Source organism: Lissotriton helveticus, chromosome 5_1 (genome assembly GCF_964261635.1).
Source record: "Lissotriton helveticus chromosome 5_1, aLisHel1.1, whole genome shotgun sequence".
NCBI classification, from domain to species: Eukaryota; Metazoa; Chordata; class Amphibia; order Caudata; family Salamandridae; genus Lissotriton; species Lissotriton helveticus.
In genome coordinates, this window is record NC_136065.1 from 889,750,806 (window position 1) to 889,822,894 (window position 72,089).

The following is a 72,089-nucleotide window of genomic DNA, read 5'->3' on the forward strand; positions in this document are numbered from 1 at the left end:
TTGTTCAATCCACTTCAGTAATCCAATCTGAGGAAACGTCACTCCTGGTGTTAATGGTTGCTCACAGATGAAAAATTAAAATCAAAAACAGCCGATGCGTTTCGTCCTTCTAGGACATCATCAGGGCTGTAAAAAATAATTAAACACAAAATTACAATCAATACATGTAATTAATAACACATTTAGTCAAAAAATAGATGACTTGGGCAGTGACACATTAGAGGTGATTAATCTTTCTGATAGAGTTTTGAACAACAATGAATTGATTGACTGAAGGAGAGGGACTGGAAGTGGATGATGTTGCTACTTTATTGAAGATCCCCACTTATTATAGCTGCTCGAGTGGATTCAAGCCAAAATCCAAGTTTGTACCGCAGGGCGCCCAGTTTGCTGCTATTGATTTGTATGTCACAAAAACCTTAGAAGAATTTCATAGCTTAGAAGACCAGGGACGCAAAAGGTGGGACATTTGAAATGATAATTTGACACAGGAAGAACGAGTGGCATTAAGAGACTTAAGGTCTGATAATAGTATAGTAATCCAAGAAGCCGACAAAGGCGGTAATATTGTCATTATGAATAGGAAAGATTATTGCAGGGAGATTACCAGGCAGCTACAGGATACCACATGTTATGTTAAGATTGCGGGTAATCCTATAAAGGATGCTTCTAAATTGATCACTGAGAAATTGTTTGTCTTGAAGGAGGAGGGCTTACCTGATGAAGCAGAATACAAATACCTAAATGCAACTAATCCAACCTATCCCTTTATCTACATTTTACCTAAAGTCCATAAATCCAGAACCAATCCACCTGGACACTGTAAATATTGTCCTTTAAAAATATATGCTGACAGAATGTGCAAGAAAAAGTTCCTAATTCAAATATATATATGTTTCCTCTTGGCCAAATAGTATTCTTGAAATCCTTTATATTGAAATTGTCCAATAGTAATCGTAATAATACACATTTATTAATTCCTCAGATGCCGAATTATGTTCGTAAAACTTTGGCTTTAAAAATATTAGGTAGGAATTTGGTAATTCATTAGGCAAACATTGTTTAAAAACCAATTGAGCATTATTGCAATATGTCCATCCTTTATCACATTTTAAATAGGCTGTGTAATGTCCAGATGTTGTAGAAGGACCATCAAGGAAAATAATTGCTACTGCTACAAAAGTGCTTCCTGATATTGATACTTGACTTGCTACAAAATGTTTAATTAAAGTTTCCAATTTTCTTCCATCAGCTGTACAAGGTTGCATCATTAAAATGATATATTGTCCATATCTTTCTATAAATATTGTTGATAACATTTCAGATTTGCATTGGCTACACTCCATGTTTTGATTTGCTGCTTTAACTAGTTTGTTGAAAGACACTGATTTACTGTCTGGTAATGTCAAATCTATACATTTTTCAGTGTCTATGTTAGTGCTACATGTAAACATAGAATTTTCACATTGATGTTCCCATTTATAACAAAGGCCAAAAAGATTTTTAATTTCTATGCCTTCATTTTCCAATACGGTAAGCATATACATTAGAAATTCCTGAGCATCTTGTTGGATATTCTGTGTAAATTGTGTACAACCAGAACATATATCCAGAAGATTACAAATTTCAGAAACGCTTTGCATTTTACTTTTATCAGTTCTCAATTTTTCATAAACCGAATGCAACAAAGAACAAAATCTTTTTTCCCGATTTTCCATAATTTGCTGCTGCAAACTTTCAAGAAAAAAACAACATTGACCCCATCATTAGCATAGCAGTTGATGCCTGAACTATTTTCAAAAAGATAACCAACAATCTCTTCAACAGTGTCTTTTTTCTTTTTCCTTGCAATCACATTATCTTGTTTTTTTCCTTCTCTATACCTTCACTACATATATTCTCATATCTTCTTTTTCGACCTACCACACGCTTTTCAAATACAGGATATTGACCTAAATTGGGAGCATATGCTCTTCTTAACCTATTATACTCTTTTACACAGTTTGCATCTGCAGTAACCAAAAACAAACCAGATAAAGTTCTGACTCGGGGCAAAGCAACATATGCCTTACCCTCTTTAAACACGGTACATCCAATGTTCACCAAAGCACTGTCTACACTTAAACCTAGACATTTATGAATAGTCACTGCATATGCCAGAGAAAGTGGAAACTGTTTTCTACGGACATATACATCTATAACAAGCACAAAACAAACTGAACATCGACCAATTTGTTTAACTTCTTCAAACTGATCAAATTTAATTTTTAAAAATTCAATTCAATCTTTATTCTGATAATTAACAAAATCCACAACTTTACCCATTGCTCCATTAACTAAACCTTTTTCTACATCCAAATTGTGCCTTAAAATTACCCAACAGTTTATACATGCATGTAGATTCTTTTCTAAACCAGCAGTTTTAGATATCAATTTTTCTAAAGAATCCAATTTTGTTCTATTTTATCAATGGTTTCCATTTTTATTATTTCTTCATTTTCCAGCTTCAAAAGTTGTTCGTTGAATATAGAACATTCATGCAGTGTTGACATTAGGCACATTATAAATGTATTTTCTGTAATTTTCATATATATTTTCTCAGGAACTATATTTTCATTTGGAAACAAATTGGAAAGTAATCGACTCTGCAAAGCTTGTTATTTTCTGTCAGTACTCCAATTCTTATATCTTGAAGAATAGTTCCATAATCAACATCATTTGCCTGTCGCATATTTGTAATGAGTTCTTTGTATTCAAAATATGACCAAATATTAACATTTCCAACACTACCCAAAGACTTTCTGATGTCTACATGCACAAGTGTTTTAAAAACTTTTTGTCCTTTTACGGGAGTAAGTTGCAGTAGATCTCCAAAAACTATGACATGTTTTTCTCCAAATAAGATATCTTACTCTGTTTTAAGAACTTGCTGCATTCTTAAATGCACAAAAGCAAGCATTAGGTTTGAGACCAAGCTTACCTCATCAATAATCAGAAGTTTCATTTTCTTTGGCACTCTTGAAACTTCACAAGCTTCTCCAGATAGTGTGTGATATTACAAATTGTTTTTATGCCCTCCTGGTAGCATTAGCAAACAATGCAATGTAATTCCTTTAATGTTGTGTGCTGCCAACCCAGTTCGAGCAGTTACAACACAAGACAAATGTGACTCAGTTGTTTTCTGTAGATAACTGGTTATTACTTTAATTAAGAAACTGTTTCCTGTTCCAGCTTGCCCACTCACATACATTCTGATAGGTTGAAATAATGTGCATGTGCATTCTTTCTTTTCATGAATAAATCCATGGTCAATCTGTTGTTTCACTTGCTGATATATTTCTTTCTGTTCAACATTTAGTTGTTCTTCCAAGTTAGCTAAGTCCATAATATCTTCTTGAGCTTGATGCATTGCTGTTTCCTCCTCATTCATGGCGATTGCGGCTTCATTTTCTACAACTGGTTGTCCTAGCGGATCTTGACTTAGTGGAGCAGAACTTTGATTGTCTTGCGAAATGTCTCTAGCAATCTCAGCTGCAATAGTATCTTCTTGATCAATTTCATCGTTCAACATTTTCACATAATTTGCAAAAACAGTACATTCTATGGTATATTTACAAGCATTGAAGGAATCTTCATAGCTCTGAAAATCTTCAAGTACTTCCAATTCTGAACGCCACGGTTTGAACAGTTGCAAAAGTGCTAAATAGTAAAATTCCCTTTTATCAGCAGTGTCGCAACTCAGTTGCCTGTGATTAATTACATTTCCTTTCCTTTGTTTCACCAAACATCCTTCGGAACCAATTACTGCATATTTTCCATCATTGATGTTTTCTGTAGTATTCTGTTTAAAAGTGTAATTTTGCAGCACTTCATAGAGACATATGTTCTCAAGATGATGACTTCTATTTCGATAATATGTGTCCAACATATTTGTTTTCAAAATATCTGTACTTTCCGGATCCTTTTCTGCTTAATATTTGATTTCTTGTACAGATTTAAGTACTCGATTTCGCGTTGCAGCAAGACCTAGACTCACCCAAATGATTCTTCTAGATTTGGAGTATAGACTTGCAGATGAAAACAGATCTGAGCATTCTTAAGCTCCAATTTCTCAAAGGGATAACATCTTCAAACTGAAACTGTATAATTTCTTACTTAGACTCTTCTCGTGAGAAATCTCTTCCTACATTTATTTCAATTCCGTCTTTTCTAATTTTGTTATGTAGGACGTTACATATCGAGCAACAGCAATGGAATTGTCCGCAATCTACGGAATATCCATGTTAGCATTCCACATTGACAGAATTACTGGATTGTTATCATATATGTATTTTGATTCTTCACTTCTTCTCAAATTGTAGGTATGTTTTGGAGACTTTCTTGTGATGGTATGTCGCATACCTGACATAAAACTGTATACTCTTCCTTTGGTTATTACAGGACTTGGAAATCCAAAACAACATTTGGTATAAAACCTTTCCTTAGACTTGTACTTTCATCGACAGTATTTTCCACATCGATGGCTTTGGTATCGTAAGACTTGTTGTCTTAAGTTGTTTTCTTCTGTGCTTTTGGGTGTAGCACATGTGGCATATTCTTCAATAAAAGACAAAACAGTATTATCCAAATCTGTTCCAAATTTGGGGGCATCTTTGATCCATAGCAGCATATGTATATGAGGAGCACCTCTTGCTTGATACTCCTTTCTCAAAAAAAATCCACAACTTCTCCAAAAGGAGGATTCTTTTTATTGCAATTAAAAGACATTATAGCTTCAGACTTATGATTGAAATACCAGTATACATTAACAGGATCCAAAGAGCACAATTCTCCAGGTGTCTTGTATTCAATATTTTTTATATACAAATTTGCCTCTCGATGAAATTCAAGTAAATCATCCCAAGCGTATTCAGCACAGCTTAGGGTAAGGAACCATGTAGGAGTTCCTAAGTCCCTTAGCATACATTTAAGTTCTGCATGACGACGGTACCAATACTCATAGTGCCAGGCTGACATGCCATCAGATGAATCAGCTGAGATTCTAAATGATCCTCTCTCTGGTGTATTTTATCTATAAATTCCATAGCAGAAACATTTTGCAGGTGTACTCCTGTTTTCAATATGTGATTGACTGCATATGAAAGTCCAGACAAGTCACTCTCAAACAAAAAATAAAATATATATGAGATACATTGTCGAATTCTTGGATCTTCTGCATACAATCTTGTTGTCTGATATTCAGATGCAGGAATCTGGACAGGTCGTTCATCATATCGTCCTCCTTTTCCTGTTGGGGACAACTGAGGAAAACAACGATCTTCCAAGATTTCTTCCTATACACTCATGGGACTCCTCTTTGCCTTTTTCATTTGGAATAACTCAATAGTATTCCCCATCACATCTTTTGAAGGAAGTGGATGTACACTGTAATGTTCATAGATTTCTTCAGTTCTGGACATGTCCACTTTTTCAATTTGTCTAATTGATGTTTCAGTTTCATCTCCTAAAAGTATTTCTTCTTCTCCCATATACACATTTTTATAGTACTCATTGGTTTTTATCAGATGCAATGTTGCCTTTTCTACTATCCTAACATCCACTAATTCTTGCCAGATTTTCTTACTCTTAGTAGGAACGCCATTATCTAAAATTACTAGTGGTTTATTTTCTATATTCCCCACACCAATAGTTTCAATATTTTTCTGAAATCTGGAGGTAAATATACAACTCTTCTTTTTAATCCTCTCTGAAAATCTGAAGGAAGTAACTGACCTGTTTTAGGCTCCATACGAACAATTTGGGTGCACACATTGGATGAGAATAGACTCATAGTTATTTAAATCTATCAGTTCTGGAGGAACAGTTACCAACTCTAGATTATTATGGATAGCTCTAGTGGGCATTTTATTCTCGTCTAATTTGTTATAACAATATTTACAAATACGCTGGTCAGAACCCAAATCAAAACAATTCTCTACCAACAAATAAGTTGCAAATTCCTTCCACGTATCATTATTTTGTCTTTTATTTTTTAAATACAAATCGATAGTCCTAGTCTGATTTTTATAGTGAGTTCTCCGACAACAAATACAAGATTAATTTTGCCTTTCACCTGAAATCACCTTAAACTTTGTAATTTGTTCTACAACATTTTTGTACTACTATGTTCCACATTCTCTTCAATATTTTCTTCTACTAATGTGTCAGTTTCTGGACTCTCTTGTTCAGGAACAAAGTAACAAAACTCAATTTCATCACAAACCTTCTTCACATCTGATACTGATCCAAGTAAAAGAGCTCTATTTAACTCATTTAACATTAGTGCTGGACTTTTTGCATAATACAATCTTCTGACTAATTTCCGCATTTGAGAATGAGGCACCGCTAACCTCCTGAAATGGTGAAAAACACTTTGACATACTTTTCTAGAAAGACAAGCCAGAGAATGACCTTGCGAACCAGTATTTTTCTCACTCTGCTAGGATCTAGTCCTTGCAATACCTTAATCTTTTGTTTAACACTTTTTTACTATATGCTCGTAAGAAATTGCGTAACATCCCAAGTGTACACTGGGGCTTTAGGACGTCTTCCTAGAACTTCATCAGCTAACACCTCTTCTGCATTTCTGGGAACCATCTTCTCTTTCTCAATTGGACAACCATTTCTTGGTCTGAAAATAACTCTTTTCATTAAAGAAAGGCTCTGAACTTGAACTGTGTTTCCATTCACCCAAAAGAACATCACAAAAATTAGTTCTGTTAATTACTCTTTTCTCTTACTTTTGGCCTGTATTAAATGGATTGGTTCATTTAGTGATCGAATTCTGTTTAAAACTAAAATGAAAAGTTTACTTTTGACTTCAAAAGCCTTTTGAACAATGGATTCAATATGCTTCTTCTTTTTATAAAATAGTACTCTTTTTCTATATTTTTTCACATCTTTAAGCAAGTTAAGAACCATTCTATTATAAAAAAAATTGTTACGCATTTCATTATACTGATGTTTCCTTCTTTTACCATACATTGAATCTCTTGATTGTACATTTTCTTTTTTTCCTTTCCTGTCATTCGTATGTTTTTTTTCTGTTTGAACCATTCTCAGTAGTTTGCACATTCTGCACACTTTTTCTAGGCTTTGAAAGTTTTTTTTATGAAATCCTTTGTTGTCTTACCAGAAGACTTCTTCTTTTTACCCACATGATGTTGGTCATCCAATACTGGTTGTTGAATTTTCTTCAGATAATTGTCCTTTAGCTGTCCTTTTCTCTTTCTTGATTTTTCAGGCAGGATCACTTTATTTTAGTGATAATATATAATATCTGTAAAAAATAAACATAAATAAATGTATTTTAATACATTTATAAATTATACTTTACTTTTACTATACAAACACATTCTATATAAAAACAATTTAACCACTTTCTTTTCTCTTCACTAATTGAAATTGTAATTCAAGGTGTATACATAACTGTATAGGAATGCAAGCGGAGTTACAGGGTGTTTGCAGCAGTGTATGGATACTGACTGTGGAATTGTAGCCTGAAACACAAGTGTGTAGGTGGTTAGAGGACTACATGCATAGTGCATAGGAGTTTGTAGCAGTCCATGTGCTAAGGCCCTGAATCACTGCATGAGTACTTGGATACTGACTGAATGCTTCTGTCACAATGGTTCCCAAATGCACACAGATGGACAGTGTGATTCTAGACAAGCAACACTATCCTTTGGACTTTACCAAAACACATTTACTAGTCTGGAAGAAGTAAGGTGACTGCAAACATTTCAGATATTTTAGTATTGCTCTTTAGTGTGGAAGCCTGACTCATTTTGCAAATACATAAGCAATGACAGGTTTCTAATTCTACCAAAACGTGAGAACAGGAGAGGTTGTGAAGCAGTTATGTGTCTGCAAACACATGAAGAACCCAAATGTTTCTGTTCCAATGGTTCCCAAATGCGCACAGACTCAAAGTGTGATTCTAAACAAGCAACACTATCCCTTGGACTTTACCAAAACACATTTAGTAGTCTGGAAGAGGTAAGGTGATTGCACACATTTCACATATTTTAATACTGCACTTTAGTGTGGAAGCCTGACTCATTTTGAACATACATAAGCAACGACTGGTTCCTAATTCTACCAAAACTTGAGAACAGGATACGTTTTAAAGCAGTTATGTGTCTGCAAAGATATGAAGTAACTAAATGATTCTGTCACAATGGTTCCTAAATGCACACAGACTCCTAGTGTGATTCTAGACAAGCAAGACTATCCCTTTACTCTTATTGAAAACAAAAGCACCACATAGAACCCCTCACAAATTAATAATTAACCTTTCAAATTGATTTGTAGATTAAGAAGTATGTCAGTCACACACCAGATTTTCTTATACAGAATGTCTGTACTGAACTGCTCTTAGCAAAACCAAAAAATGGCAAACGTTCCCTCTCATTCTGCAAACATATACATGTAAATATCAAATCACATTGGTTTCCACAATAATTCAAAAGCTAACACACATTTCTATTGGTTACACATTTCAACCCTTTCCAATTGACATAAGTTTGAACCCTACCCCCAATCTGCTTACTGCCAGTTACCATAGTAACAGTTCATGGAACACTCAACTGAGCACACAGGTCAAAAGTTCAGCACACAATCGCGAGGTGCACGCACCCTCGAGGCAGAAGAGAGTCAAAAACAAAAGTGGAGAACGTGAAAAGGGGGCAGGGTAGAGACTCCCTGACCCCCTAGGCCTTCTCAGGGGGTCCCTGAAGGACCCAGAAGGGCAAAAAAAACATTTGTAAAAAACCAAAATGCGAGGTGCGCATACGATGCACGCACCCATACGTGCACGGTGCACGCACGTCGGCCAAAAAAAGAAAAAAAATACAGTTAAATAACAAGTTTGAGTGTTTAGATGTTGGTTGGCTCTAAAAAGAGCCGTTGTGTTCATTGAGTGCTTTTTGTACCTACAAGTAAGTACCGATGCAGAGTCTAAAGTTCAAAAGGAAGACTCTGTTTCCCTCATCTGTGAAATGTACACCGTCTCCTCTATAAATGCCTTGCATGTTGTAACGCAAGTTGGTGTAGTATATAGAACCCATACCATAGTCTCTGAGGAAAGCAGAAACAGACTTATTCAAAGGTTTCCTTGCTTTCTCAATCTGTGGACAATATTGGTTGGACCAGTTCCATTTTTGCCTTTGACATATATTAGAATATACAAAGGCCGTTTGTGGAAAAAGTGACATCAATTGGCCAAAGGTGTCCTTTAAAAGCATTTCCAGACCTACCCCAGTCAAAGTGCCTAGGTCATTGCCACCACAGTGCACAAGTATGAGGTCAGGGTGTGGGAGATGCAAAAAGGATTTTACCAATGGCATCAATTGGTTACATCTCAATCCTCTCTGGCCAATCCACATAATATCCACATTTGGTAAATCAAGGTTAAGAAAGCATCTATTTGCTGCATATCTTTCACTTCATAAAATATAGCTGTGTCCTACAATCCACACTATAAGCATTTTGAAGGGAGATCTGGTTGTACTCAGATGGGCTCTGGAAATGAAATGGCAGTTTGAAAAGTAGGAGTTTAGAAAAAACTGTGGATGAGATTCAGTGCTCTTGAAAGAAGAAGAAATGATTGGTGGTTTCTGAAAATTCAACATTGAAAACTAGGGTGCATGCACTGTTTTTTAAAAGGAGAAATGCTAATGGTTGAGAAAAAGTAATTGAAAGGAACATTGCACAGGATAAGCTGGTGTATTGAGAAGTCAAACACCCTTGCTGGTTTGGTTTGCAGATGAACATTTCACCTGTGTGTTCAGTTAGGTGTTCTATGGAGTGTTACCATGGTAACAGGCAGAGAGAGCAGTGGGGGAAGGTTGAATATCATGTGAGATTGAAAGTGTTGCAATGTGGAACCAATTAAAATGTTAGTTTGGATTTGAATTCGTGTGGGAAGAAATTTCATTGGTTATCTACATGAATATGTGTGGAAAATGGGAGGGAAGCAATGCTATTCTATGGTTCAAGTGACTGGTGCACAATTCAGAGATTCTGCTTAGGAAAATCTGGTGTGTGATGACACTGTTCTAAATCTACAAAAGAATTATTAAAGGTGAGTTGTTAATTTGTAAAGGGATCTATGTTGTGCACTTTAAGTTAATAAGATACATGTGTTCTAAAGTAGAAGCAGGAGTTTTTTTGCATAGAGTCTGATTCTGAATTTGTCTGCTTTGGGAAAAACATTGTGATAGGAGCATTTGGTATGTTAATGTGTTTGAGGGGATTTTTCTTGCACTACAGTGCTGTTGTTAAAAATGTAGAGTGTGTACATGAAGTGGTCTAACCACTTACACACTTGTATTTCAGGGTTAGAATTCTCAGATAGTCTCCTTGCAGTCTAGTAAACATTCTGGGTGTGCTGTACAAATGCCATAGAAAATCTTTCAGTAGCATGTGGCAGAATAATTTGCTTAGTTGATGTGTTTAAAAATATGGGAATACATGTACTCATGGTGTGAGTCAGGCTTTAGGACATGCAGTGCTTTATAGTCCTAGCACTTGCATGATACCATACGCTGCCCAAACACAACTGCATTGTTCTAAACTCAGAAATATCAGTCCCAACTTGACCCCCTACACTGCCTGAACACCACTGCACTGTCCTAAAGCCTGAAACACCATCCCTAGCAAAACCTGCTAAACTCTTTCAACACTACTGCACTACTCTAAACCCTGAAACAGCATTCCCAGCAAGACCCCCTTTCACTGTAGTAATCATTTTATTGAATTGCAAGGGATACTGTCATGTGTCTAAGATCACAGTGTGAGTCAGTAATCATTTCAGAAATATGTGGCAGAATAATTTGCTTAGTTGATGTGTTTAAAAATATGGGAATACATGTACTCCTGATGTGAGTCAGGCTTTAGGACATGCAGTGCTTTATAGTCATAGCACTTGCATGATACCATATGCTGCCCAAACACAACTGCATTGTTCTAAACTCAGAAATATCAGTCCCAACTTGAGCCCCTACACTGCCTGAACACCACTGCACTGTCTTAAAGCCTGAAACACCATCCCTAGCAAAACCTGCTAAACTCTTTCAACACTACTGCACTGCTCTAAACCCTGAAACAGCACTCCCAGCAAGACCCCCTTTCACGGTGGTAATCATTTTACTGAATTACAAGGGATACTGTCATGTGTCTAAGATCACAGTGTGAGTCAGTTTTCATTTCAGAAATATGTGGCCGAATAATTTGCTTAGTTGATGTGTTTACAAATATGGGAATACATGTACTCATGAAGTGAGTCAGTTTTAGGACATGTAGTGCTACAAAGTCCTATGCAGCATGTGTGTCAGGCCTCTTAATTCCGAAATAGTCTCCATGCTGTGTAATAGAGATCATGGGTGTGCTGCACAAATGCCATAGGAAATCTTTCAGTAGCACGTAGTTATCATTTCAGTGAATTTTCATTTCTACATTCTCAGTCCCACCTTGATCTCCTACACTGCCTGAACACCACTGCACTGTCCTAAATCCTGAAACACCATGCCTAGCAAAACCTGCTAAACTCTTTCAACACTACTGCACTGCTCTAAACGCTGAAACAGCACTACCAGCAAGACCCCCTTTCACTGTGGTAATCATTTTACTGAATTGCAAGGGATACTGTCATGTGTCTAAGATCACAGTGTGAGTCAGTATTCATTTCAGAAATATGTGGCAGAATAATTTGCTTAGTTGAGTGTTTAAAAATATGGGAATACATGTACTCATGAAGTGAGTCAGGTTTTAGGACATGTAGTGCTACAAAGTCCTATGCAGCATGTGTGTCAGGCCTCTTAATTCCCAAATAGTCTCCATGCTGTGTAATAGAGATCCTGGGTGTGCTGCACAAATGCCATAGAAAATATTTCAGTAGCACGTAGTTATCATTTCAGTGAATTTTCATTTCTACATTCTTAGTCCCACCTTGACCTCCTACACTGCCTGAACACCACTCCACTGTCCTAAACCCTGAAACACCATCCCTAGCAAAACCTGCTAAACTCTTTCAACACTACTGCACTGCTCTAAACACTGAAACAGCACTCCCAGCAAGACCCCCTTCACTGTAGTAATCATTTTACTGAATTGCAAGGGATACTGTCATGTGTCTAAGATCACAGTGTGAGTCAGTATTCATTTCAGAAAAATGTGGCAGAATAATTTGCTTAGTTGATGTGTTTAAAAATATGAGAATACATGTACTCATGAAGTGAGTCAGGCTTTAGTACATGTAGTGCTAGAAAGTTCTATGCAGCATGTGTGTCAGGCCTCTTAATTCCCAAATAGTCTCCATGCTGTGTAATAAAGATCCTGGGTGTGCTGTGGAAAAGCCATAGCAACTCTCTCTGTAGCATGTAGTAATCATTCCAGTGAATTTTCATTTCTACATTCTCAGTCCCACCTTGACCCTCTACACTGCCTGAAAACCACGGCACTGTCCTAATCCCTGAAACACCATCCCTAGCAAAACTTGCTAAACTCTTTCAACACTACTGCACTGCTCTAAACCCTGAAACGGCACTCCCAGCAAGACTCTCTTTCACTGTGGTAATTATTTTACTGAATTGCAAGGGATACTGTCATGTGTCTAAGATCACAGTGTGAGTCAGTATTCATTTCAGAAAAATGTGGCAGAATAATTTGCTTAGTTGTTGTGTTTTAAAATATGGGAATACATGTACTCATGAAGTGAGTCAGGCTTTAGAACATGTGGTGCTAGAAAGTCCTATGCAGCATGTGTGTCAGGCCTCTTAATTCCCAAATAGTCTCCATGCTGTGTAATAAAGATCTTGGGTGTGCTGTAGAAATGCCATAGCAACTCTCTCTGTAGCATGTAGTAATCATTTCAGTGAATTTTTATTTCTACATTCTCAGTCTCACCTTGACCTCCTACACTGCCTGAACACCACTGCACTGTCCTAAACCCTGAAACACCATCCCTAGCAAAACATGCTAAACTCTTTCAATACTACTGCACTGCTCTAAACCCTGAAACAGCACTCCCAGCAAGACCCCCTTTCACTGTAGTAATCATTTTACTGGATTGCAAGGGATACTGTCATTTGTATAAGATCAGAGTGTGAGTCAGTATTCATTTCAGAAAAAATGTGGCAGAATAATTTGCTTAGTTGATGTGTTTAAAAATATGGGAATACATGTACTCATGAAGTGAGTCAGGTTTTAGGACATGTACTGCTAGAAAGTCCTGTGCAGCATGTGTGTCAGGCCTCAAACAATTCCTTCTAGATGTTTCTCCTTGGAAAGTGAAACAGCTTGTGAGGGAAGTGGGTGGGGTTTTTGAAGATTTGGAAAATAAACTACTATAAACCAATCAAAAGTGTTGTTTTCAAGTCACATGACTTTAAGTGCGCACAAGATGCGTGCATGCATGCGCGCATAGTTTTCACACGAATCGCATATAAATGACGTTTTACCAGATGTTCGTAAATGCTTTCAATGCTAATATACAGTTATAAAAAGTCAAAAATACTATTTTTACAGTTATGTCACAGAATGTCTTGGGTTATTATGTACATTACATTTACAGAAATGACTTTTTGGAATGAAAAAATGTTTGTGGGGTGCGAACACCATGCGCGCATGCGTGCGAACTCCGTGCGCACATGTGTGCGAACTCCGTGCGCGCACCTTAAAAAACACCCCCAAAAAATAAATAAGGCCAGAATTTTAAAAAAAAACAAAAATTAGTACATAATAATACATTATCAAAATTAAAATTTTAGTATTGTTAAAAATATAGAACATTTGTATAATAACACAAAAAAGACAATAATTGATACATTTTAAAATTAGCATTTAAAAAACCTTTGAAATTCACTGAAAGAACCATAGGTTTCACACACATTATAGTTAGGAATTAGCATTTAAAAAACCTTTGAAATTCCCTGAAAAAATCATAGGTTTCACACACGTTATAGTTAGGAATTAGCATTTAAAAAACCTTAGAAATTCACTGAAAAAACCATAGGTTTCACACCAGTTATAGTTAGCTGGACATTTTACTCATACAAAACCATTGAAATTCCCCCGTTATAGTTAGTTGTACTCACTATAACTCACGCGCCCGCAATCCACTGCTGATGATGTCACATATTACATCATTCATGACATGGTCAGTGACATCACTGATTACATCACTGATGACATCTCAAACGACATCACTGATGACATCACTGATGACATCCTCCATGTGACAATGAAATACATCTCATCACACACTAGTATAATATTTCTTCACTCACTGTAAAATAGATAGTGCAATATTTCAAACCATTGACACACCAATAATAATTTCTTACCTCCCACTCAGTGATTCATACATCTATACACACATCTAATCACCTACCTATAGATTCAGTTATATGCAGTGAATAATTAACAGAACACTATCAAATACACTTATACGCCTATTTCAACTTGCACACATTGTATTCACTTATAAAGATAACCTTCTGAGTATGCAAACAATTGATTATACTTACAATTACTCATCTACACACTTATACAAACACCACTTCATCTATTTATATAAATAGTAACTCACACTTAGTGTGTTATAAAATCACTATTACAAGTATACAGTTATCCATATAGTGACTCATACAATCACTAAGTCTTAAGCACACTAAATTAGATATAACTGTCAAGTACAATGCCTTTTCTTTTCAAGTTTATTGGAGATGTACCTTTGAGATAAATATTTCATATATATTTCATATGTTCATATCCATAAACATATACACTCACTGAAAAAACTGTTATAACATGTAGTTTTAACCTCATGTATCTACTGAATGAATTATTCACACATTTTTGATCAATCACACACCCCCCACCAAACCACATAGACATTAATTTACCCATACAAATACTCAGTTAAGAAACCAATAACAAATTTAGTCTTTAACGTACCAATTAAGACAAAGCAATAAAGACTTTCACACAGTTTAATAACTACACATTATATATAGTGAGACTCTACAAATTAGTCAAGGAAACAATCAATGACACTGTTACTAAATCCACCATTCACACATTTATATTTATACTAGCAGCCCGGCCCGACGTTGTGCGGGTATGAATTGCTGCCGGCCAGTAGTATATTGTTTTGTAGGATTTCGTTTCGATAGCATTTCCTTTCTGTAACAGGCCTGTGTAACGCTCTGATTCACAGTGCACTGCTGATGCACTTAAGAGTGCGCGTTCAGTAGTGTGTGAACTCAAGTTTCCCTACTTCATTTTTCCTTGCAATATTATATAGCGCGAACTCGACAACATGGCATGAGCACAATTTACATTACAGAAGAATACATTCATTTGTGGTAGGCATGGGGAGACAAAGCGATTTGCCTGGAATCACATGATGTTGAGCTGATGCCGAGATTCGAACGTAGCTCCCCAGCTCTAAAGTTCGCAATTCTAGAACTTGTGGCGGGAGGTGTGTCTAAAAGTGTATATCGGTGCTGGCCATCAATGAGAGAGACCTGTGCATTTTTCAAATGGGTGGTGAAAAAATATGAGTATGTTGCTGGAGACGTGGTCCGCCGTGCCACTAATGTACTTACCGGGGGTGAAACACCCATTATTCCTCAACTTTCTTTCCGCATACCATCACTCCGCATACTTTCATTACGAAAGTACCATGACTCCGCAATGCCATTATAACGCATGGCATTACTTTTTATATGCTTTTACCATGCATATGCATGAATGGTAAAAGCATGTTTTTTGCTATGTTTGGCTATGTTTGGTATGGGTATAGGGTATAAGTTTTGGGGTACTGAGGTATATGTTGTGGGATGTTTGGGTATTTTAAGGGTTCAGATATAGTTTTGGGTTATGGGCTACAGGGGTAGTTTTAGGGTTTAGGGATAGGTATGGGTTTTGGGGTACAGGGGTATTTTTAGGGTTCAGGGCTAGGTTTGGGTTTTGGGGTATAGGGGTATTTTTAGGGTTCAGGGCTAGGTTTGGGTTTTGGGGTACAGGGGTATTTTTAGGGTTCAGGGCTAGGTTTGGGTTTTGGGGTACAGTGCTATTTTAGGGTTTAGGGGTAGTTTTGGGGTACAGTGGTATTTTTAGGGTTCAGGGCTAGGTTTGGGTTTTGGGGTACAGGGGTATTTTAGGGTTCAGGGGTAGGTTTGGGTTTTAGGGTACAGGGTTATTTTTAGGGTTCAGGGCTAGGTTTGGGTTTTGGGGTACAGGGGTATTTTTAGGGTTCAGGGGTAGGTTTGGGTTTTGGGGTACAGAGGTATTTTAAGGTTTCCGGGCTAGGTTTGGGTTTTGGGGTACAGGGGTATTTTAGGGTTTAGGGGTGGTTTTGGGGTACAGTGGTATTTTTAGGGTTCAGGGCTAGGTTTGGGTTTTGGGGTACAGGGGTATTTTTAGGGTTCAGGGGTAGGTTAGGGTTTCGAGGTACAGGGGTATTTATAAGGTTCAGGGCTAGGTTTGGGTTTTGGGGTACAGGGGTATTTTTAGGGTTTAGGGATAGGTTTGGGTTTTGGGGTACAGGGTATATTTATAGGGTTAAGCTGGGTTAGTGTTTAAGGGTGTTGGGGTATTTTAAGGAGTAAGGGTGGGTTATGATTATGGGGTGTAGGGGTATTTAAAGAGAGCAGGGTGGGATTAGCATACGATATGAGACATGGCATGAAGAGCGGAACGTACCACACGCCCCCACCGTTTGCATGCCCGCAGCACACGCCCACAGCACAACGCAGAGACGCCCACAAGGGACTACTTTGCTGGCACGGTTCTTTTACCTTTTAAATGTATATGGTGGGCGTCTGCATAATCTATGTCCTTCTGCTGCAACTGCCCTTTCCAACGCTGTACTGGGTGTTGTAATTGGTGCTATGGTTCCTGAGATTACCCACCTCAAAGGTTTGGGCTCTCTCTTTATTATATTAGTATAGATATCCACTCATTCTTCAATGCAAAGTAGTGTATTTATGATGCATATTTAAATATCAAAGCAAACCACATTCACTGGATGATGTCTAACCCTCTGTGATGTCATTTGAGATGTCATCAGTGATGTCACTGACCATGTCATGAATGATCTAATATGTGACATCATCAGCAGTGGATTGCGGGTGCGCGAAATATAGTTAGTACAACTAACTATATAGGAGCCATTTCAATGGTTTTGTATGAGTGAAATGTCCAGCTAACTATAACACCCCTAAAACTTATAGTTTTTTGAGTGAATTTCAAAGGTTTTTTAAAAGCTAATTCCTAACTATATAAGGCCTGAAACCTATGTTTTTTTCAGTGAATTTCAAAGGTTTTTTAAATGCTAATTCCTAACTATATAAGGCCTGAAACCTATGGTTTTTTCAGTGAATTTGAAAGGTTTTTTAAATGCTAATTCCTAACTATATAAGGCCTGAAACCTATGATTTTTTAAGTGAATTTGCAAGGTTTTTTAAATGCTAATTCCTAACTATATAAGGCCTGAAACCTATGGTTTTTTCATTGAATTCCGAAGGTTTTTTAAATGACAATTTTTAAATGTATTAATTGTTATTTTTTTTATACTGATTTACTACCTTTTTGCAGGCAGGTGTTCAGAGGGCACGCCCCCTTTTTACAACGTTCTGCAGCGCAACTCCTGGCGCGTTTGCAGAGGAGGAACTAATTCCCCTTGCATACTGGGGGTCCCTGGGGGTCAACTAGTCCACCAGGAGCCTCCAGTATAAGCCAGGGAGCTGCATTACAGAGAGGTGTAATGAAGCCACACCCTTTTTTACACCTCTCTGCAAAGCAGCCCCCGGGCGTGTTTGCAGAGGGGGAACTAATTCCCCTTGCATACTGCGGGTCCCTGGGGGCCAACTAGCGCACCTGGAACCTGCAGTATGCGCCAGGGGGCTGCATTGCAGAGAGGTGTAATGAGGCCATACCCTTTTTTACACCTCTCTGCAGCGCAACCCCTGGCGTGTTTGCAGAATAGGAACTAATTCCCCTTGCATATTGGGGGTCCCTGGGGGCCAAGTAGCCCACCAGGAGCCTCCAGTATGCGCCAAGGGGCTGCGATGCTTTGACCCGGGGGCGGCGGTCCCCAGGGCAGTGTGGGGGGATTGTGGACCCCCCACACTTCTTTATCGCTATGCCGCTGTGATTTGGTCAACCCGGGGGGTAATTTTTTAAAATCACAGACCAGGTTTTTTTTTTTAGATGTGTGCTTTTTTGTCCTTGTGGGACCACCTGGGCAGGCCTAGGGGGTCAGGGTTTATCTACCCTGCCCCTTTTTGTGTTCTTCACGATTGTTTTTCTTCTTTCTTTTGCCTCGGTCTATCTACACGCACACATATACACATATATATATGCATATATATGCATTTATATATATGTATGTGTGTATATATATACACATACATATATAAACATATATAATCTGCATATCTATATAAATACAAATATAAATGCATGCATACATATACATATGTGCATACATATGCATGTTATTTACATGAAAGTTTGAAAAACACTATTAAAAGCAAAGCTAAAAATCCACCTAATTACAAACAGAATGGCTTTAACTTAAACGAGGGCGAGATCTACTGCATTTTCAATGCTTGTTTACTTTGGTTCCATCAAGAAGGCATTCAGATGTGTCACACATTTGCCATAAATTCTGAATGTTAGCACTCTAGTTGCTCATTATATCACTGTAGTAAAGCTACTGCTCACCAGGGAAGTCTGCTGCTGGTATTCAAAGTGCATATTTCAGTCGGCATGTCCGAATTTTTTTAATGAAATAGAAGAGGATTTGAGAAGTCACTCAAAATGTGCCCTAATTTTTTTTTCTGAAGCACTAATCATACTTTCTATGGCAAAAGGAACCCCCTCATTTTGTTCCTTTTTAAATTAAATGTTTTCAGACTTACCACTTCATTCCAATCAAGATGGCTTCTGTTGTGCCATATTTTTGTCATAAGTAAGACTGTTAGCGCTCTAGTTGTTCTATAGAACACTCTGGGACATTCTGTCATTGGGCCATACTTGGGCTACATCTGGGTGATATTTGGGCTACATTTGGGCTCTTTTGTCTCTGGTGGCTTGGGAGACTGCATGTCAGAATTTTTTAATGAAATAGAAGAGGATTTGTGAAGTCACTCAAAATGTGCCCTAATTTCCTTTCTGCAGCACTAATCATACTTTCTATGGCAAGATATACCCCCTCATTTTGTTCCTTTTTAAATTAAATGTTTTAAGAGTTACCACTTCATTCCAATCAAGATGGCTTCTGGTGTGCCATACTTTTGTCATAAGTAAGACTGTCAGCGCTCTTGTTGTTCTTTAGAACACTCTGGGACAATCTGTCATTGGGCTATACTTGGGCTACATCTGGGTGCTATTTGGGCTACATTTGGGCTCTTTTTTCTCTGGTGGCCATCTTGGGAGACTGCATGTCAGAATTTTTTAATGAAATAGAAGAGGATTTGAGAAGTCACTCAAAATGTGCCCTAATTTTTCTTTCTGCAGCACTAATCATACTTTCTATGGCAAAATATACCCCCTCATTTTGTTCCTTTTTAAATTAAATGTTTTAAGAGTTACCACTTTATTCCAATCAAGATGGCTGCAGGTGTGCCATACCTTTGTAATAAGAAGGACTGTTAGCGCTCTAGTTGTTCTTTAGAACGCTCTGGGAATCTGCAGTAGAACACAAAGGAATCAACTGACAGTCTCTGTCCTTGTTGGATGTACATGTTTTACTGAGATTGTCAGACTTAATTCTCATATGACTGAGAAAGATAATGTGAATTTACAGAAAATATGCTTTCAGTTTAGCTTATAGATTCCCTTGCAAACCACTGTGGGAAAAGCATGAGATAATAGTTTTCTTTCAAACATGATTAATGATATCCCAGCAGAAGGCTTTTTCACATGGCAAAATCACCTTAGAACACACCACATTTCCTAAAATGAGTATGGTACCATCAACAAATGATTTATAATGTAACTAAAGTCTTAAAACCTTCTATTAACTGCAATGCTTTTTAATGAGGAGCTATCATGTATATTGGTCCAAAGATGGCTGCCAACACTTCTTGGATGAAGAATTTGAATTTTGAAAACACATTTTTTTTTTTTGCCTTGGGGGTCCTTGTGGGACCCCCTGAGCAGGCCTAGGGGTTCAGGGTGCTTCTACCCTGCCCCCTTTTTTAGTTCTACACATTTGTTTTTCAACTTTCCTGTGCCTCAGTCTACCGAGGTACAAGATGGCTGCCAACAATTTCTGTTTTGGAGTGTTGACAGACATTGGCAGCCAATCAGAATGCAGCTCGTGCTCGGGAAGGTACAGAGTACAGTAAGCTTACAGTACGCTTACAGTAAGCTTATATAGATATATATGTGTTTTTGAAGTTACTTTTCATAAAAACCACTGGAGCAATTTTCACCAAATATAGAAAAGGCACTTCTGCGTACCAGTCCCTACAATTTTGCAAAGTTTGGTGTAATTCCATTCAGCGGTTCGGGCTGTAGCCTTTTCTATTCATCCTATGGAAATTAACATGGGTAAAACACGTTTTGGGACCCCCCTTTTTCCTTGGCCCCCGCTTTATGAATCCCCCCGAAACTTCCAGGGAAGAAGCGTAGCAGAGCTGTCCTAAATTTTAGAAAATTTCAAGCAAATTCCTCAACCGGCGCCAAAGTTATTCCCAATAGAATGTTGCGGAATTCCTATGGTAGCTAGGTCCTAACTATATATACCTATATATATATACCTATATATATATATATATATATATAGAAAGAACTCCTCGGAAAAGAAGTAGAGGCCACAATTGGGGAACTCATTGAGGCAACTTTAATGAGCACAGTGCAAGCGGCGAATGCATTTCGGCTTCCTAAGCCTTCTTCAGCGCCAACAATGTCTCGGAGTTGCAAGCACCAGCGTGGGTTTAAGTGTCCAGCCACTAGCCCATTGGTTGTGGTCCGCTCCGCCCCCAAGCATGTGCTTTTGCTCACCTGCTGCCAGTCATCTACAGCAGATGAACTACCAGTCCTAGAAAGCCATGTTTCATCCAGGTAGGTAACACGGGGAAAATGAATAGTTTTTTGCGGCACATTACAGGACCCCACGATGTTTTTTTCTGCCAAATCTCATTCCTTCACTGAGACTCCGCTGCCCCCTCTGGTCCCCAGACCGCAACAACCACCAAAATCAGGAGTCCAATTGGTGGGGGCAAGTCTGGCGGTGCAGTTCGCCCAGCGTGGAGTGCGATACTCCAACACCGCTGTATCTCTTCCTGAGCTCGAAAGTGGGCCTCAGTCAATCCAGTCCCCTGGAAACTTAGAAAATCCCCAGCAGCAGATACCAGCAAAACTGAGGCCAACCTGAAGATGCAGGGGCCCCTGGAGCGCGCCTCTGGCACACGCGCTGAATTTACATGGAAAGAACTCCTCGTAAAAGAAGTAGAGGCCACATTTGGGGAACTCGTGGAGGCAACTTTAATGAGCACAGTGCAAACGGCGAATGCATTTCGGCTTCCTAAGCCTTCTTCAGCGCCAACAATGTCTCGGAGTTGCAAGCACCGCCTCTGAATGGTTTGTTGTGGGGTCATTCCTTCAAAGAATAAAGCTTGCCTCGGTTTTTTTGGAATAATTGCCATAAACTACATATCCCACAATGCCACTTAAAGGCAGAAGTGAGACTATAAAGGGTGAAAGTAAGAAGGACTTACTGACCGTGAAAAAAGCCTAGAGTAGCTGAAACGCATTGGTGGGGGAAAGCTTATCAATAAAATAAGCTAAAAAAACATTCTGGAGTGACGCATCCTTTGTGAATAAGAAAATTAATTAATTAGACCAGGATCCGGTCCCTATGAGCGCCCCTGGAACAGAGGGTCACTTTGAAGGCAATATATATATATAAAGTTACGTTAGTTTTTATGTCCTTTGAAATGTCCAACTTTCTTTTCTTTTTCCAAAATGTTCTGCGAGGGCAAAGTTACAATGAAAACAGTTCTTCAAGCTCTGGCGGCATCTCAATCACTAAGGAAATATGACCGTTCGTCTTTTAAACTGTATCAGGAAAAATGCACTCGCAAGCAGCCCAAGGAAACAAAACAAATATCCTGAAAGCTCCCAGACTTAGCAGACACTTCTGCGAAGTCCCACGCTGGAGCCGACCTCTTCTTCAAGCGCATTGATTCCAGATGTCCGATGCGCGAGGAGGAACATGAGAAGTCTTCAGAGGAAACAAAGTCAAGCACTGAAACCTGGGCTGGTTTCTATTTATAGATTGACTTAGGGAGTTGCTGGTCACTGTAGGGGTGTGGAGATGCTACTACAAAGGGGGCATTCCGGTAAGCGCATACACAGGCACACAGATAAGGACTACACACTCTCGTGGTTGCACAGCCGGACCGGAAGCCACAAGCAACCTCCGTCCATTTATTTATAGCCTTCTGGCCACGCCTGGCCAGAAGGTGATACATTTTGTGTACGTGTTTCCGGGCCTCAGCCGAGACCCGCGAAACACTCGAACGTTACATCCCTTCCCACCTTGGTATTTGTTTTTCTTCTTTTCTTCTTTTGATGAAGGTGTCCATTAAAGTCAACAGGCCAAATCAGCCAACCTCCGGTTTGGTCTAGGGTTTGGTCTGAGGTTGTGAAAACTTCTCCCTCTTGTGGGCATTGGATCACAGTCTCTTCTAACTGACATGGTGGAGGTGGTAATACGCTCACTATTATCAGGCTGGCCTTCACTACTGCTAGGTTGATCCCCAGACTCCGGGAGGGGCTCATCCCATGTCATTGGTTCTTCAGGTGTGGAAGGAATCCGCTTGAACCATGATATGTTTCTGGTAATCTCCTCTCCACCTTTTCGTGCTGTGATGGCAGTCCCTTGTGTTGTCTTGGCTGTCCATGGCTCCACTTCATAGGGAGTGCGAAATTTTCCCCCCGGCCTGCGCGTTCGTACTAGCACGGTGTCTCCGGGGACGAGTCTCTTGTCTCTGGCTCTCCTTTTCTTACTTGCTCGTTCATTTGTCTTCCTCCGTCTCTCTTGAGTTGTGGCGGGTGTATATGGTTCAGGCTTCCAGTTGTCTGCTGTGGGTAGTAAATCATGCCGGGGCCTGCAAACATCAGAGACCACGGGGATCTCTGGGTGGTACTATGCGGAGTGCTCCTGTACTCTCTCAGAAACAGTTGTAGTGCAGTCTCCGGATCAGCCCCTTCTACCACTGCAATCCTCAGGATTTTATTAATAGTTCTCATAAATCGTTCTGCTTCCCCATTTGCTTGAGGCCATTGTGGAGTGATTCGACGGTGTGTTATCCCAAGTTTTTGCATGAATTCCTTAAACTCGCTTCCTTGAAACGGTGGACCATTGTCCGTCTTGACCACCTGGGGGATACCAAACATCGCGACCACTTTGCTGAGGATCAGCTGGACATTCACAAAGCTGGTGGATGGAGCCACCTCAACTACTGGGTATTTAGTGTAACTGTCTACTAACACTACAGTTATTCGTCCATCGGGAAAACTCCCAAAATCCAGACTAATCCATGTCCAGGGTGCTGGAGGCTGTTCTTCTGTGACGATGGGCGGGGGTGTATCCGGTGGACTGGTCAATTGTCATGCTCGACAGTTCTTCACGACATGGTCTACTTTCTCATCCATGTCCGGAAACCATACCTTTTCCCTCATTCTGGCCTTCATTCTTCTTGTTCCTTGGTGGCCTTCGTGAGCTAAGTTGGTGGCTTGATCTTGGAGTGTGTTCGGAATTACTATGCGTGACCCCCGGAGAATGAGACCGTTGTTTGCTCTACTCAGTTCATTGTGCACCCTCCAGAACTTAGACAGGCGATTTCTATCTGCCTCACTCCAGTCACTTACATTGCGCAGGAAATTCTCCCAAGACCCAGTGTCTATCGCTGTCCTTACTCTTGTCACCACCGCATCGTTGTCATACTGGACCACAATATCTTCTGATGAAATTGCGCGCGGACATGATAGTTGAGACACCATATCTATAAACTCTTCAGTCCATGACTCCTGATCTTGATTCTCACCCGCTTCCACTAGTGGGTGCCGAGACAGAAAATCCGCTGGATTCTTCGCTCCAGGTCTATATACTAGATCCATCTGGTAGTGCTGGACTTGAATGGCCCATCTTTCAATCCTTGGTGGCGGATGGGGAGCTGTACCTCTGAAAAGAGGTATCAATGGCTGATGGTCCGTGACCATTCTGAACGGCTGTCCAGTGATGTAAAGATGGAAATGGTTACAGGCCCACTTCACGGCCAACGCTTCTCTCTCGATCTGCGAGTACCTTGCCTCCGTTGCTGTGAGGGCTTTGCTTGCGAATGCCAGGGAAACCCACACCCCAAGCTCCGATTCTTGTGTCAACAGCGCTCCCAGACCTACGGGACTGGCATCCACCAATATTTCTGTCTGCCTTGTGGTATCAAAGTAGGCCATCGTGGTGCTGTCTAACAATGCTGCCTTTACCTTGTTAAACGCCTCGGCTTCAGACTTAGACCATCTCCACGGAGTTTCCTTTTTCGTTAGATTTCGCAACGGCTCGGATATGGTGGCAAGTTGTGGAATGAACCGGGCACAGTACTGCGCCATGCCCATGAAACTCCTGACTTCTGACGCGGTGGTAGGGGCTGGTGCTTCCTTGATGGCAGTTGACTTTCGAGGGTCTACCTTGACTCCTTCTGAGTCGAAGACATATCCGAAGAATTCCATAGATTGTTTGAAGAATTTACATTTCTCCTTGTGCAGTGTGACTCCAAACTCAGCTAGCCGTCGTAGCGTAGCTTTCAGTCTCTTATGATGTTCTTCACCTCTTGGCGTGGATGAGTATGTCATCACTGACGTTCAGTACCCCACTCAGCCCAGACAGAATCTCTTTGATGGCATTCTGAAAAATCTCAGCCGCCGAAGTTATGCCAAAGTTTAGTCTCTTATACCTCCTTAGACCCAGGTGCGTGGAGACCGTCTTGATATAGCGGCTCTCTTCCGCTAGCTTCAACTGATGGTATCCGGCGTTTAAGTCTAATTTGGAGAACCATTGTGCTCCGTTGAGGTCTGTTAGTATGTCATCCACCGTGGGCGTGAGATGACGCTCCCTCTTGATTGCTTTATTGTGCATCCTCATGTCGATGCATATTGGAATCTTGCCAGGTTGTCGGGGCTTCTCTGCGATTACCATCGGCGATACCCATGGTGTAGGTCCCGTTACTTTTTCTATCACTCCCTGTTCTTCTAACACCATCAATTCCTTCTCCACTGCTGACCTCAGATGGAACGGAATCCTCCTGTGTCTCAGCGCTATTGGTTGTATTGCCTTGTCAATATGGAGTTTGACCGGCGGCCTCTTGATGGTTCCTAGACCTTGGAATAAAGTGGGGAACAACTTAAGGATTTCTTCCGTGTGTAGCGCCTTGACAGCGTTAGCGAACGCAATTAGCTTAAGATCTTCAGCTGTGTGGCTGCCAACCAACAGATCTGCCTCTCTGTCTATTACATGAAACGTGGTGGTTAGTTCCTGTTCTTCAGCTTTTACTTGTACGATCATCTTCCCTCGCAGGGGTAGCGGCGTTTTGCTGCCATACGTGAGAATTCGAGCTTTCGACGGCATGAGTTTCGGTCTGGGTCGCAGTGCTTTCTAATGTTGAATGCCCATCACGTTGATCGTGGCTCCAGTATCTATGACTCCGGTGACTGTTGACCCATCAATTTGGATCTGGCACTTTGGCTGTGGCCTTCGCCTCCGTTTGAGTTCACTCACAAATGACACGTAGTAACACTCTTCTTCGTCTTCCGTCGTCGAGTCCTCCAGTCTTTGTGGGTAGCGGGATGGCGTTCTGTTCACGCCCAACGTTTGTGTGTCTCGTGCTTCTTCCAGGGCAAGTTGTCCGACTGCTTTGGACGGTACTTTCTTCCTTGCAGTTCCTTGTCCTCTGAAATTTCCTCTTCCACCACCCCTGCAGACGCTGGCAAAATGGTTGAAACCTCCGCATTTGTCACACGTCTTGCCACGTGCAGGACAGCCATCTTGGTTGTGTTCTTCATACCCGCATGAGCCACATTGCGCACGCCGCTGTGTTCTTGTCGGCCATCTTCCTCTTCCTCCTCGATTTCCGCTCCGCACGGCATCCACCCTTTCAGTTTTCACAGTCACTTCAGTGCTCGTTGAAGGGTTCATAGCAGCTTCCATCGCTGTGGCTCGTGCATCCGACAACTCATGAGACCTAGCTAGCATTAGGATCTCATCTAGCGTTAAGCGAGGTTGTCTTAGTATCAGTGTTCTTAGGTGTTTGCTTTTACATCCTTGAATCAACTGAGCTGTGACTTCTTTTGTTTGATCATCGTCTGGACACGTGCTTATAAGTTCCCTTAGCCGAGCATGATAAGCATCCATCGTTTCCCCCTCCCTCTGTCTGGACTGTCTGAACTTAAATCTTTCATAATGGGGGTTCAATTGTGGGTCAAAATGCGCATTTAGCGCCTGAACAGCAGCATTGTAGTCCGTGGCTGCACTTGTATTTGGTAGGTGCGAGAATAACTTGTAGAGCTCATCACCTCCGAAATGCAATAACAAGGATCGCTTTACCTCATTGTCTTTTTCCCTTGTCACTGTGAAGTAGTTGTTAAGCCTACTCAGCCATATTGTCCATCTTGGCGCTGCTGTGCTTGGGTCTATTAGTGCGCTGAATGGCGGTATCGGGTTAATTTGGGAGGGTGGTGATGGTTGGGCTACCAGAGCCACAGCCTGCAATCCGGCCTGTCCTGCTCCTGGTGCCGGGCCTGCTACTTGTTGAGCCCCACCTGCCGCTGCGCCATCCTGAGTCACCGACATCTTTGCTGTTGTCTGAGATATATTCTATGTCTCTGGTCTTACTAGGATCTCAAAATGCTGCTGCTCTAGGTTGTATTATATCCACTTTGGATGTTTCAAATGTGCACCTGCTCAATTGTATTTATTATCACTGTCTCACACATGTACATCTTCCTTTGTGGCACAAAATGAGGTAAAGTCCTTTGCTTCTCTCTACTTTGTCCTCTTTAATCAACCACTGTTCATCCTTTAATCAACACATGTTATATATATTTTTTTTGATTTGCAGGTAGCAATGCTTTATTAGATTGCCGGTGTCGACATCCAAATACTCGCAGGAAGCACTTCCCAACGAGCAGCGAACACGCCGCCTGATCGGGGCCTCTTCGTGCAACTCCTCGCGCTGGGGCAACCGCCAACCGGGCCCAACACGCCGAAGATCGTCGAGGCTCCCGTCGCACAGAGCCACTGCTCTTCTTCCACCCCGCAGATCTCCACACGCCAGTTGCAGACAGCAAGGCACCACAGTACCTGGTCCTTTTCGCCGACAGGCTTCCCGCCTCCACAGCTACCACGCCGAGCCGGAATATTACTGTCACCACAGCCAGGGAGACAGCAAACCACCGTCAGGGTCACAACGATCGTCGGATCGTCTTCTGCGCCCTCCGTCGCCAGTGTAGGGGTGTGGGGATGCTACTACACAGGGGGCATTCCGGTAAGCGCATACACAGGCACACAGATAAGGACTACACACTCTCGTGGTTGCACAGCCGGACCGGAAGCCACGAGCAACCTCCGTCCATTTATTTATAGCCTTCTGGCCACGCCTGGCCAGAAGGTGATACATTTTGTGTACGTGTTTCCGGGCCTCAGCCGAGACCCGCGAAACACTAGAACGTTACAGTCATGTTTACAGGAGCGTGATTGCAACGTGATAACTGGTTCAGAGCTCAAGTAAGAGCAGGACCAAACTCACGTGCCTAATTACTCGTAGAAAAATATCACATGCCTGTATAATCATGAGGAAGAAAGCCCATACTTAATGTAAATGAAAGAATCACGGTTTAATCAAGAAAATAGATAAAACCTTCTCCTTAATGGACATTTGTATGTTTTTTACCGCTATTGATACTTTAAAAGGAAATCATTTCAGAACTAAAGGATTAACATGATTGAACCTGTTCCCTTGTGACCAGAAACATATTGAACAAGATAATACACTTGTCACAGCTTGTGGATTCCTGACACACTGAAACATATTCTGACAAAAAGCAGATGATTTGTATGGGGTTTAGTCTTTATGCCTTTACAAATTAATGCATTTCATGACAAATGTGACTGTCTGTCCTGAAGCCCTTTTTGATGTTTAGATTTTAAACTGTGTATCATTCATGTTTTTAGATATTTCTATTAGATATTGGAGATAAAGTACTTTTTTTATTAAATGGTACTTATAAGCGTTACAATATCCGGTCTGTTTTTGACCTGCGATTTATGGTTGGATGTATGTGAGTACACGAGGAGTGTTTGTAAATTGGTGTACCAAAAGGGAATTATACTTTTTGAAATTTAGTCACACGTGGTGCCCTGTCCCTTTTGGGCGTTGTCAGGCCCCTCTCACTGTATTTTGACTATTACGGATCACTGACAGAATCTCGGAAACAAAGATATTATGTTGACAGAATATCATGCCAAATATCGAGGACCAAAATTAAGAGAGGGTAAGTGCAAATAGGTAAGTATAGATTTACTATTCTTAACTTCACATCTATGTACCTTGAAGATATATATGTAGATCATCAAGATAAATATATATGGAGTCATACACGGCAAAATTTTGCTTACCTATAGAAACTTATCTCCACAATATTTTTGTCCCCAATATTCTTGACACAATAATTTGTCCATTGATATTTTTGTTTCCAACATTCTGTCTAGTCACCGTCTTTTTGTATACCTGTCAAAAACCTTTCTGTCCCAGTACAGAATCCATGTCCTTTTGCCACTCTTTATTTCAGCACAGCAGGCGTTGGCTACATCATAACCCATTATTTTCTTTACTTTCATCAATGCTGCACCGCAGCCGCATTACTGTACAGCATGACTAAAAAGCAGAGACAAAGTGAATGGCTGTTGCACAGTGATGACATATTTTCAATTCCAATGCTTATTTCTTTTATCCCGTGTTGAAGCTTCGGTGCCCCTCTCATATTATTTGCCAAGTACCCATTAATTGAAATTCCTTGTGCTTCCACTTTGCATCCAAAGTTAAGTTATTTCTACACCTATTGTAATTTTGTTAGTTCACAACTGTTAATGTCTTTTACATCATACAGTAGTCTCAGCTTTTTCAACATATCCACAAGTAATCTCGACTCAATAGATATGTTATAGGATCAAGTACCCAGGAATGTTAAGTCAGCCAGGGGGTCATCTGACTGTTATTTTAAAATAATTGTAGAAAAGTCATTCACTGTCCATTCCATGTGTATCTTACCAAAAGGCAAGTATTGTGGACGTAGAACTCTTGCACAGACCACAACAGCTTGCGATTGTGCCTCATCCTTAGCCTGTATATCTCTGGGGTGAGACCAAATTTATTGACAAGAATGGACATCATGGGGGCATATCTCGTCTAATACTCTTTCTCTATTATCAGTAGAGTATCCCTGTTATACTCTTATACGCCATATTTGGCATATGCTTCAAGAGACTAGCCCAGCAATCCTCATCTGGACCTTGTGCATACTCAGGGCTATCTCATAGGTTTCAAACCATGTATCAATGTCATCCCCCACCACATAGTTAGGCACCATATCGTTATGAATATGAGCCTTCCTCTTTCACCTGGACCCTGGGCTGTCACTCTCACCATTGTTACTGAATTCTGAGAGCTGTTTGGCTTTTAGGTCCAGATTTTTTTGACTCTGCTCATTATCCAATGGATTTTTCTTTTCTTCCAGAGCAAGCTTCCTTTCCTTTAGGGCTCTCTGTACAGCAGCCTCCTCTCTGACTGCTTCTATGTTTTTTCTCCTGCAAGAACCTCTTTGCATCATCCCCCTCCAAGGCTAATTCTGTCTTTCTCGCCTCTACAGTCAGCTTCAGCTTGACCAGCTGCTGCTTGAGCTCCCTTCCAGCCCTCCTGTCCTCTAACTCCTGAAGGGACATGTTGTGGGAGGGCATGCTGCTTTCAGCTCTAGATAAAGCATGGGACCTCACTTGTGTGGGCCCTCCTCTCTCCTCTGGGCCAATGGTCAGGATGGTTTCATCCTCCTCTTCTATTTCTTCCTCCTCCTCCTTGTCTACATCCTCATTCTCCTCTAGTGCCTATGCCATAATTAGCACTGGTGAGTCTCTTTCCAGACCTGAGGGCTGTGGCGTGCTCCTTTTGTGATCTTTTGCTTATCTGAGCTCCTAATTGCTGGTAGCCCCATCACCTTACAGAATCCTTTCAGCTCTGCCAAAGTATAGCTTTCCAGCTTGCTGAATTCCATATCTAAGCTTGCTGTCCAGAGTCACAGTTACACAAACGAAGTAGGAGCTAAAGTTGGAAAAAGAAAAACTATGCCCAATCAAGAAGATTTTAAAAGAGTTGAATTTGATTTCAGATTATTTATGTGATTTTTGGTTTTGCACAGAATCACTGGTGGCACTGCACAAACACAAGTATAAGATTCCACCACTGAACACTAATTGGAGAAATTGGTTATTGCTTGAGGGGGGTGGAACTCCAATCAGGTGACAACTACAATCCATGTCAGGGTGAACCACAAAAGCCACTAAATTAGCCTGTGCTTAATCCTATTGTAGCTTGGCACAAAGCAGTTAGGCTTAACTTAGAGGCAATTTGTAAAAAATTTATGCAGCACGCAAACAGTACTAAAGTGAATACACAACTCAAGAAAAATCCTAAACCAATTGAGAAAAATAGAGTACATTTTAATAAAACAAAATCATACCAGAATGCCAAAAAGCAGATTGGTAGAACCAGGGATATAATTTTTTTTAGTGAAAAAAGCATATACAAGCACAAAGTACCACTCTATGCCATCTCGTCATGCTAGATCAGCAGAAAGTCCCAAGTTCAGGCCTTCCACTTTGGAACGGACAAAGCGACCAGGTCCGTCCCTCTGAAAAGTTACGGTGTAAGTAGAGCACAGAGTTGCTTTCATTGTGAGGAGTCTGCAAGGGGCAGACTAAGTATCACGGAGGGTTGTCCCTGTAGTGCGAAGAGAAGGCCACAAGTCACCTACGATTATCGCTGTGTTGTGAAGAGCCAGTCAGGCATCGTGTACGGTCATTGCTGTAGCTTTGCATTGGTTGTCATTGTGAACTGTCGTTGCTGTGGCGCAAAGTGCAGGCCTTGCATTGCACATCGCCGTGGACTGTCGTTGGCCCATAGAGCAGGTCTCATCAGTAGTTTACATTGGTGATCAAAGTGGGGGCAGAATATTAATGCCAACAGGCCAGTTCATGGTCCCCGGGAGCCCACATTTCATTATTTCACTTCTTGGGGATCAGGGGCTCACTTTGGCAGAGTCCAGAAGGGCTCTGACATGTTCAATTGCAGCAGGTCATCTCGGCAGGTGCATGGAGGCCTTTGACTCGTGTTGTGTCCCTGTAGCTCACACAGGAGGTAAACCAACTTACTCTTTGTGTCACTCTGGTAAGCCTGGGGTGAGAGCAAGCATGTACAATCTTTCTTCTTAGGCAGCAAGGCAGTCCTTTAAAGTAGCAGGGTAGTCCTTCAGCAGCAGGGGTGTCCTTCTTCTGTGACTTCCACATGTCCAAGAGTTCCCGATGAGTGGCTCCGGATGCCCAATATTTATACATGGTACATGTCTTTATGTGGAGGTATACCCTGTCCTACCCTTACATCTGGTCCTGGAAAGTTCTTCACCTTCCCCTGTCAAGGCTCTAAACTACCTTGAGTGAATATAGGCAAGGCAGGCTTGGTGTCAGGTTCCTTTGTGCACGCGGGGGAAAAGCCCTATAAGTGTAAGTGGGTCTGGGCACCACCACTACCCAGTCATCCTGTCGGGTTGGCTTATCCTGTACACACCTAAGCACCCATTGTGTCACTATCTGTGAGGAACAGCAAGAAAAAACCCCTCACTTAATAATACTTTGAACTCGGTAGTACATCCTACATTCACATAAAAAATAACATTGTCCCACAAGCAGAAGTTATTCAAACAATATTGTCATATTTTTATTTACACATTTTTCTGATACTGTAGAGCATAATAGCAACATGAACTCATATTCGTGACCACAATACACTACAAGTGTTCTATATATACATATTTATATTATATATACACAAGAGAACCCCAAAGCACAAATTCACAAGCAGACATAATCAATCAATCAGAACCATTCATACCTTTGATCCAAACAACCAGTTTCGTCACAATCACAATAAACAACAAATCGCAGTTCATATCAATATATCATACAGAGACATAAAAGAAAGCAAGAAAAGCGCCTTTTCTTGCTTTCTTTTATGTCTCTGTATGAAATATTGATATGAACTGCGATTTGTTGTTTATTTTTTGATAAATTGTTTGTTGTGAGCTTGTGATTGTGACGAAACTGGTTGTTTGGATGAAAGATATGAATGGTTCTGATTGATTGACTATGTCTGCTTGTGAATGTGGGCTTTGGGGGTTCTCTTGTGTATATATAATATAAATATGTATATATAGAACACTTGTAGTGTATTGTGGTCACGAATATGAGTTCATATTGCTATTATGCTCTAAAGTATCAGAAAAATGTGTAAATAAAAATATGACAATATTTTTTGAATAACTTCTGCTTGTGGGACAATGTTATTTTTTATGTGAATGTAAGATGTACTACCGAGTTTAAAGTATTATTAAGTGAGGGGTTTGTTCTTGCTGTTGTTCATTTTTCCCTGCCCCCCCTCACTTTATCAGTTTTCCAGGACCCTCTTGTGTTACTGTTGAGACTATCTGTGAGGAATACACAACACCCAACAACAGAATCAATCACAGTGATGTGACTCAGAACACTGGCAGAAGGCACACATACATGGGACAAGAAAATACCAACTTTTCAAAAATTGGCATTTTCAGAACTGTGACTTAAAATCCAACTTTACAATTAAATAATATATACAATTACAATGCATTTGAGTGCAAACAGCATAGCTCTCTAATTAAATGTAATAAGGTAACCCAGTATTGGGTAATTGGGGAGCTAGACCTTACAAAAGTAAGTACAAAAGTTTTTCACTGCCAGGACATGAAACACTTAAGGTCACATGTCCTACTTTTTACATACAGTGCACTCTGCCCTATGAGCCTTTAGGACCAACCTTACACGTGACATATAAGTATTATAAAGAAAAGTTTACGCCTGACAAAAGGTTTATTTTACCAAGGCGAAATGGCACTTTAAAACTGCACCAAAGGCTGCAGTGGCAGAACTGAGACATGCTTTACAGTGCTACTGTAGTGCGTGGCACAATGAGTGCTCTAGTTCCCCTAATAGCCTTCAATATACAGGCTGTGTGTACATGTAGTACCATTTACTAGGGAGTTACTGGTAAATTAAATTTGCCAATAAGGTGTAGGTTAAATGTATCATGTTTGAAGGTGGCAGTACAAGCACTTTAATACTGAGAGAGAGAGAGAGAAAAACTTTGTTTATTTAGACCATCGTCTTTTAAACAATACAAAACACAATCAGGATCCAGATAGTGTAAACAATCTAAATTCTACTGCATAATAAATAATTAAAATACTATACATGTTAAAAGATGGTGACACCCTCAAAGACATACAATTCATTAACACGATTTACAGAAATCTCTAAGGGGTATATTATCAAGGGGTTTTATCTCCGCTTTTTTGGCTTTAAAAGCCAAGAAAGCGGAGATAAAATTATCTCCCTATTACCAAGCTGTCGCTAACACCAGTTAGCGACAGCTAATAGGAGATAGCGACCATCATGGGCCCCACTTTGCATGTCAGTGATATTTATCACTAATGATATGCAAAGTGGGCGTGCCAAGATGTTAGCGACTGGAAACAGTCGCTAACATCGCTATCTCCTATTACCAACGTTTGGAGATATTTGCGCTAAGGGCGAATATCTCCAAAAGCTAACACCTGCCCTGAGCAGTTCTTAGCCATGTTATCCAATGGGAGGTGGATAACATGGCTAAGAGCATTTGCTCGATAATGCATGAATATCGCTGACTTTTCAGCGATATTCATGCATTGCGGGCGTTTTTTATCGCATTTGCGATAAACCTTGCTAATAGCAAGGTTTATCTGCGATAAAAATCGCCGATGTGCGGCGATAATTTTTGTCTCTAAACAAGTTAGAGACAAAAATTATCGCTAGTTGTTGATAATATACCCCTAAGTTCCTAAAAAAGAAAAAGAAAAATTCACATTTGTGAGAGAGTCCTAAAAACATTTAAGATCAATGCCCCTCCTCCAGTTTCTCCCTTTCAAATTCTTTTGTGGCCTTCAGGAATTTTCCCAATCCTATTGCGATTTCAAATGAGGGCATATCTGTAGGTAAACAAACCGCTTGGGCACACAAATTTATCTTATGTGATAAAAATATTGGACGTAAAAACAATATCCGTATGGCAAGGACAAATGTGCAATCCAGCAATATGTGCAAAATGTCATTTCTTAGTCCTAGCCCACAATTACAATTACCATCTGGGCCAATCAATGCAGTCTTTATTTTTCCGTCTATCTTCGAAAGGGTTATTCCCAACTCGGTTCCTTGAGATTTCATATCTTAACCCTTGGTTGGGCAATATATCCAAATACGGAAACCAAGCTTCATGTGCCCATGAGTTCTTTAGCCACTGGACCGATTTTTTCACTGACATATAATCAAGGTCCTGGGCCCTTGAAAAAGACAGACCTTGTTCCCTAAGCGTTCTCTTTGTAATATCGGCAACCAAGGAGTACTGGGAGAGTCTCACATTAAGGCGCCCTGCTACTTTCTGGAGGATTCTTCTCACAACCTTTGCCCAACTAAGGCTACTTGTTTGAATCTCCTGTCTACACCATTGTGAGACCTTCTGTACTACTCCTGGGTCCTGACACTTCCAAAATCTTAACAGGGCCATTTGGGACTGCACACTCCAAGAAGTTATCCCTAGTTCCATTCTGATTGCTTGAACCATTGTTCAGCTAGCAAAAGACATAAATATTTTTAAAATTTTTCCTTCTTCCTGATCCCACTCATATTTTCCACTCAGGTATAAAACCTCTGCCCCGTACAATACTTGCGGGGGGATCATTGCTTTGAATGCCTTTAACATTGGTCTATGTGACATATCGCCATATTATTTGTTATACTTTTTTAGCCCACTTATGGACGAAAAATCTTTTGCTTTTTGAGCCTCCAAGTGGGTGCGCCATTTTAGCGCGCTATCAAACCAGAGGCCTAACTATCTATATTCTTTAACTGCCTCCAATTTGTCGTGGCCTAAAAACCAATTAAAATTCTTATGGCTCTTCCCAAAACATAGAACCTTAGCTTTTTCCATATTCACAGTCAATAATTTTCTATCACAATAATGTTTGAAAACATTTAATTTCCTTTGGAGTCCTATTTCTGTTTGATCAAGGGTCACTAGATCATCAGCGTATAGGAGACAGGGCACTTTGTGACCACTCATTCATGGGCTTGCGCTTCTTTCAACTTCTAATGCTGCAGGGAGATCTGCTAAGAACATTGAAAATAACAGGGGTGCCAAAACGCACCCCTGTCTAAGGCCATTCCCTACAGTTATCTTATGAGTTAATGACCCCAGCATGCCTCTAATAACCTGGGCCCAATTCCCTCTATGTAACTCTTTTAAGATCATCAATAAACCATCTGGTATTCTGTATTTTATCATGTCTTCCCAGAGTCTATTATGGTCCACAGAGTCAAATGCTGCCTGAAAATCGACAAAGCAATATGCAACTTCACATTTTGCTCTATCGATTTCCGGGCCAGGGCCCATAGGGCAAAACAATGATCTATTGTGGAATGGCCTTCTTTAAATGCACCTTGTTCAACTGGGATAATTGATCTCTCTTCTGCCCAAGTCTTTAACCTACCAAATATTATTTTAGCAAATATCTTTTCACCAATATCAAGTAGGTTAATTAGTCTATAATTCCTGGGTGCGTAGACACATCCTTTCTTATGGATCGGCCTAATTAACGCACCCTTCCAGTTAATCGGAATCGTCCCTGTTTCTAGGATTACTGAGAACATTAGAGAGAAAAATTCAGCCCACCATGATGTCCGTGACTTTATTATCAACGCTGGCAAGTGATCTGGACCGGCCGCTCTTGTTAAGTTTAGGGTCTTTATCGTAGTAAGAACATTTTCTACTGAAAAGTCTGGTTTTAGATCATCTACCAGACCACTCTAGTCCCCTAATACTTTCTTTTCAATTTCTCTCCCCGGAGAATACAATTCCTACAGATAATCCTCCCAGGCACCCTCTTCTATCACACAATTCATTGAAGCAATTGAGGCCTCTGTTACTGATTTTACTAGCTTCCAGAACAATCGTATGTTCTTGGATTCAATAGCCTCCAGCAATTTCCCCCAGCAGGTTTCCTTATGGGCTCTTTTAGTACTATAAAGAAGCGTGATGTATTCTTTCTTTAGTTTGACAAGATTTTCTGCGCTAGACTTCTCGAATTGTTTACGCAAGCTACGCAGTTCTCTCCTTAGTTCTCTTTTCTTGTTTAAAAAGTCTATATTAAACCAGTTGCCTTGCCTAATCTGTGTTTTTTTTTTACTCTTGGTGGCCCTTGCATCTATTCTTAGTTCAACCTTGATACTTTGTACCACTTGATTTATTTTTCAATGTACCAGGCCAGGTTTAGTCCATCTACACTTCCTAGAATGATGTTTTATTGGAGCCTGGTTAACCTTTCTATATATTTTTCAGTGAACCGTGTTGAAATACGCCTTGGGTAATCCATCTGTTGTATGATTACTTTCTCACAGGCAATCTGATGGAAATATACCAGCTCCAATTCTAGAATATTGTGATCGCTGCCTTCTATATGGTTAACCCTGAAGCCCTTTATTAAGTTGAAGTTCCATGCTGGCATAAAAATGTAATCTATGGGGCAATTTTGTGTCCCTTGTTTAAAAGTTTTCTTTGCCGGGCAGTCTTGGGGAAAACTACAGTTCAAGCAAAAGAGACTTTTTGTCGCTAGGTAATTTCCCAAACTTGCATCATGCGTTGAACAAAGACTTTCAAGAAACTTTGCTTGAATTATATCTAGTGCTCCCGGTTTTATGGTATTTATTTTTTGGCCATTTCCGTCTGTATTTATCCATATTTATTTTTCGGCCATTTCATCTGAATTTATCCATATTTATTTTGTGTTTGTGCATAAATAAATTTGTAAAACTGTACATATTCATATCTATTTAGCTGCCAGACGCGCACTCACACTTTGATGTCTGTCGTGTTTTAGCTATTTAAGCTGCCAAATATTACACAATACACACACTGGTAGATATTAGCACCATACCATAAATATATATTAACATATTTCTTTATTTAAAGACATTTCAACCTGTTTTTTAATTTCCCAAGCTGTCCATCGGTTCAGCTGCTGGCCTATAATTCATGAAAGAAAGCACGGAGAGTCCCTTAAAAGAAGTACAATTTTCTGTATTTATCCACTTTTAAAGATAAATGCAGACAGAAAACACATTGTTTTCTGTCTATATTTATCTGTAAAAATCCGTAAAAACGGAAAACCGGGAGCCTTAATTATATCATAGGACTCCAAAATGTCCAGATACATGAGATCTATCCGCTTTGGGTTAAGTTTATCGTTAAACTCTCCTACCGACAGAATCAAATCTGAATCGTACTTTTCACACAATAAATCTAAATCATTCTTAAAATATCCCATTTCAACACCATATTCCTCCTGAGCGTCCCATTGCATGTAAACATTTAAAATCAAAACATTTTCCTACTTATTACCAGCAGCAATTAGGGTTATTCTACAGCAAAGCAGCCATTTGCATGTTACAGTGAGCTGGAATACATTTTTCACTAGTTTTGTGGATAATGAGTGCTGTAGGTCCCCTAATATGTATACATGTAGTACCATTTACTAGGGAGGTACTGGTAAATTAAATTTGCCAATAAGGTGTAGGTTAAATGTATCATGTTTGAAGGCGGGAGTACAAGCACTTTAACACTGGTTAGCAGTGGTAAAATGCACTGAGTCCAAAAGCCAACAAAAATACATTCAGCAAAACAGGAGCAGTAAAGCCAAAATATTGGGGGAATAACACACCAAGGATGTCAAGTCTAATAGTTGCCATTCAAACGAAATTAGTTGAGGTGTTCTGGTCCATGGGCCAAATGTATGTACTTATGTAAGGGGTTGAACTTCAACAATGCGTGCCATTTATTTTCTGGACAAATTTTTGATTTTTTCTTCCATCACAGCTAAAAGGTTTTCGCAAACTCTTTAACCAACGAAGACTATCACATTTGTGGGCAAAGTGAGGTTGAGAGAGTCAAAATTAACAATTCACTTGATAATACTCTCACTGCCCAACCCCTACCACCACCTATTTCCATCAGGGATTCTTTTCTGACTTCAAACACCTGCTGCTGAGGCCACCATTTCTGTACAAATACATGATTGTGCTTAGTCTTTCCACTAGCAAGTTCTTCTTTGTTGAGTATACACCCTCCAGTTTTATCTGACTGGCCTGTTGAACTCTGAGCATCATCATTGCAGTTACATTTGAAGGTTCTGCCCTTGCTGTCTATAAACTTTATGTTTCATTTTGAGAAGCCACAACCTGTGTTCTCCTACCTTCCTGTGGCAGTGATAAGGTGTCCTAGTCTCCTTATCCTGCACTGTCATTCATATATTTTCTCTCCTTCCTTCTCATTAGACTCATGGAGGAAAGTGCATTGGCCTCTCTATCACTCCTTACTATGTCTTCTTTCAACCCACACATTTCTATATAATCTCTCTGCCTTTTTCCACATCACAGTTGTGTGGCTCCAGACACTTCACTACTTCTCCTGCTTCTTCAGCCAAAACATGCCTTTACCCTTTTCCTTAGTTCTGCAGCCTCTCCACTCTACTGCCTTTCCCTTAGCAGTGCTCTCCAGTCCCTTGAATCTACATTCCTGAATCCATTCTATCTTGTCATCTTCCTTGAAGCACAATTTCCCCCACCATTTGCAACCGATCAGTACAGCTGGCACACACCTGACTGCAGCCTTCCTTGTTGATATCATTGCTGTGTAATGTTTGGACAAAGGAACATGGGTTTCAAGGAACACAAGCATTGAAAAATAGACACAAGGATGCATTTTGAGCTACGAAATACAGGACCGGCATTTTGTGTACTCAAATTTTGCCTTGGCTTAACTCTGAATGTATCAGTAATTTAATTCAACTGCACCTTGTCTGACATCAAAGTGATACTTACTAATGGACAAAGGCGTAGGGAATACGTATGTGGAATTTTCTCAACCATAACATCTCAGTCAGGTAGCAAAGGATTTTTCCTATCCATGGAGCAGGAGAAAGAAAGCAGGAGAAGGCAGTGTGTTAACTGTCACATTGTAGCCAGCATGAACAAGCCCTAAAGGTAAAAAGCCCACAAGTGGGTGCTAAGGAAATACTTATCTTACGGATCAAGAGAAGTTGGCATTATGACTAAGACTAAGGACTAATGTATGCAGCCACAGTGATGTTTCCTCTCCAAACAGCAACATCCAACAAGATTTTGAGAATTAATAATCAATCAATCAATCAATCAATCATAACACTTGTATAGCGCACTACTCACCCGGGAGGGTCTCAAGGCGCTTGGGGGAAGGGGGTTAGCTACTGCTCGAACAGCCAGGTCTTGAGTTGTCTCCTGAAGGCGAGATGGTCCTGGGTCAGCCAAAGGTGGATGGGGAGGGAGTTCCATGTCTTGGCTGCCAGGTAGGAGAAGGATCTTCCTCCGGCGGTGGCTCTTCGGATGCGTGGTACGGTGGCGAGGGCGAGGCTTGTAGAACGTAGCTGGCGGGTGGGCGTGTAGAAGGTCAGGCGGTCGTTGAGGTACTTGGGGCACAGGTCGTGGAGAGACTTGTGTGCGTGGGTGAGGAGCCGGAACGGGATCCTCTTGTTGACGGGGATCCAGTGCAGGTCTTTCAGGTGGCCGGAGATGTGGCTGCGTCGGGGGATGTCGAGGATGAGTCGGGCGGAGGCGTTCTGGATGCATTGGAGTTTTTTCTGTAGCATTTGCTCTCCACTGAAGTTTGTTCAATGTAAATTTGTCTCATACATATTTATGTCCCCCTAAATCTGACTTGATTTAACCCTGGGCGTAGTTTGCGTAGTAGCGCTACACGTAGCTACGCGAAGTAAACTTTGCACTACGCACGCTACCCATAGCTACGCAAACTGCGTAGTGCGGTAAGGAAATGCTGTTTGCACTGATTGCACAGTGCCATATGCTTGTTCACACTGTGCAATCATTGCAAAAAGCATCTTGCACAGTGCAACCAATCGGTTTCTGCCGCTCGAGTAGATTTGTAATCAAGCTGAGCTGTCTCAATGCGGACTGATAGTTTCTCATCGCGAGCGGTTGCGAGCATACGCAACCATTCGCAATGAGAAACCCGACCTCCCAGCGTTGAGAATCTCACTGGGAGGTTTATTTTCCACGCTTGCGATCGGCAACTTGAAGTTGCTGATCGCGAGCAAGCAAAAAATGCCCAGTATACTACACATTTTTGCACTGTACTACGTACAATTCGCGTAGTGCGTAGTAGCGTAAAGTATGCGCGATCCGCGAGCGTAGCATAGTACTATGCCAAGCGTTATTTTACAGTGTAGAGGGTTGCCAAAAGTAGAAGTGTTGTGAAGGGCAAAGCTTCTAGCATCTAGGGTCCTGCATGTAGTAGTGCCTGAAAAACTGGTCTCGAAGGCCAGTATTTTGGCTGTTTTGGGGCCTGTTTTATGGTTTGTTGGGCAGGGTTTTTTTCTGGTTTTTCTCCTGATATTACAACTATTAGACATGGGGGTCTCTAGTTGACAATAGTTTTGCACCTTTGTCCAAATAGGGACCCTTCTTGCTAGTCAGGGTAAGGGGGATACACTTCCAAAATAACTCCTGCACACCCCCTTGGCAGCTTGGCACGAGCAGGCAGGCTTATCTCAGCAGCAGTCTATAAAGCATTTGTGCACACATACAGTAATACAGTGAAAACACTAAAAATGGAGACCACACCAGTTTAGAAAAATAAGCAATCTTTATCTAAACTGAACCAGACCAAAACGACAAAAATCCACAATACAGTACTCAAAATATGACTTTTAAAAGGTAGAAACAGTTCTGTTCAAAGCAAATTGCGGGTCCAATAATTTCAACACAGAGTACCTTGGATGCATCAAAAACACAAGCAAACAGGGTCAAAGGGAAGGTGATGCGTCGGTTCCTTACACACAGGGAAAGTGATGCGTCGGTTCCGTTCTCTGGGAGAGGTGATGCCTTGGTTCCTTACTGCTGTGTAGGGGAGGTAATGTGTTAATTTCTTAATGCGTCGTGATGCGGCAGACCTGGCGCCTCGAGGCAATGTGTGACGAGCTGGGCCGATGAGATGCGTGAAGATCTGGGCTGTGCTGTGACGATTCCAGCCGCGTCTACCTCAATGAGTTGATTTTCACAGTTCTTTACTCTTCTGCAGTTCCCAGCCCCATTAACAACCTCTAGAGGCCCAGAACACTGGCAGGAACCTCTTGGCAGTTCGGAACTCCCAGTAAAGGAGTTCCGGGGGGGTCTGGGGTGAAGCCTTTGTGTCCCTGAGACTTTAGCTCAGGAGGAAAGCTCTACTTCATGCCCTTGGAAATCTTCCTTAAGCAGGGGACACGGCACACAGCAAAGTCCTTGTCCTTTCCTTGGTAGAAACAGCAACTGCAGGCCAACCCCAGACAGCACACAGCAAAGGGGTAGTACTTTTCCTCAGTTTCTCCAGTTCTTCTCATTGACAAAAGTTCCTCTTGAATCCCAGATGTAATCTAAAAGTCTGGGGTCTGGGTCTCACATTTTATAGCACACATTCCTTTGTTCTCTGTTGGCAGTGAAGTCCATCAGACAGCAAAATAACAGGTGGCAAAGGTAAAAATACAGGGGAAACCCACGCCAATCATGCCAGATCTAACAACCACAATCATTGCCTTCGGCAAGCAGAAAGGCATGTAGGCTTCAGTTCATTGCAAAAAAAACATATAAAGCGTGTTTTTTCAAAATTGCCCTAGTTTCCAAACCACTATTACAAAAAAAAGAAAGAAATATCTGATTTCCTATTTGGGTGTACTTTTTTGGGGGTCTATTTTATTTCTCAGTCGGACCCTGCTTGCATCAGAACACAAAATGGTGACTGTAAGGTTACATATGGCAAAAGACCAAGAAACAACTGTTGGCACACAACAAGGAAATGAAGTGCCGTCAGCTAGAAAAAAACATGGAACCAGTGCAGTCATAGATGACCGGTGAGGGGCGAAAAAAGTAGATAGATTGATGAGTGGATCAGAAACCTCCAAGTTAGGACACAAGGAGAACTAATATGTGCGTGAGTGGGCACCTGCCTTGAATGTATACACACAAATAGTGGTTGAGGAGAGATGTGTATGAGAGGGAGAAAAATTCCTGACATCATTGCACTGAGAAAGAAGACAGTGAAATACCAGATGCTCTAAACTTCAAACACCACGTATTCGAACCGCAGGTCTTTCATGTATTTTTCAATTGGCTTTTATTTTGCATTTTTAATTAACACAAACTTGGCTCAAGGGTATAATATCGTTTTGAAACAAAAGCCGACTATACCACATATTTATTTATTGGCAGGGGTGGGATGGTTGAAGCACTGTGCCCACAAGGTGTTGATCCAAGGCCAGGATTTGAACCTGGTTTCCCTGTTCTTTATTGTGCAACTCTAGCCACAGGTCCACAGACCCTTCTCTTTGTGGCTTTTACTGACTGGTTTTCCATGTTCCACAACTGCGCAGCAGGAAGAGTTCCCTGATGGCATTGATCATGAGCTGGGAACAATTGATAGGTGTAAGCAAAATGTTATCCTGTAAGGTGAAACGTCAAAATCCACAGAGAATCCATAGGTGGGGATTAATCAGTTACAGTGCTTAAGTAAAAGCAGGAAAAACAGATCATTGTTATAAGTTCAGATCAAAATTAGGCGCATACTATCAGAAAGTAAAGTACTTAAAAGAAAGCATGACAAAAACTGCACTTTCAGTACATTTAAATTGTTTTAGTTTATTGTGCTTATTTAGTTATTGCGTAGTTAGTGATGCAGTTTATATATTTATTGTGAACACTGATATCATATAAACATAGAGGATTGCATTGCTTTTCTACTTGCAGGAACTCTACAAGCATTAGTGCACAGATATATACTGCTGCTATACTGTTGCTATTTTTAATGTTTCCGACATTTTTTAATCTGCCCGAGTTGGCTTGGGGAACATAATGTCTCATTTGAATGCATTAACGTACCAGAACTGCAAGGTCATTATAGATTGCAGAAAATGAAAGTAATTTTATGTGCTATTATTTCCAAAGAAAACTCCTTTTAGATGGAGATTGAGTAAATTGCCTACCATTTTGTTCAGAATGAGGAACTTTAAAATATTCCAGTTGTATGCCTTTAATACGTCAGAGTGTGTCCTGCTTCGCTCCTGTATTGACAGATATGGATTTCTGTCCTTTACAGCATTCACATTTAAAAACACCTAGAGTAATATAACTCCCAATATGTAGACATCTTAGCATTTCTCAGCAAGAAAGTGTAGTAATTTCTTCGAAAAATAGCTTACTATTTGCATTCAGTTGCTAAGCAACTCCTCCTTGCAATCCATTATACTTGCAGTAGATGCTAGTGAAAGACATGGAACTTAACGTTATTAATGATGCAATGTATTAAGTCCACAACTGTGACGGCACATAAAAATGCAATTATTTACTCACTTCCATATAATAGTGATAATCGCATACAGGGCATGACTAATTGGCCCAAATCACCAATTACCAGGTTACATTTACATCAGTGCAGTTTCTAAAATTGTATCTTTGTTACTTTTTCTTTGAGACAAAGGGTGCTCTGTATTCAGAAGAATCCATCTATTAAAAAATACATAAAGCATACAAGAAAATTACAATGCTATTAATGCTGTCCGATATTTGTTATATGTGTTGGTTTGGAGATTTCCATTACAGAAAAAGTATCTATTTTGTTCTAGAAAGGCATTGCCACACTAATATTGCAGTAATAATGCAAAATAGGCTCATACACTACCTATGTTAATGATGTATTATTATTAGGTAAAGTCCGTGAAAAAAGACAATATTCTCTTAGGTTTTACTACTGAATATCAGCATCAATAATATTAAGGTACAAGAATATTGAGGAAAGAATATCGAAGTACAAAATATCAAAAGGTAAGTGCATGTATACGGAAATACAGATTTACAATTCTACACCAAATCAGAATCGTAAGATGATGTCCTTAGATGGATGGCATCATTCCTCAAGAGGTGCACCCTAAGAATCCATCTCCGCTCCTTCACATCACAACACAAACGCTCTGTGTGTGACATTCATGAAGGTTCATCCCTCAGTCCTAACCTCTTCAACATTTACAAGACACCAAAAGCAGACATCGCCAGAGCCCACCACATCAACATAATTTCCTATGCTGATGACATCCAGCTCGCCCTCTTGCTTTCAGCGGACCCCACCACTGTGACATCCAACTTCCACAACTGTATGAAAAATGTCTCCTCCTGAATGAAGGACAACTGCCTGAAGCTCAACACAGACAACACTAAAGTGCTGATTTTCTGCTGCTACACCTCCCCATAGAATGACACCTAGTGGCCAATGGAACTCGGACCCATCCCTACACTGAAAGACCACGCCTGGAACCATGGCATCATCCTGAACAACAAACTCTCCATGAAATGACAGGTCAACACCATCTCCTCAGCCTGTTTCCACACTCTTTGCATGCTTCACAGAATTTTCAAATGGCTCCTCATCATGCAACAGAACAAAATGATGCAGGTCCTCATCACCAGCCGTCTTGACTTCTGCAATGCCCTCTATGAAGGCACCTCCAGTGAGCTTATGAGAAGACTCCAGATGATACAGAATGCAGCAGCCAGACTGATCATTCACCTGCCAAAAAGGACCCACATCACCCAGCACTTGAAACACCTCCACTAGCTTCCCAACCAGTTAAAGCTACTGACCCATGCCAAAGTCAAAGTCAAAGTCAAAAAGTAGCTGTATTCGATTTCAATTAAAGAAAATCACAAAAGCACAAATAAAATACACACAAAACATATCATCATTAACAATAGTTCATTTAAAAGAATACAAAGGGACGGACCTATTAAAACTTCAATTCATTGTTAATCCGAATCTGATTACGCTTTTTAAAAACATTGCTACTAGATACATGGACATCTCGTCTTCTAACATTTGCAGTTCCAATAAAGCAGGTGTACACTGTCTCAAATCCCATCTCTTCAGCAAAATGAGTAAGTACCTCTTCCTCGGGTGCGAGTAAAATTTACAAAACAGGGTACAATGTATCGTTGACTGATGTGATGTGTCATCGCAGGGGCATAAAATCAAATTTTATGACCAGATATTAGCTTCGGGGAATGTAATTAATCTGAAGAAACTTCCCCCCATAAAGCGTGTTAATAACATCCGAGTATAACTACTCTGGGTACAGGTGATTTCTGAATTCCCTGTCCCTGCAAAATTATTTGATTCTCCAGCACCAAGGTCTTTTTACCCTCTGCCTGCCATCATTTATTCTCTAGCAAGAGAAGGCAAATTTCTTTCAGCTTTTTTCTTGAGATTTTTGCTAATGAATTTGGGGAATCAAAAAATTAGGGGGGGCCCGGTCTCCTTAAGGAAACCTTTAACATATATAAACCAATCAATTTTTAGTGCCCCCTGGAGCTTTAGGCAATCCAGAATTATATTACTGTTTAGTTCAGTTTCGTCCGAAGTCCATACCTTATGCCACAACAGAACAGGACTCACTTTGATAAGATCTGTGATATAGTCCAGGCCTAATTCCTTGTGGCAAACGTATGTTGAGGTTGACTTAGGAACGGCTAACAAGTATCGGAGGGAAGCATTTTCACATGACTGGATGTCACGGGTATCTTCAATCCCCCATATTCCAGCTCCATATATTGCAGTGGACACACATTTTGCTTTATAGATGTCCACCAAAATGTGAACCGGTCTGCCCCCTAATTTGTTTGCAAAGAGTCGTATCGCCCTAATTGCACGAGAAAAAGCTAATTTACGCGCGTTGACAGCTGACGACCAAGTGCCCTTCTTATCGAAGTTAATCCCCAGGTAGGAGAAGGTATTAGTTAATTCTATCTTTGACTTCGCTAAAGAGATGTTGCACTTAAACTTTCTTTTGTTAGTACAGCAAATGCTAAAAGTTTAACCAACATTAAATTTTAAACCTCTATCGGCCATGTAATCTGAAAAAGTACGAAGCGCTCTCTGAAGGCCCAATTGTGTCCTGGCCATGATCACCGCGTCATCCGCGTGAAGTAAAATGGGGGCGGGGCAACCAGTGATTTGGGGGAAATTCTGTTTATCACTCGTAAGGTGGGTTGCCACACTATTTATATAAAAATTAAATAAAAAGGGCGCCAAAATGCAGCCCTGGCGGACTCCTTTTTTATTGGAAAAGTTGATGTGCATTCACCCTTACTTCCAAATCGTACCTTTGCACCAGCCCCCTGATAAAGTTCTTTAATAAAATTCAACATATTCGTTTAAATGCCTAGTTGTGACAGGGTATCCCATAGTATTTCGTGGCTCAGGCAATCAAATGCCGAACTTAGGTCGACAAATGTTAAAAATAGGTTGCCCTTTTTTGCTACCAAGTATTTACCTATGATTATTGCCAGGTTTAACCCTTGTTCCACCGTTCCCACTCCCGCTTTAAAACCATACTGAAACCTAGAAAGCACTCCTGTGTCTTCTGCCCATATCTGTAGTCTATTTAATACGACTCTTCCTGCCACTTTCATCAGGGAGTCCAATAATGAAATTGCCCTATCGCACCTAGGATCATTTTGGCCCCCTTTTTTAAAAATAAGGACCGAATAGCCTCTTGCCATGAACGTAAAAACCCTATTTTGTTACTACTATTTAGGACGTTGGTCAGTAGGGGTGCCCATAAGTTAATGTTGGTCTTATAAATATCAACAGGGACCCCGTCTGGCCCTGGGGCTTTACCTGCTGCACTTTCTGCAATAGCTGTTTAAACTTCAGGCAGGGTAAAATCAATATCTAGCGGAAACAAATCTTGTGAGTTGTTCTCCTTCGTCCCAAATATTTCAACATGCCTGCTCCCTATTAGATCGTCTTTTTTACATAGTTCGCTAAAATGGTTAACCCAGGTGTTTTCATCAATGGCCATCTCCACAGTATCTGTTTTCCTGTCTACAAAAAAAGGTGCGTTCACCGCCTTCCAAAATCCAATATTATCTTTCCGAATGCAGGCTTCATGTAGGGCTTTCCATGCATCCTGATTCAGTTCCTTCTTCTTCTTTTTAATTACTTTGTAGTAAGTGACTCTAGCCTCTCTTATCTCAAAAAGATTTTTCGGTTCTCTTTTGAGTGATAGCTTCAGAGCTGCATGTGCTTTACTGCACTTTGAGTTGAACCAACCCTCCACCTTGGTTCTTGGCTCTTCTTGAGAGTTCCTGTGAGTGCTTTACATATTTCTACTGAGATACTACGAAAGGCCGAGACGATGGAAGCACAATCGTTATTTTCTGCTAAGCAGGTCATAAAATCTTGAAACTTGATTTTTAATAAGTTTTCAAGGAAGGCAGTAGGCTCTACTCTATTCCAATTTATGGAATAACCGTTTAATTTTTCTAGAATTAGCCTATAGCTGTATAGATTGTCAATGACATCATCATTCTTACTATTTTTTTTGGTAAAGGTTAAAGACACAGTGATAGGAAAGTGATCACGTATTGCAATGTCACTTATTTCAAAATTATGCACATTACAGGAATGGCTATTTGATACCAGAGCAAAATCTATCACCGAATTCCACCCCCTGCCATTAAAAGTGGATGTAAAAGCCACCTGTGGTTTACATAGTTCATTTGCCAACCCCAAATCTAGTTTAAATAATAAAGTGTTAAAAAAGTTCTCAATAATAGTATGTGCAAAATGGGTACACGGGTCCCCTTTAAGGTTATCCATCCCACAAACTCCTGAATAACTATGCGGGCATAAGTAGCAATTAAAATCCCCATCCATATGACACAATTCCCCCAGAACTATCATCTTGTAATTTTTTAATACATTGTAATATGTCGTCTAAGATATTGGTTAGTTCTGCCTTTGGGATATTATTGTAAAAGTTGATCATATTAATGATTTGATTTCCTCCCACTTTGAGTGTCAAAGACTGGTAATAATGCGACCCAATATTATATTTTTTAACCGTGATGTTTGCGGTGTTTGATATATAGGTACAAAGACCCCCTGAGTGTCTACCCCTCGTTGCCAGCTTAGCGGGTGAATGGAAAGTTTGAAAGCCGTTGATGTGAATGGCTTCCCGCTCCCAGCACTCCTGGAGGCAAATGATGGAAAATGTATCTATGAAGGGCAAGAAAACTGGGTCCTTAACCTTATTAGAAAGTCCCGCTACATTCCAAGATAGGAAGTTAAGAATATCACACTTATCGATGGTCTTACTTGGGTCCTTAACCGTCTCGGCGGGAGCTATTCTACTACCACATACTATGTTATTCAGGCAAACTCCTGGGTCTTTTTGTTGATCTAGCAATACTTGTTCTTGGTCAGCAACTGAGTATGAGGCAAGTGGGTTACTGAAGGTGTCTTCAGTGTACTCATCGATATTAAAGGCACGCCTCGAGTTCCCTTCACCTATTGCAAACTATGTATGTTGGGTGTCCTCACCAGTGATACCCACTGATTCGATGATCTATTCGATGATCTATATTATATTATGTACCTCTGGGGGATTTTGATGTCCTCAACCCTTTTCCTTATTTGTTTTAATTTGTCTGGTCGTCTGTAGTCAGTCCACCATTTCTAGACTGCTAAACCTGTTTTGGGTGGGTATGTCACTCCAGTCGTTTAATGGGCCATACCCTCCATTTTCCCTCCTGCCTCGGGCGTGATGCGTAACCCATGTCCAATCATCTCCACAGTCAGGTAAGTTAGTTAATGGGTAGAAATAAGAAAGTGGTCGGGGTTCTATAGTTGATCTTATATTTTGATTTCTCCAGGTGCAAATGTATTCCACCGTGCGTGGGTCCCTGAAATTTACCAGCACACAGTCACCTGGGATGATTTTTTTGCTATTTCCCACCCATGCAGTTCTACGGAGCATGAGTATTTCACTTGTAATATGTGGAGGTAAAGGTTGATTTACGTTAAGCCAATATGTCACCTTATTCCTCAAAGACATAAAAGATACCTCGGTAGGGTTACTTAGTGCTGGGACTCCAGTAAATACAACCAGGTATGGGCTAGTTTCTGGTGGTAAATTAATGCTATGCCCCCCTAGCAAACACCCAGTTGGTAAAGCCCCTCGATGCTCTATGCGATTGGCTTTAGATGTTATAATTCCTCTATCCGAAGGCTTATTGGAACTAGCAGATTCAACAAGAGGATTTGTTGTTGTTGGTATGTTAGGGATAATTAAATTGGGTTGCTGGATCAGGGGCGGGGGTTTGTGAATAGCTTGTACTTCAGGCACGGTAGTTAACTGGGCAGTGCCTGCGTGTAACATCTTCACCTTCGCGGTATCTAACAAACCTCTAGTGGTCAATTCCAGCTTGGAAAGCTGTTTCTCAATGCATAGAAGTCTAGATTCCAACGGTTTAAAGGAAGATTTTAACAGAGCCCCCAGTTTCTCAAGGAGGGGGTCGTCTACCACCTCGATTCCGCCCGCGATGTTAACACCACCTCCGGGATCTGAGTCTTCGCTCAGTATAACCGGAGACGGGGGCATGCCTAATCGAGGTGTTCCCTACGCTATCCCCCTTTGGTTTCGAGGATATGTCACTCTTACTCATACCCTTAGCTAGTTTAGATTTTCTACCTCCAGTAGTTGTTGTATTAGCCCGCTTCCTTTTAGTTATTGCTCCCTCGTGCCTCTCCCGTAATTGCCTAGTGTTTGGTATCTCTAGCGAACTAGCCTTAAATACTGCTGGTACTTGTGGGTTAGACGCGGGCAAAATATGGGACTGTTCATGGGGGCTGGGAGGGCTACTTATTAATGCTTGAGTTACTATGGAGTTAGGTCTTGTAGTATTGCTCAGGCGTACGGGCTGTCGCAAAATGGCCCATGGAAGATCTTTTAGCCATGGCCAAATCCTGTGACACCCGACGTTCCATTAGGATAATCCCTCGATCAATTACAAAGTTAGCTCTTGTTATAAAATTGTTCAGTGTACCAGTTAGAAGCATCCCTGGAGTTGTAGTTTTAGTCCTTCTCTCATGTGCAGTCATAATACATAATATTATTTATGAACAGGGCTTACTATTATACCAAAGTGTACACAGTTAGCCTAAAACAGGTGAAAGAGGGTGGGCCCGGTCCGGTCTCTCTCGGTCTAGAACGGGCTAAAACGGGCCTGCCCTTGGCCCGGGCTTCGCCCGCGTGCGTCCCGCGGTACGCGGGAATAGATGTAAATGAATACAGGGAGGAGTGGGCGGGAAGAGTCCCAGGTGCCATCTCGCACTCGGGCTGCTGGTCCTCGCAGTCCCGCAACTCTACTCCCAAACGGCGGCAAGTCAGGAAGATGATTCCAGGTTGAAGGCAAGTTTTAAAAACGAACTCAGACCCACAATGAGAACTGCTGCGAGCGGCTCCCACGAAGCAGGGGCCGCGAGCAGTTATAGAGTGCAGAGAGGAGTCGGCGGGAAGAGTCCCAGGTGCCAACGATGATCTCGCGCTCGGGCTGCTGGTCCTCGCAGTCCGGCAGCGCTACTCCCAAATGGCGGCAAGTCAGGAAGATGATTCCAGGTTTAAGGCAAGTTTTAAAAACTAGCTCAGACCCACAATGAGAACTGCTGTGAGCGGCCCTGCCTATAAAGCACTCCATGACCAGGGACCTGCATACATGAACTACTGCCTGAACTTCTACCAACCATCCAGAAACCTAAACTCTGCCCACCTAACCCTTACACAGACCCCACGGATCCACAGCCACCACTCAGGAGGATGCGCCTTCTCCCACCTCGCTGCAAAGTTCTGGAACATGCGCCTGCTCCACCTCCAAACAACACCCACTCTGATAGACTTCGGGAAGAAACGCAAGACCTAGCTTTTTGACTGAATCCCGCAGCCCATCACCAGGATACCCTCACTGGTGATAGCCCACACTATATAAGTACCTGATTGATTGATTCCCAACTGCACATCTACACAGCTTGAAGATATATGTACCCTATAGGTACATTTATGTGGACAGCACCTAATTTGTTCTAGTCATTTCCAGTGCACGGCACCAGCACTTAGTTGTCAACATCACAGCTTATGGCAGTCTATCACATGGTTGCACTGTTTTTCTGATTTAGAGATGAGCACAACCATTGTTTATTAATTTAAATTACATTAAAAATGGCTAATACCTGTTGCCCAAGCAATTCTTATAGCTTTTGGGGCCTGGAATAGTCTGGAATGTTACACTTGTATAAGTGTGATGGTTAGTAGTTATCAGCCACGGACCGTGGAGGGAGTTGCGGTGCGGCAGAGAGGCGGGGCTGGGCAGGGGCTGGGTGGGGGTTGCTAAAAACCGGCATGTGGATAATTGGAGGTAAGTAAACAATTTAAATAATAAAACAAATGTTGTAGCGTGCCCTGCATCGCAAAATGCGATGCAGCGCGCGCTACAAAATTTGGTAGGAAACTTTTTAGTGGTCTGCAATCATGACGGACTGTGTCTGTCACTTCGCGTGCTGTGGAGTGCTGCCTGCCAGTCCTAGTAGAACCTTTTTGTAGTTGGTTTAGTGAGTTACATAACTTTCCAAGTAGAAGGTCCGTGAATCCAGCGATACTAATATCCTAGTAGACCACATCAGATAGGTCAATAAATTTAGTGCAATTGTTGTCTATTTCCCCGAAATAATTTTTTTTTTTTTAAATGTTTTATTTGGTTGACAACAATCAAACATGTTTGTGTCTTTCTTTCATGTACATCAGCTCCTCCCAGGGGCAAGAGGACAGAGGAGGTAGCAGCGCCGGCAGAGATGGGAAGGCCAGGATCGGTACGCTGAGGGCTCCTCTGCTGGCCCAAGTAAGTTTTCCTGTTAATATTAATAATTATGCTTCCCTAACTTTAACAGCACCTATTTATTGCAAACGTTCATCATAATTCTATTTTTTCCTAAATCGTCTTTGATCTTCTTGTAGACTGTTTCTAAATTCTTATCCTGCTTCTACTATGACTCCTTTATTAGTCTTTCTGTGTAGCTAGCTAAGCTTGCCCAGTTGGCAAAAGATGTTAAAACAAAACTCCTATTCAGCAATAGCTCTAGGCACTGAGTGCAGTCCTCTGGGTTGTCCATAATGTCTATTGAAGTCTTCTTAATGTTTATGCATTGACAATTCCCAACAATAAAATGTCAATGGGCACTAAGAATAAGATACTAGTTTACTTTTTGATTGGATAGGAGGACATACTACTACTGTTGCAGGGACTATTCTGCACAAATGGAACTATGGACAAGAAATAGGGCATTGGTGATAATAGGTGCAGTTAGACTTTCCATATACCTCAGTCATAACAGAAGTTGAACCCCAATCTCCTTACTGACTAGCTAGTGTGTCAGAGTCATTATTTAGCGCCCGAATGCAGCGATGAATGATCCCCAATGATTATACAACCCAGAACATAACACTACGGAGTCAGAGTCCCGACCTCTCAGACTCACGGACTCATGCTTGCTAATTGCAAACCCTTTCTCTCACTCACTCATGACCAAAAACCACAGAGTCTATGTAAGTTTTAAAGCTTTATTAAAAGTAAAACGATTAGCTCTGTGTGTACTATATTAAATTTCAATTGTGCATTGCATAACAACATTTATTAAAATCAACTTCATATAAGATAAACGGTGAACTCTTGAAAACAGTGGCTGATTTTACACAGTAATTGTGGGAGAGCCCTCACCTGGTTGGAACTTAAAGTCTTGGTGGTGATGATGACAACTCCGAGTAACATGTTACTCTCGTTCGTAGAAGGGAAGCTTCTGTCTGTTATGAGAAAAATGGTGTGTGTTCAAAAGCAAGCATTCATCAGTTGTGCCAAAAAGTGTAGAATGTCCCATAAATGAAAAACACCCTTCCTTTTCGAAAGGGGAATTTTCAGTTTAGACTAGAGAGTCACAACTAATTAAATTTGTTTATTTAGTAACATATTTTTTCATTCCTAGACAAAATAGGGAGCGGTGCATATGGCATCTAAAAACATTAAATGTATTTTCTAGGCGTTACACCATCGGCATAGCCCACCACCAGTGTGGGGTCCAGCGCGGAGGTGGTCACTCCAGGAACAGGAACTGCTGTGGGGGATGCCATGGTAGTGGCGGGCAGTGGTGAGCTATTATATTACCTACTCATTGAGATTGCAGAGTAGGCTGGCTGCAGGGGTGTATATGTTGTACAGCACAAATACACTTTACTGTTAAGGAGAGTTACAAATTTAGAACTACGTTTTTGTCAACCAGGTAGAAGACAGTCAGTCACCCTTGACTTCACATTAGCAATAGCATTAGCGGCGGGAGTTGACGAGTATCCAATGGCCTCCTCTAAATTTGACTTCAACTCAGCTGTGAAAGTTTTATCGAGAAGCCAAGTCAGATCAGAGATGCACTTGATGGGTGGGATGAACGAAAAGGGAAGGAAGGGTGTAAGGAAGGACGAGCAAGTTAAATTAATGACTGGCAAAGAATGATACGTGTTTTTGAATGCAGGCACAGGTGGCCGGGAATCTGATGCATGGCCGGTTGAAGGCTGAAGCAAGGATGGGTGGAAGGAGAAAGAAAAGAGGACTGCCTGGGTGGGTGAAAGAGAAACTGTATGTGTGTGCAATATATCCTTTGGTTCAAATTCAAGTGCAAGTCAAGCACGGATGCATGGCTGGCGGTTTACAAAATAAAATAAAAAAGGTGTTTTTCGGAGAGAAAAAGTAAGGTTTGTCCAGTTGAGACATTAAGAAGAATGATTGACATTTACTATGAATGGATGGATGCCTGGATGGTATCTTCCTCATAGATAGCATAGGTGTATGTAGACAGAGTAGACGGTCACTGGATGAAGAGTGTTACTTTGAAGAGCATGTAACACCGCACGTCTGTGCCAGAGTAGCAAAGCCGAGGAAAGTAGAAGTTGGAATTTTTCAGAATACTCCCTTGACTAACAGTAGTTTGCAAGCACAGCATATATTGTGTATCTATATTGTATAGTTCACATTATCAAGTCAAGTCACAACTCACAAGTGCCTTCCACCCGTGATTACGGGGACCACTCACGACCTCTGTTAATAATTATTTTTCTTCTTTTTTCAACTGACGTTCATGTGTGGCCTATCGGTGTTTACTCAATCAGTAAAAACAAAGCATCTAAAGTCATCCCTTATATAAGCAAATATCCTGTGAAGGGATAGATGATCATATTATTTATCTTCTTCATTTTCCTTCTGTAGTAGTCAGGGGCAGGGCAGGGTGAAAGTTAAATTAATTGAGCAGTAGCCCTTGCAACAGTGCCACCCGTAATAGAAAAGTAAGAGCTTTACCACCTGCATGTACTGGACTGGTAACAGTAACGCAAGTCTGCGTCATCATGGCTTGCGTCTGTTTTTCTTGGGTGCAAGCTGACTGCGCTGGAATTATGCCAGCTTCCACAAGTTTACGTACTAATTTCGCTAAACAAGAGAGAAGAAGAAGACTGGTGTACTGTCTGAGTCTAATGTAGTGAGTCCATATAGTGCTAGTAGAATTCCTGATACTCCCACTAATGTTAGAGCAGAGGCCGATGAAGTGGGAGGTTAGATAGATACGTGCCACAAATGTTATGTCCTGCGCTTGCAAATTGCTAGTGCTACTGTGACACAAATTTCTGTTGAATTATTTTGTGTTAATCTTAAAGAGTATTGGTTACAGTATGTTTTTCTTTTTTCATATAGATACTCCTTCTAAACTAACAAAGAAGGAGTTGGCTATCCGGGCCTGGCAACGGAAGCTGGAGGCAATTGTCGCTGAATATTTGCGGCTGGTGGCTTCCACGACAGCTGCATACTCCTCCGCTGCCCCTGGGTCATACAGTCAGCGCAATTCTCCAATGGTACAGCGCCGTGGTCCGGCAGCAACCCGCCGCCGCCGAGCAGCAAAAACAACAACTGCTCCCCCCCATAGTACCTGTAAGGCGCGTATGCACTGACTGACCCTGCGAGTGGCCTACCTTGGCAGGAAGTGGCGAGGCACAAAGCCCTGCTCAAGGACCTCCAGAGAGAGCTGCGTGACCACCTGGCCACAGGAGGACACCACCGGCGAAAGTAGAGAGACTGTCCCTTGCCCCTTTTTTAAAGACTTTTGGGGGGGTGGGAATTGGGTGTTGGGTTTTTTAGACTTTTGGGACATTTGATTTCATGGACATTGGTTGGGATTAGGGAGAGGGGTGGGTCGGGTCTTGCGGGATAGTTTATTTTTGTTAGGGATCAAAATATTTATTTATTTCCTACTTAAACATGGCATACACGTTTTTACTGTTTTGTAGGGGAGGTGGGGGGTTAACTGTACATTTGTTTTCCTGAAACTTAACTGGCTGCTTGATTCAAATTGTCTAAGTAATCGCCCACATTTGTACAAAAGTGCCACTTACAGAGTTAGTAAATTCAATTGTCCTACTACTTTACTAGTACTACCGTCAGTCTCTCCTCTCCTCCTACTCCATTATTCTTCCTCCCCCAAAATGCTTATCGTACCTGTGATTCGTGTTTGAGAATAGTGCTAGGCACAGGGCTGGCTGCATGGCAAATGGCGATTACGGTTGGCTATGGAATCCTGGATGGATGAAATGTCATCATTGTGGTGGTAGTAGTAGTGGTACACACTGGCAGTAGCAGCATATGGAAAAAAAGGAAATGAAACATTGAGTGGCCTGAGACAAGCATTAGAACAGTACGATAGATAGTACAGTACACAAGAACAGTGCCATAAATTGTAGCCTAAGCAATATTAAAGTATTCCATCAAAAGTTAACTACTAGTTGCATGGAGTATATGCATGGAGTATGGATACTACAAGAAACAGTACTGAAGGAAACAGCAGCGTAAGCATTCATCACGTGTAGGAGGAGGATGTTGCTGATGATGAATCCACTTGATGGTGCACATGAAATTCTGATTTGATTTGCAAATACTCATGGGTGTGTGTCAAGCAGAATAAGAATATATCCTCGTATTCCTTGACCTGCCTTGAAATTGTTTTTCTGTTGCTTTTGACCTTATTCTCCCCAGCAAGTGTGTGGAATTATTGTTGTCATTTAGTCACACCTCAATGAAAACCATACAGCCCGGGGGAAGAGGGTTAGGGTTTGAAAATTGGATGGGAATGGGGGTTTTTGGGAAAAGTTTTGTGGAGAGAGGAAAAAAACACAGCATGGCCAAACAACAAATGAAGAAAAACCAGTCTTTGGATACGGGGTATTCATGTTTTACATCCAATCGCCGGTCCAGAGGTGGAGGTATCGCCTTATTTATCAAATCCGCTTTCGCATGTACCTGGACGGTCTTGCAGATTGCTGGATGTGAAAGCGCGCTGTTCAAGGTCACCGTCAGTCCCCAGTTCTCGCTGTCAGGGATGGTTGTTTACCGCCCCCCAGGCAGCGATGCTGCTTTTAGGGGTGCCTTTCCGGAGGCAGTGAGCACATGGGCTAGTGGCTGCGCTAATTTCTCGATCCTAGGTGACCTCAACCTCCATTTTGACAGGCTAGAGACTTTGGCCATCAGTGGTTTCCTGGCCGACTTAGAGGCCCTGCAGTTGACCCAGCTGGTCTCTCAACCTACACATGTGGCCGGTCACACTTTGGATCCGTTTTTTACGAACCTATCGGATGTCCAAATCGTGGCGGTCGCTCCGGTGGCATGGTCTGATCACTTCCTGGTGTCCGCCTGGCTACCCCTTCCTGCCACCCCCACGATTCCATCTTCTAAGCGGATTCCTCAGCGCCACTGGAACAAGCTAAGGCTAGAGGACCTTCATTACATCATGGCCGCTGAGCCTTTAGGTCCTCTGCTTAACGCTACTGCGGGCTATGACCTGTTCTGTAACTGGATCACTAAGGCGCTTGACGCCCTGGTACCTATCATCTCCAGTAAGTCCAGTTCCCGACAGGCTAGCCCCTGGTATGACAGCGCGCTTCGCGCCTTGAAGTCCTCCTGTAGACGGGCAGAAAGGGAGTGGCGTAAGTCGTATGACGCCGTTAGAAAAACTGCTTATCTGGCTTCAGTTAATCTATACCACCGAGCTATTTGCAGAACCCGGGCAGCGTTCTACGCAGCGGAATTCCGTAATAGCCTCAATCCCACCAAGACCATCTTCAAAACCATAAAAGATCTGATGGCAAAGAGAGCTGCTCCGCAGTTGGATAGCTCCATCTCCCACTGCGAAGCCCTAGCCACTTTTTTCTTGGATAAAGTTAAAAACATCTACCAGGCATTTCCAAGTACTACGCTACCTGTGATCCCTTCGAGGGGTTCCAGTAGCTGTCCATCGCTGCACTCTCTCCCCACTCTTTCTGATGAGGAGTTTGCCAAGTGGGCTCTGCGAGTCAAATCTGGCTCACCTGCAGACCCGCTAAGATCTGCCCTTTTCAGGGATGTTGCTTTTCAGGGACGCACAACAGTGTGTTCACTAATTAACCTCTCCCTGACTTCGGGCCTTGTTCCTGCCAAGTGGAAGCAAGCGGTGGTTTCCCCGATCCTAAAAAAACCCTCTTTGGATCCTTTAAAACCAGAGAACTACCGCCCCATCTCTTTGCTTCCCTGGCCTGCCAAAGTTATGGAGGCCCACGTAAATCTGGCCCTCGCGGAGCATATGACCCGAGCCAATGTCCTCGATCCCATGCAGAATGGGTTCCGTGCTAGTCACAGCACGGAGACGGCCCTTCTGGCAATGGTTGAGCACTTGCGGACTGTGTTGGATGCAGGTCAAATGGCAGCGCTTATTTTATTAGACCTGAGCGCTGCCTTTGACACTGTCTCCCATCGCATCCTTCTACACCGCCTACAGGACATTGGCATTTGTGGATCGGCTCTGCAATGGTTCCGCTCCTTCCTCAGTGATCGCTCCTTCTGCGTTGCCACCCCTCCTTTCCAGTCCAAGTACCATCCTCTGGACCTGGGGGTCCCCCAGGGCTCCTCGCTGAGTCCCACGCTTTTTAATCTGTAGGTGCAGCCGCTGGCTGAGGTCCCTAGGTAGTGGGGCCTAACCATGGTCTCTTATGCCGACGACACTCAGCTAGCGGTTACGATCAGCGGGGATGCCGAGCAGGATGCCCCCAGGTTCCGAAATGGACTGAGAGAGGTGGCCAGCTGGATGAATAACAACTGTCTCCAGCTGAACGCAAAAAAAACGGAGGTGATGATCGTCGGAAGGGATGCGCACCATTGGGGGGACAGATGGTGGCCACCCGAGCTGGGGCCGGCCCCGGCACCAGTCTTGGAACTCAGGAATCTGGGAGTATGGCTCGACCACACATTGAGCTTTGTGACCCATACCAAGAGAGTGGCAGCATGCTGTTTTGGGGTATTACGCGGGCTAAGACCTCTGCTCAAATTTTTTGACGCTCCAACAAGACAGCTGGTCATCCAAGCAATGATTATTTCCCGGTTGGACTACGCTAGCTCACTCCTTCTAGGAGTGAACCAAGCCGAGATCCTTCGTCTACAACGGGTACAGAACGCAGCGGCTAGGGTGGTGGTCGGTTTGCCACGGACCTGTCCCACTTCTAACACTCTGCGGTCCTTGCACTGGCTACCGATTAAAAAGAGAATTCACTTTAAGGCTCTTAGCCTGGTTTTTAAAATCCTGCAAGAGTCGGCTCCAGAGATTCTTAATAAACTTATCTCTCCCTACGTTCCAACTCGTTCACTTAGATCTCTAGGTCAATCCCTTGTGGTTGTCCCCCGCTTCAGACTCTGCCGGATGGGTGGACGCTCCTTTCGAGTGAAAGCTGCGACTCTTTGGAATGCACTTCCTTTGGAAATCCGTCTCTTAGATGACCTATTATCTTTTCGTAGGGCCCTGAAAACCTTCTTGTTTTAATTCTTTCCTGTTTTAAGTATCCCTGCCTCTCTGCTTGCTGGTTTTAGTGTTGTGTTATGTCCGCCTTTCCCTGCGCCAGGACGCTCCTTCGCTGGAGCATCTGTGCGCATTAAAAATGTGAATAACATAACATAACATAACATAAATCTTTAAGGTATATAAAGGAAGTGCATGCATGAAGTTGTTTGCTAAATGGATGGTTAGGTTACTGAAAAGTAGTACTTACTACAACTTGCTAACTATGAATAAACAATTTGACAGTATAGGGCTGCAGTAATTACGCAATTTCACTTGCCTATCTGCCCTCAGAGAGAATAAACACTTATTAGTACATTAAATTAGATTTAAAAATAGCAAAGAAACTTATCAAATAGCTGTAGAGATGAATTTGAAGCAGAGAGCAAACGCACTGAGTTTCACTCATAGAAGTTCACAACAATAACATTATTAAAAAGATAAGGAGAAGTGAAGAGCATGCTGTAACTGTATGTTGTAGTTGTCCTGTTCAATTTGGGAAGTTGCATGCATCCAGCCATTCCTCGATGTGTGTGTCAACTACAGCCTTCGATGCACTCTGCGGACAGCAGGGTTCACAACTAGTCACCTTTGCATGTATACTACGGACAATAAGGAATTCAACCTTGATTATTTAATGCAGAGACAATTGTGTTGTATGTGTTCAGATTTTTTCAGATACAATGACGATTGTACATCACGCACACCAGTATACAAGAGACATTATGCCACTGTGACCCCCCCCCGAACCACGAATCATCACAGGGTACACACATGCTGACTTCTTTTGGTACCAGTAAATCACTGCACCACAAGTCATTTTCCCGTAGCCTTATTAACCCCTTCATTGCTCATGACGAGCTCAGCTCGTCATGCAGTACAGTGCTCCTGTGCTCATGACGCACTGAGCTCATCATGAACACACCCATTTTTATTGCTGTCCAGCACAGCAGGGGAATCGCTCTAGCAGCGACGTGGTTAAAGCAGAATTCACTAGGCAAAAACATTGCTCCCAGTACAGCCCACCTGCATTACACATTATCGCATGGGTACGTACAAGCTCAGCGCCAAAGATACTACTAACTCAGTGCACCATAAATCATCGGAAAGAAGAGTGAACAGTTTTATGTCAGCAATGAGGCATACTATCACTTTTAACTGGAATTCATGCAGAATCCAATCGACAAAAGACATTATTCCAATTACTGTGCCCCCCTCCCCCCAGACCACGCATCATCGCAGAATATGTACACGCTAAGCACCAAAAGATACTAGTAACTCAGTGCACCAACAATTATTATCACCTGACCTTTCTAAGGCACCATTCACAACACAAAGAACATTAGCTCCACAGAACCTTCTTGTTTTAGATACCACTAACTCAGTAGAAACCAAACTAAGTATAACACCTATCAAACCCTTCACTATATCTCTTTATTATGCTTCCTTGAAAAACTCACTTTATATCACTTATACATTTAGTTGAATAATAAAATTCACGCTGCATACATGTTCGATCTTCCACTATAATTGCTGATGATGCACTCCACCCTAGGAACAACACTGCAGATAGCAAGGTATACAACTTGAATTCACCTTTGCATCTACACTATAGACAGTAGGAAATTCAACCTTGATTTATTTAATCAGAGACAATTATACTGTATGTATTCAGATGTTGTTAAAATAAGTGAAAAAAAATATTGTTCTATAACTGTACTGGCTACTAGCTTCTATGTACACTGTGCACATTAGGGTTCTCAACTTGAATTTACTTTTTCATCTACACTACAGACAGCATTAAATTCAGCCTCAATTTATTTAAAGTAGAGAAAAAATAGTGTTGTTACACTGCTAGTATGTGCAAGCATCTTCAATAGCTGCATCATGTGAACCATGATAACAAATAATGTACAAGAGTGTGCCAAAATGTACCTCCACCACCAGCAATACCAAGTACCTCTGGGGTATAAACTTCAACATCGCCACCAGATATACGTCCCAAATTTGTGAAAGTTACAATGCACTGCGTGAAGAGGAATCGTGTAATTTCTTATGAGGAGCAGTCAGTACACCTAGTTTTCACAGCAATTGATAACCATCGATGCTATTTTTTTTTTCCCCTCAAAGTTCATATTCTCCAGTATGCAACAGAGAATGATTTTAGTGCAGCCCGTTCAGACCCTGCATCATAGCAGGGTGAGCACACAATATACACCAGACGTACCACTAACTCAGTATACCGTAAATAATAGCCATGTGCCCTTGTTAAGGCAAAATTAAATTGTCAAAACACATTTTTACCAGTGCGGTCTGCCTGGACCACTCATCATCGCATGCTCCACACAAACCGCCCCTACCTCAGTCCACCACATCATGAACTCTTTACAGAACAATCCTCTGTGTATCATTTGATATACCATGCTCCTACCTTTGTACAGCAAAAGTCATAAACCATTTATGATTAAATATCTGTATATGATATCATGATTACTATTCTACTTCTTTCCAACAACAACGTAAAAAAGTGGAGTCGATCCCATGTGCCCCTACCCACTTCGTGCTTATAAACAATGGGTTGGACCCAATTAAGTCAAAAAGGACCTGGGTAACAGTAAGAATGAAAGAAAAAGGTCCTAAGACTTAGAACAACGAATTTTACAAATTCATTCCATTATATTAAATTAAATCAATTCAAAGAAGCAAAGCTATTCGATGCAAAAGAATTTAATTCAAAATTTGCATATATATCCTTTTCAATGGATTAGAACTTATGTGACAATAAACACATTTTCGAACATATTTGTGCCCACATTCACAACAGGGAGGGGTGAAGTGAAGGGAGTGTCGGGAAAAGGATAAACGTGATCTGAGTCATTCGGTGACAAATCTTATTCTTATTCAAAACAATACATATAGGTGGTCCCTTGAGATAAAGGCCACATTACAAGGCTCATAGAGAGTCCGAATTTGGTCAAGTAGAAAGAACCTAACTCCCTTGAAGCGGTCAGTGTCTATATTGGGGCAGGAGTTGGTCGGTGATGTGTAGTCGTCTACGTTTTGACCCGAAAAGGACAGTAGGAGTCTTTTCCTTACAATTGGGTCTTCATCAGGACAAAGAAGTTGTGGGCGGGCAACCTCCTAATGCCGAAGGCGAGTGAAGTAGGAACCACTTCAAGATGGATTATCTGATCCTAAATACAATCTTTTTTTCTTGTGACGTAGATAGTAAGTTTGTTTGTGCAGCGTACTTGATAATGTCTGTTGGCCTCTAAAAAGTCAGCTTTAAGAGGATTTATGATAAATTTTCTTTCTCAGTAAGTTAGGCAACCTCAAAGCGTGCTTCAAAAAACCATCCGGATTAATCTGGTAGTACTATTGGGTTCAGCATCGAGTTACTATTTCCTGTGAGCTCTATTTCAAAATCATAATCGCGTGAAGGGTAGGTGAAACCTCTTTTCCTTAGCCTGGCTTCTATCAGGTAGGAGAAGTAAGGAATAAAGCCTTCAACAGATGATGACTGTCAAGGGAGAAAGACTGGATCCTATAGGTTGTTCACAGCTATCTTAGGACGTCTTGAATTGGTCCGAAAGATCGTCGGGTATTCCTCAAATATATGATTGCTCTGAACGCCAAGCCGTTGCTACACTGACATCAACTCGCCGGTAACTCTCACCTGAGAGTTACCGGCGAGTTGATGTCAGTGTAGCAACGGCTTGGCGTTCAGAGCAATCATATATTTGAGGAATACCCGACGATCTTTTGGACTATTTCAAGACGTCCTAAGAAAGCTGTGAACAATCATATATTTGAGGAATACCCGACGATCTTTCGGACCAATTCAAGACGTCCTAAGATAGCTGTGAACAACCTATAGGATCCAGTCTTTCTCCCTTGACAGTCATCATCTGTTGAAGGCTTTATTCCTTACTTCTCCTACCTGATAGAAGCCAGGCTAAGGAAAAGCGGTTTCACCTACCCTTCACGCGATTATGATTTTGAAATAGAGCTCACAGGAAATAGTAACTCGATGCTGAAACCAATAGTACTACCAGATTAATCCGGATGGTTTTTTGAAGCACGCTTTGAGGTTGCCTAACTTACTGAGAAAGAAAATTTATCATAAATCCTCTTAAAGCTGACTTTTTAGAGGCCAATAGACATTATCAAGTACGCTGCACAAACAAACTTACTATCTACGTCACAAGAAAAAAAGATTGTATTTAGGATCAGATAATCCATCTTGAAGTGGTTCCTACTTCCCTCGCCTAAGGCATTAGGAGGTTGCCCGCCCACAACTTCTTTGTCCTGATGAAGACCCAATTGTAAGGAAAAGACTCCTACTGTCCTTTTCGGGTCGAAACGTAGACGACTACACATCACCGACCAACTCCTGCCCCAATATAGACACTGACCGCTTCAAGGGAGTTAGGTTCTTTCTACTTGACCAAATTCGGACTCTCTACGAGCCTTGTAATGTGGCCTTTATCTCAAGGGACCACCTATATGTATTGTTTTGAATAAGAATAAGATTTGTCACCGAATGACTCAGATCACGTTTATCCTTTTCCCGACACTCCCTTCACTTCACCCCTCCCTGTTGTGAATGTGGGCACAAATATGTTCGAAAATGTGTTTATTGTCACATAAGTTATAATCCATTGAAAAGGATATATATGCAATTTTTGAATTACATTCTTTTGCATTGAATAGCTTTGCTTCTTTGAATTGATTTAATTTAATATAATGGAATGAATTTGTAAAATTCGTTGTTCTAAGTCTTAGGACCTTTTTCTTTCATTCCTACCCACTTCAACTATCTATCTGTGTCAGTGTATTTATAATGTTTGTAAAATGCTGCTCCTCTGCCCTACCACATTATATTGTGCTATAAATAGCATATGCAACCTTTTTTTTTTTTAGCATATTTATAAAGCGCAAAATCAACCCAAAACTAATAAATTTTCAGGCACGTATACATTACATCATTACTCTACAATAACAGGATGTAGACGCAAATCCGAGGCTCGAACACTGATTAACAGCACCACGTTCGACGTACCTGAATAACCACATACGTATATATATATATATATATATATATATATATATTAGCTGCACTTTATGTGCCAAAAACTGCAACTTAAACCTTTCACAGCCCAGTATTACTAAAGCTACAACACTCCACTGAATGTACAACAAAGATTCATAATAGCAGAAATGCGTCATGTCTACCATTTTTTATGTATGCAACTATGAACGAATATAGAGTCAGTGATACCCCGTACCATCCATGTTGGCCAAGTTGTGGGACTTTACAGATGGAATGACACATTTCTTTTTAAGACTCGGGTGATGTCAGCACTACAAAACGGACACCCGAATCACTTGATTTCTCATATCGCTCATGATGGGTCCACGCCCATAGCTCCGGAATCATGGTTCAGAGACTCGCGCAGCACTGGCATACGTCAGGCCAGCACACTCCACTTACTCTTCCAGGAAAACATAACAAGGAAACATTGCCCAGATTAAATTGTAGTGATTTCTTATTTCCAGGTCTAGTTGTCAGAACGGTACACACACACTCCCTCATGGCTAGTATACACCCACACCACATCCATCCAGCAATTGCATCACAACACATGTAAACTTACCAATAAAAAAGATGGAACACACGTGCTCTGCGCCATTTTAGAGTTGCTCCCATCCCAAGCGCTGTGATGGCCCGTCCTAGTAATTCAAACGCCTCATGTAGGCCCAAACCACCAAGTAGCGGGGTCCACCACTAAGTGTGTGGTCTCTTTGGTCACTGAATTAGTGGTATCAGAAGGACTGAGCGGGTGAGGAACCTGCGAAGATGATGGGAGCACCAGTATGTCGTTAGCCATACCGATATTAAGACTCAGCACCATATATGAGACTTCTTAGTGGCAGATCGGGACTACATGATGCAGAAGGTATCCTGTCCACGAAAAGGTGAGTAGTGACGGATACAAAAAAGCGACGCAGCAATTTAGACAAACTCAGTCCTATATAGTGTATCAAATTACATGTACATTTTTTTTTCCAATAGCAGGAACGTTTTTATAATCGCTCAAACGTCCGGAATATAAACTATATAAATAGTTCTTTTAAATGTGAGAGGGAAGGTGTGTGAAAGGCCGATGTTATTCAACTCCACATTAAGATAGTAACAATTACCAAACATGACATCTTTCTTTTACTATCTCTTAGATGTAGAGTTTCAGGGTGCATTATGTCCCAGCACGTAGTGAAAAACACACTGGTGGCAGAAAGTTGAGCTGCGTATATAGTTTACAGTCACTCTCTCACTTCCTCTCTTCTTTGATAAAAAAAATACACACAATGTTAACTTCCTTTTTATCTTACAGGTTGTGTTTCACAAATTGGCGTCTCCCACCAACACCTCTAAAACTCATCTTTCGAGGATTCTGCGATGATGCGTGGCCATCGTAACAACGTTTGAGAAGGCTGCTGCGACAAGTTGTGCACCCTCTTTGAATCACGCCAATGGCACACGGTGAGCAAAAAAGCTTCTTTCCGAAACAATGACAAGTCATCTGTGAAAGGAGAGAGTGGGTAGTGTGCAGCAACTTTACTGCATAGGAATGTACAATTACCTCCGAGCAGCGACAATAGATAGATTACAACAGTCTGAGAGGCAAATCCACAAGCCCCTAATGCCACTTTTGTATGTACTATACTATGACTAACTCTATATACTATATTTCAGATCACTAAACTGGAGAGTGCACTATGAACCAGCACATACTTGGACACACAACCAAGGCAAAAGGTAAGCTACGAGTATTTTCTGCACTATTAACTGCTCCAACTATAACTTTCACTCTCTCACAGATTTAATGTCATTTTCTCTCTCTTTCTATTTCTCCCTCTCACATCATTTCTCTTTTTCTTTTAAAGTTATGGATGCTGCTGCCCACTCTGTTGTGACCAACCAAAGCTGAGTTCAAGTTGTGAACTCTGTTGGCCACAGTGATTACACAAGTAAACAGAGCGACCTAGATATACAATGCCTCCAATTAAATGCATTAGAAATGAAAGACCTTATTTACAAGCCCCTTGCGCCACTTTTGCGTCACTTTCAACATAAGAAAAGTAACACAAAACTGGCGCACGAGTCTTGTATATAAGCCTTTAAGAATATTGTCCTGCATAAGGACTTGATCTCTCACCTAATTCTATCTCATCTCTGAATTATTTTAAAGACCTGTTGATCTGTAATGTAAATCTGACACAGTAGGCTCTTCCATACAGACACCGCTTTAACGCAAGCCGATCAGACAAGTGAAACATATCAGGCACACTGCACACGTTAAAAGAAGGAAATATCTTCAACTGGTAATTTGACTTGTAATGTTTGATCTCATTTAGTCACATCAATCCAATTTTAAACACTAATTTTCCTTTTTGTTCTGCAGATTACCTACTGTACTTCTATTGGACTCCATATCACATGTTCTTTATTATATTGTTTTGTTAAAGTTATGTTTCTAGTTATTAACTGTATTGTTATCTTTAGGTTACATTTCCAGTTATTTATTGTTTTAATAAAAGTTAATAAAAAAAGTATTTAAGACTTTCTTTTTTGTTTTTTTGGGGAGGGGGTAAGCGGTCCCCAATAGAAATGATATTTAGGATTTGAAGTATAATTCTGAGGCTAACTCTTTACCAGATCTTTACCAGAGTCTATACCTATGACTAACGGTTCCTATGAAAAAGTTTAAAAACTCCAGCACAGTAACTTTTTTCCATTATCAACATAGTGTGGTGAACTTCTAACCTCTGTGCTCATTTAAGTGTTCCATGAACTGTTTCTATGGTAACAGGCAGAAAGCCGTTTGGGGGTAGAGTTGAAAGGTACTGGCTGTACAAAAAACTTTATATTAACCCTGGATCCTCTACAAGACTTCTGTGACCACATTACTTGATGTATAATAAATTATTACAGCCCATTGGTGGGTATCTTACAAGATATCTAACTTATATTGAAAAATGTATTTTAATTACATTAAACACGCACACAAGTTACAGGGAAGTTATTGTTATGCTGTCATTTCACTGGTACAAAACCGTAGAAATTCAGCTGTTATAGTTAGCTGAGCTAGCTATAACACATGATACTGCAATGCACTATTTATGACCTCAATTATTACATCACTCATGACATGGCCAGTGACATCACTGGTGACATCACTGACAACATCTCAAATGACATCACTCATGACATCATCCAGTGATTCTGAGTGTTTTCTAAAAGTTACTTAAAAGTTAAACATATATAATAAGGTAAGCCGCTGTGGAAGCGCCTGTATGGTTAAGCGATTGAGTTTGTAAGTGGTGTATAAAAGAGTGACTGGGTGTACAAGAGACTGTATACATGAGATAGTGGGGTTTTTGTATAGGGTGTGTCAGTGCATGTATGAGTAAGTGAGCGGCTGTGTGAGTATCTGGATAGATGATTGAGTTGGTGTATCAGTGGATGTAAATGGAGAATCAGAGGGTGTATGAGAAGTGTGCCAGGAGGAGTGGTTGCATAGTGGTGGAGAAAGGGGGGGCGGCCTCCAAAGACCTCTCAGCAATCCCCATGTTTGGGACTTAGGAGGGTTTGTTGCCCCCCCAAGGACCCTCAATTTTGACCTCCACTGAACAATATTTTCAAAAGTTGAAACAGACCCGAGGGGGAGATCGAGAACAGAATTTATCGAGAATGTTGGCTAGCTGAAGTCCCTCAAATGATCACGCAAATTAGGACAAGGGAGAGCGAGGCTGGTGACATATAATTAATAAATAATTCAGAAATCGCCGTCCCTAGATTCGAACACTGGTCTCACATCGCTTCAGTGGTGGCGTCATTCTGCGAACAAACTACAAATCCCAGATTCAATTGCACGACCAGCCCTGCTTTAACAAGTGCGTGAACACGGGACGCTGCAGGCACATCCATTGGCCAGAATGAACACACGGAAGTGAAGAGACTCACAAGACCGCGAGGTGGGGCACCCGGCATTCAATGCCGTTTCTTGCACCACGTATTTTTCCACTATGAACTGCAGGCAATATTAGAAGATTGAGGCACTAACAGCCTGCATGTCTTTTTCCAACAGTACACGTGTATCACGGACAAGATTAATCACGGTGTGAAAAGCCGCTCGGTTTAAAAGCACAGCGGTTAAGATAAGGACTTTCACTAGCCTTTGGCGGTGATTCTAGGACACTTCGTAGACTCGTGAACCCCTCTAATGGCAGCCTTTGACTCTTTTGCACAGAATTTTTGGACACTACGTTGTGGGTTTTACACCATTGCCGGTGGAGCATAATCCCTATGGAGCAGCTTTTTCAAAATAGCCTTTAAGTAATGTGCAATGGACTGGTTCAGCACGTTGAGTGTTCCAAGTTCAGTTCCAAAAGACGGGACGGTCATTTTTCTTCTTTCTTTTCTTGTCTCCTCTCATGGTTGTGTTCGTAAACAGACTCACCATTTCCAAGTGAATCATTCATGGTATTTAATTTGGGCACATTTAAAGGTAAGCCAGTGCTGATGTTAAGACTGGTGGTGCATTGTCAAAGATAGGTATTAAGGCTGGTTTTTATTGTTATCATTCGCTTTTTTTTTCATTGAGGTTTGGTCCTGATGAGAACCCCTAGACCAAAGGGGGTTTGAAACGCGTAGACCCTGGAACTACCAAACATTTGCTTTGTATAAATTGCATGCATATTAGATTTTGCATTGGATTAATTCAAATTGACTGATTCATCAAATGTCGAAATTTTGTAAAAAACTGTATAGTATACTTTTTCAAAAAAAGATTTGCAATTATTAGTAATAATGTTTGGTCTGACCTTGGAACTACCAAACATTTGCTTTGTGTAAATTGCATGTATATTAGATTTTGCGTTGGATTAATTCAAATTGACTGATTCATCAAATGTAGAAATTTTGTAAAAAACGGTATAGTATACTTTTTCAAAAAAAGATTTGTAATTATTAGCAATAATGTTTGGTCTGTAGATTTAGTAGTATGTGTGTAATATTATTTCTTTTATGGGTATGGATGGTATGGATGTAGAATAAGTGGTGTGGCGAAAATGGAGAGAATTGTTGAACACAAGTAGAATTTTCTTTGATGTGTATTGTTCATTATATATTCTTTGCACAGTATTTGTGTGTACAGTGTTGGTATATTGTCCACATGGAAACATTTCCAATGTTTTTTGATGTGAAAATAAAAGCTACTAATGAGCTTATGGATGAACTGATGGCTGGTCCGCGCATCTTCCTAAATTAGAATAAGTAGCAGTATTGGCATTTTCTTTTGATTGTTGGTCATACAAGCAAGAGCATTTTACATGCTCACGCTTGTACGAAGCAGAGCAGCATTTCCTACAGCTTGGAATGAGCCCCAGGGAGGTGGTGGTTTTTGGGCAGCGGGAAAGGCCATATCGGAGGTGGTAGTCTCCGGGGCATAATAAAAACCATGATGGGGGCCCATGGTCCCCCCTCCTTTTTTTGAATAATTCCCCCTGGACCTGGCCCACCCGGGGGTGGATAATGAACTAAGCATAGGGGTCCATGCTTCCCTTTTAAAAACATTTTTGGCCTGTATTGCGTATCCTGGCAAAATTCAGTTTTTAAATGCTTTTCTTTGGCTCTGCGGGGTCCCAGTGGGACCTCCACATGAGGCCTAGTGGGTCAGGGTGTTTCTACACTGTCCCCTTTTCTTTTTGTTTTACATTTTTTGTGGGACTTGGTTCAACTGAGTCCCAATATGTCTGCCAACACTTCCTGGTTAAAGTGTTGGCAGCCAATCAATTTACAGTAGGGTTTCAGTAGGAGTTTGGGTTCCCTATATTATTTCTGCCAACATTGGTGTAATTTAGCTTAGCAGTTTGGGCTGTAGTGCGTTACAAAAATGACAAATCCATGTAGACATATCATGGGTAAAAGGTGTTATGGGAACCCCCTTTATTTCTCGCCCCCGCTTGATGGATAACCTCAACATTTTGTCAAAATTAGCCAAGCTTTGCCAATGTTATTGGTAAAGCAAAAAACGCTTTTACTATGGAAACTTTTTTTTTTTGTGTTTTCATTCTGCCAACTGTCTTGCTAGATTATACTCTTGTCCCTCTCGAAACCCTCTGGGAGAAAAACCGGAAAGAGGGAGGGAGAATAGTATCCCAAAATAATACTGCTGTTTCCACTTCCGTCTCCTTCACATACTAAGACCACAGAGGAATAGGAGACACCATGGCTGACAGCTTAATCATTGGACCCACTTCCCTTCTCTCTCCACTCTACAAATGGAGCCCAAATCTTTTCTTTAGTTCTTGGATCACAGGCCATATCCGACTCACTTGTATATATAATATTCTTAAGACACTCGGCAAAGGATGGGGGGCTTTCAGATTTCAATTACCTACAGACTTCCCGCCTTGCCAGCAAGATTGCATAGAGCAAAACCTTGGAACTAACCGTGTTAGTCCGTGCTTCTTCCTCTACATTTAATTTGAAAAATATTCGGCAGGGGCCTACCTTAATCTGTTTCCCAAGTATTTCTCCAATGAAATCACACACTGAGGGCCAATAAGATGCAATGTTTGGGCATTGCATAAACAAGTGTTAGTCATCTGCTGCTACGTGCATACACCTTGGGGAGTTGTCAATATTGCCCGTAACCTTGGACAACTTCGCTGGGGACCCATAGACTCTATAGGTGGCGAACTAATGATTGCGTTTAAGTGATGCAGGCTTTACCACTGTTTGTACGATATCATATGAATCATACCATATTTGCTTCAAATCTTCATCAGCAAACTCTTTACCCCATAAGTTTAGAATTTCAGTTTCAATCTTCTCATATGTCTCCAGAAAGGCCAAACACTGATCAATCCTAATCATGTGATCAAATTTCAACTCCTCCTCCTCTTGTGCCCATTCTTGTGTTGCCCACCAGGAACACAATTGATAGAACTTAAACCTTGTTAACCCCTTCCATGCTCATGACGAGCTCAGCTCGTCATGAGGCACACTAGAGCTGTGCTAATGGCGAGCTGACCTTACCATGAACAACGGGATTTCTCCATCAACAGCACAGGAGGGGAAAAGTCATAGCAGCCAAGGTGTTAATTGTCCCTTAGTACAATTGCTTAGTGCTTCCCAGCTCACTAGATTGGAGCCCATTTTAAGATCTGTCCAATAACATATGCTCCCTGATTTTAGAGGCTGACTAAGTTGATCCCTCAGGCATTCTGAGTACCCGGGGAATCTCAAATCTGAGCCCACGATTAAAAATATGGGACTCCCAGGCTTTTCCTCATATACATCCAAATACGTAAAGCGGTCCTCAGAGTCTTCACCTTCACCTTTTTAAAAATTGGTGTACCCATATTTAAAAAGAAAGTGATGCTGGCCTTGTGAGACATCCGCTTACATATCCTTAAAAAGTAAACCCATAGATGTCTTATCTGTCTTATTTGCCAATATACAAACATTCTTAAAGTGAAAAGTATAATAATAAGTAAGCAGGTCTGGTAACGCCAATCCTCCTACCTCTAATCTCCTCCTTAATTTTTCCAGGCTACCCTAGGACCATCTGATGCCCAAATAAAGCTTCCTTTTTTCCCCTGAAGTTTAGCTATGTCCTCCTTCTGGAGGAATAGAGTTAAAACGGAAAGTAATTTTGGGGAGAATAATCA